We start from the raw sequence: 72,089 nt of genomic DNA on the forward strand, positions 1-72,089 counted from the left end.
GATTGATAGAGACTTTTGGGCAAATTTGGCCAGAGATACTCCCGTGCCCTGGGGTTTGTATTGACCACAGAGAGTCAGAAACTCGATATAATGTTGTATCTGAAAATATTTTTTTTTACATCATTACACTGGGGCATTACATAGGATGAGCACCCCCTGCTGGCCTCACTAACACCTCTGCCTCCTATCCAGAAACTAATCAGACTCAACCCTGTTTAGTTTCAGGGTTAAATCAAGAATTGCGTAGCGTCTGCTGCTGGAACTTAATGCAGTGCAGAGATATTGCATCAGTTATAGGGATGTCTGGTTAAAGATCACATACACACACACACATAAACCAACTTTGAGTCTCAACATGCCACCAGTGCATAAATGGTAATTATTTTCAGATTTTGAGTTTTCTTAAATGCATTAAAGAAATGGTTAGCCCAAAAATGCAAATTTTCTGATTATTTACTCACCCTCAGGCCATCCACTATGTATTTCTTTTCTTACTTCAGCCAAAGAGAAATTAAGCTTTTGGAGGAAAACATTATAGGAATTTTTCCACTTAACGCAAATGAACAGGGCTCAACATAGACAATTTTGATGGTCCAAAATCTATATTTGTGACCCTGGACCACAAAACCAGTCATAAATGGTTGAGATTTATACATCATGAATAAATATGCTTTCCATTGATGTATAGTTTGTTAGGATAGAACAATATTGGCCAAGATACAACTATTTGAAAATCTGCAATGTGAGGGTGCAAAAACAAAATTGCTTTTAAAGTGGTCCACATGAAATTCTTAGCAATGCATATTTCTGATCAAAAATTAAGTTTTTATATATTTATGGTAGGAAATTTAGAAAATATCTTCATGGTTAATCTTCCTAATCTTCTTTTAATTTTTTTTCTTTTAATTTTTTGCATAAAAGAAAAATCTATAATTTTGACCCATATTGGCTACTGCTACAAATATAGGGGAGAGCGGGGCACAACCTAACACTTTTTGAATTTCGCGGTTTATGTAAATCCACTTGGGGTTCAGAGTACAATATTTATCCACATTATTTTCACATTTGTCTAGTACAAATATATCGCTTTGTTTCACATTTACAGTGTATACGTTTTTCGTTATTTACCTCAAAAGAAAGGAAGTGAAACGTGACAACATGCCCCATAGATGGGGTACATTGTAACATCTGAGGGGCACGTTGTAACACGACCATATGACAGCTTAAAATGTTATCTGATCGAATGAAATAAATATACACAACAAACTAAAATATTTTGTCAGTAAAATACATGTGTTAACTTTTTCAAATGAAGTAATGACGTTTTAAAAAAATAAAAAATAATCGAATTTTGGAGTTTGACAATGGACACATCGCAACAATGCTTTGAACGGCCCTGATCACAACACACAGCTGTACACTAGTTCAAAACAATGTGAACAGATAGATGAAACACATTTAGACATTCAGAAGAACACTCCACTCCTCCACACACAGCTCTCATAGAACACCACACACATGTAAACCAGCCAAAATGCTTTACATTACTTGAAATAATAACTTCTGAACATTAAACATTGATTGTCAGCCTTTATTCACCTGTTTCTTGAGGTAGGCCTATCTTATCAAAATCCTTAGAAGTAAATCATGTAAACCGCACTGCTAATGTCACAGAATAGCATAGTTTAATAACAGCGGGGAATATTGTAACACAGTGTTACATCTTTCCCCATCTGCGCGACTGGAGTTTAAAACAGGTTAGTGTCTTCTGCTGGTTTGCGAAGCATTAATAAACCATCTAAACTGATAAATAACAAATTGGAGATTAAAATAATAGCAGATTTGTCTAATTTTAAATGAATACTAAAAACTGAAATGAAAAGTTTACTTCAGCCATAAATGTACTTTTACTATGGTAAAATAAATATTCAGCGATATCTTCAAAAGGCTTTTGAATTATTGCGCTCTTTTTTCTCTGCATAGTGTTGCTATGGCAACTAGTAAACACCGTAAATTAACCGTAAACCGTAAACCCCGCCTTAGGTTGTGCCCCGCTCACCCCTACTCATGCTACTTAAGACTGGTTTTGTGGTCCAGGATCACATTTAGGCAGCTTTAAAGGTGCCATAGAATGCATTTATACAATATTTTAAATTGTTCTCTGATATCTACATAGAAGGTATATAGCATAGGAAAGGGCAAAAAATCTCCAGAAACGGTTTTACAGGTCCATTTACAACCCTAGGATTTGTCCCTAGATTGAAATGCTCTGTTATTGCCTTATTTGGAAGGTCTGTGAATAATTAATGATGGGCTCTGCTCTGATTGGCTGTTTCACAGAGCTGCTTATCTCAATAGCTCACACATATATCTTTAATTACGGAGCGCTAGCCGCTTTTAAAGGAACACTCCACTTTTTTTTGAAATAGGCTCATTCTCCAACTCCCCCCGAGTTAATAAGTTGATTTTTACCGTTTTGAAATCCATTCAGCCGTTCTCCTGTTCTGGCGATATCACTTTTAGCATAGCTTAGCATAGATCATTGAATCCTATTACACCAATAGCATCGTGTTCAAAAATGACCAAGAAGTTTCCATATTTGTTGTATTTAAAACTTGACTCTTCTGTAGTTATATCGTGTACTAAGACCGTTGGAAATGCAAAGCTGTGAGTTTCTAGGCTGATAAGATTAGGAACTACACTTCCATTCCGGCGTAATAGTCAAGGAAGTTTGTTGCCGTAATATGGCCGAAGCAGGCGGAGTATTATCAGAAATGAGTTCCCAGCTAGTTTAGCATTTGCACATGTGCTGCGTGGTATTACTGCTCCTGCTTCGGCCTTATTGCGGCAGCAAACTTCCTTGACTATTACGCCGGAATGGGAGTGTAGTTCCTAATCTTATCAGCCTAGAAAATTGAAGCTTTCCATTTCCACCGGTCTTAGTACACGATATAACTACAGAAGAGTCAAGTTTTAAATAGGAAAAATACCGAAACTCGTTGGTCATTTTTGAACGTGATGCTATTGGTCTAATAGGATTCAATGATCTATGCTAAGCTATGCTAAAAGTGATATCGCAGAACAGGAGAACGGCTGAATGGATTTAAAAACGGTAAAACTCAACTTATTAACTCGGGGGGAGTTGGAGAATGAGCCTATTTCCAAAAAAAGTGGAGTGTTCCTTTAATATGCGGTTTGTTGAATCTGCCGTTTTGAATCGCCATTTGCCATTTTCCTCTCACTATGTGATCGCATGTGCTCTGTGTAACGTTATAATGAGGGAGTGCTTACTTACCACATAAGTTCAGGTGCTTGTGAGTGATGCTCAAGATCTGTAAATCATTCGCCATTATCAACGCAGTCATTTATCCATCATTCACCATCATCAGCGCAGCCATCTCTCTGTTTATGTGGTAAGTGAAATCCTATGTACTGCAATGTACCAGGCTAACGCTAGCAGTAAGCTAACCGAGTGGGACTCGCCTGTTTTTACTGATGTACTGAGGTTAATGATGATTGGTCGATGCAAATGTTGGGGGCGTAACTATTAACGATCCCGGGGCTATTGCATAATAGTCGGTGTTATGTTGGAATTGACCTATTTTTCAGTGGTCTTTTGCAAACACTAGATTTATATAAGAAGGAGGAAATTGTGGTGTTTGAGACTCATGGTATGTCATGTCCATGTACTGAACTGTTATTATTCAACTATGCCAAGGTAAATACAGTTTTCCATTCTATGGCACCTTTAAATTTACCACACAACACCAGTCAACAAAAGAGGGTCTTCTCTAGTGAAACAATCAGTAATTTTAAGAAAATAATAAAAATATATATACTTTTTACTGCAAATGCTCGCCTTGGTTCAGTTCAGATGACACAACAAGCACCCTTTACTATGTAAAAGTCCAAAACATCCAAGATAGAGAAGAAGAGATGGAGTTTTTGCCCGACCCTATCTGTTTGAAACAGAGTACACAGACAAACAATTTAGACAAACAGAGGAGGCTGCTACAAGCCAGGATACACACACACAAACAGATATTTTTAACAATAAACTGACACAAAAGCTAATAGACAGCAACAACCATTACATTTTTAGATAGTGCTCCTCCTTCACACTTGTACACGATAGGCCTGTTCTTGCCACCTCCGGCATGTGTCACACAAAAGGTCTTGAACAAAACCATCTCGTGACTGTGCATCACAGAGCAAGACCAAGGCATTTGTTTTTTTATTTATTTATGACTGATCATTTAGCTAAAGAAGTAGTTCTTTGAGCCTTGTCCACTTGCATTATATGGACAAGGCTCCAAATAGATTTGCCAAAACCTCAATTTCCCTTCGACTGAAGAAAGAAACACATATGGCCTAGGGGTGCGTAAATAATCAGGAAATTTTCATTTTTGTGTGAAGCATTGCTTTAAGGTTTGTTCACACAAAGTATGGTAATTATCCACTTATTGTTATGGAAGCAGACCAAACAAGAGAGGTAAGTGGTAATAATAACAATGTTTATTTTCAGCAGAGCGTTGTGGATAAGATGACGTGCAGAACCGGGTATGTATAAACAGTCCAGGTATGATATACGATGACTTGAGATGAGTACTAATGACAGATCCTTTCCTTTCCAGGAACGACGGGAGGAGGACTCCGACCCACACACACACACACCGTTGGTGATAGACAGACAGGCTTATGGCTGACCACCGCTGACTGGAACAGAGAACAGACTTCGTACTGGAACAAAATGAGAAAGCAGGTAAGTTTCAACAGGTAAGTAGCGAGGTAAGTATATCCTTGAAGTTTGTGAACTCGACAGAGAAACACAATGAGTCCGCTTCGTGCAAACGAGCCCGGACACTGAGTGAGGTGTGTGGTGTGCTTATATGTGGTGCTGGTGATGGGTTTCAGGTGCGTCTGATTAGTAATCAGGTGACTGTGATCGTTGAGTGAGTGAGGGAGTAGAACCTGGCCAATCCGTGACATTACCCCCCTCCCCAGGGCCCGCTCCTGAGGGCCGAGGCCTCCGACGTCGTGGTGGTCTACCTCGTCCTCGAGGGGCTGGACATTCAGGATGGTTACGATGGAATTCCTCCATGAGGGCTGGATCTAGAATGTCAACTCTGGGTACCCACGACCTCTCCTCTGGTCCGTAGCCTTCCCAGTCGACGAGATACTCCAGATTACCACCACGACGTCGGGACAGAAGGATTTCTCGGACCGAGTAGATGGATCCCTCTTCCAGGACCAAGGGGGGAGGGGGTTCCTCTTCCTGACCAGGTTCTGTGGAGGGAATCACAGGTGGGTGAAAGGGTTTGAGTAACGAGACGTGAAATGTGGGGTGGATACGGTACTGTGGTGGTAATTGGAGTCTGTAGGTGACGGGGTTGACCTGTTCCACGATGGTGAAGGGGCCAACAAACCTGGGACTCAATTTCTTCGAGGGCAGGCGCAGACGGATGTCTCTTGTGGAGAGCCAGACTTTCTGCCCAGGAGTGTATGTGGGACCAGGAATCCTCTTCTGATCGGCAGTGGATTTGGTTCTGCGCACTGCCCTTTGAAGATGATGGTGAGCCTCGTCCCAGACTCTCTCGCTCTCCCGGAACCAGTAATCCACTGCGGGCACCTGTGATGGTTCGCCATTCCAGGGGAAGAGAGGTGGTTGGAAGCCGAGCACACACTGGAATGGCGTGAGTCCTGTGGTGGGTTGCCGCAGTGAATTTTGGGCGTATTCTGCCCAACCCAGGAACTGGTTCCAGGAGTCCTGGTGACCATGACAGAATGTCCGGAGGAACCGCCCCACCTCCTGGATTTTCCTCTCCGTCTGCCCGTTGGTCTCAGGGTGGTATCCAGAGGAGAGGCTAACGGTCACACCTAGGAGTTTGAGAAAAGACTTCCACACCCGTGAAATAAACTGTGGACCCCTGTCTGAGACGATGTCTTCCGGAATGCCATAGTACCTAAAGACTTTGTTGAAGAGCAGTTCGGCAGACTCTAGGGCTGTGGGAAGACCTTTCAGAGGTATCAGTCGGCAGAATTTTGAAAATCGATCAACTATAACAAAGATGCAGGTGTTACCGTCAGATGAGGGGAGATCTGTCATGAAGTCAACTCCCAGGTGTGACCAGGGGTGGTTCGGCACAGGCAAGGGATGGAGTTTCCCAGCCGGCAGATGACGTGGACTCTTGGACATTGCACACTCCTTACATCCCTGGACATACCTCCTCACATCCCTTGCCATGTGCGGCCACCAGAAGCGGTCCGTCAGCAGCGAGAGAGTGTTGTTAGCCCCTGGATGTCCAGTGCCCAGAGAGGTATGTGTTGAATGGATTAGATCTACCCGCTGGGTCCTAGGGATGAATCTGCGACCAGGTGGACAGCCCGGCGGAGATCTGGGTTCCGGAGTGGCGACAGCTGGCGGGTTGGTCCATTCAATGGGTTGAACGATGATGTTTTCGGGGATTATAGTCGTGGGTGTGTCAGGCAAGTCGTGAGAATCATGGATGCGAGACAGAGCATCAGCTCGGGTATTCTTGGATCCTGGCCGGTAGGTTATGGTGAAGTTGAATCGGGAAAAGAACAGGGACCATCTTGCCTGACGGGGACAGAGCCGTTTGGCGTCTCGGAGGTACTGTAGGTTCTTGTGATCTGTTATCACCTGGAACGTGTGGTTGGATCCCTCTAACCAATGTCGCCACTCCTCCAGAGCGAGCTTGATGGCAAGGAGCTCGCGGTTGCCGATGTCATAGTTCCTCTCCGCAGGGCTGAGCTTCCGGGAATAGTAGGCACAGGGATGAAGCAATGGAGGAGTACCATGATGTTGTGACAGAATACCTCCCACGCCGGTAGTAGATGCGTCCACCTCTACCACGAAAGGGAGATCAGGGTCAGGATGGGTTAGAAGAGGTGCCTGTGTAAATGCTTCCTTGAGGTTATGGAAGGCTGCGGCCGAGTCAGGGTTCCAGAGTAGAGTTCGTGGTTTTCCTTTGAGTAGACTGGTAAGTGGAGCAGTGATGATGCTGTAGTTCTTGATAAACCGGCGGTAGAAATTGGCGAAACCTAAGAATCGTTGAAGCTCTTTGATAGTGGTGGGTTCTGGCCAGGATACAACTGCAGATACCTTCCTCTCGTCCATACGGACCCCCTTCTGGTCGATGACGTATCCAAGGAAGTGTACTGCTGATAGGTGAAATGAACATTTTTCCGCCTTGAGATACAGGTGATGATCCCGTAATCTTTGAAGGACCTCCGCAACGTGGAGGCGATGTTCGGACTCACTCCGGGAGTAAATCAGGATATCGTCTATGTAGACGACGACAAAGTGGTGCAGAAACTCCCGGAGTACCTCGTGAATGAAGTTCTGAAATACGGAGGGGGCGTTGACCAAACCATAGGGCATGACCAAGTACTCGTAGTGGCCAGTAGGGGTCACGAAGGCAGTCTTCCACTCGTCCCCCTCACGTATCCTCACGAGGTTGTACGCGCTGCGGAGGTCCAACTTCGTAAACACCCTGGCAGTGCGTAGTTGTTCGAGGGCCGCAGGGACGAGAGGAAGGGGATACCGGAACTTGATGGTGCCTTGATTGAGTATGCGGTAATCGATGCATGGCCGCAGCCCTCCATCCTTCTTTGCCACGAAGAAAAAACTGGATGCTGCGGGTGATGTTGATGGTCGGATGTAACCCTGATCGAGAGCCTCCTGTATGTACTCCTCCATTGCCTTGGTCTCCGGAAGCGACAGCGGGTAGATCTTACCTCTGGGCATTGGAGCATCCGGAACTAGGTCAATGGCGCAGTCCCATGGCCGATGTGGAGGTAGCTGGGAAGCTCTCTTGGGGCAGAAGACGTCTTGGAACGACGAGTAAATGGCAGGAATCTGGACTGACTGCTTCTCAACAGGACTTTCGACGGAGGTGACGTTGACAGGTAGTGTCTTGTGTCTAGGACGTGGAAGATCTGGGAAACATTGGTTGGTACATTCTTTTCCCCATTTTATCACCTCTCCTGTGCCCCAAGAGAGGATGGGATCATGCTTCACCAGCCACGGGCGCCCCAAGATTATGTCCATAGTGGCTCCCTCCAGAACCAGAAACTGAATCTCCTCACGGTGTAAAACTCCGATCTGTAGGATGATGGGTTCACATTTCCGGTGTATACGGGTCCGTGAGCTGATCCGGTTAGTTATAGGTTGAATCTGGTAGATAGTGGTTGAGGCTTGGGTGCGTAGCTGGAGCTGGCGACAGAGGGTGTTCGAGATGAAGTTTCCCGCTGACCCGGAGTCGACGAGGGCTGCGACTGTAACACAGGAAGTGTGGGTGGTTAACTGAACATTGGTAGTCAGAGGATGCATGTTATCCAATTCAGATCGTATTACACTCACCAAAGATCGTATAGGACGTAGAGGACAGTTGAGTCGGACGTGCCCCGCAGCCCCACAGTACATGCAAAGACCCCGGGTCAGCCTTCTCTGTCGCTCAGCTGCAGAGAGTTTTCCTGACTCCAGGATCATTGGTTCTGGTTCTGGAGGGCTGGCGGATGTAACTGGTCGGAGGAGTGCAGTAGTGACGGACTGATCTTGGTAGGATTTTAGACGATCTGAACAACGAAGTGACTGCTGAATGAACTTCTCCAATCCCATGGAATCGTCCAAAGCAGCTAACTGCATCCGGAGATTGGGTTCTAGGCCGAGCCGGTACGTGGTCAGTAACGATCGCTCATTCCATCCGCTGGCAGCGGCCAAAGTGCGGAAACGCAGGGAGTAATCTTGTGTCGTCATACTTCCCTGCTTTAGATGATACAATTGCTCTCCTGCGGATACTTCTGCATCAGAACGTCCGAAAACCTCTTTAAAATGAGCGACGAAAGCCTGGATCGAATGGGTTGCCGGCCCGGCCTGTTGATATAACGTGTCCGCCCATTTGAGAGCTGGTCCGGTAAGCAGAGATGTGATGAAGGCTATTTTCGAAGAATCTGTGGGATAGAGAGCAGGTTGCATTGTGAATATTAATGAACATTGTAACAGGAATCCGCTGCACTCCTCCGCCCCGCCAGAGTAGGGTGCTGGTCGGGCCATGGGACTGGAAGGAACGTTGACGGGAGCCGAAGAAGTGCTGGGTGCCGGTGGTGCGGTGGGATGAACTGAAGTTGGAGTGGTGGCATGACTAGCCAACAAAACCTTCCTGAGTGAGTCCACCAGCTCTTGAAACGGGTCCCGATTGCTCATGCTGATACTGTGTTGGTCCGGGCTAACTGTTACGGAAGCAGACCAAACAAGAGAGGTAAGTGGTAATAATAACAATGTTTATTTTCAGCAGAGCGTTGTGGATAAGATGACGTGCAGAACCGGGTATGTATAAACAGTCCAGGTATGATATACGATGACTTGAGATGAGTACTAATGACAGATCCTTTCCTTTCCAGGAACGACGGGAGGAGGACTCCGACCCACACACACACACACACCGTTGGTGATAGACAGACAGGCTTATGGCTGACCACCGCTGACTGGAACAGAGAACAGACTTCGTACTGGAACAAAATGAGAAAGCAGGTAAGTTTCAACAGGTAAGTAGCGAGGTAAGTATATCCTTGAAGTTTGTGAACTCGACAGAGAAACACAATGAGTCCGCTTCGTGCAAACGAGCCCGGACACTGAGTGAGGTGTGTGGTGTGCTTATATGTGGTGCTGGTGATGGGTTTCAGGTGCGTCTGATTAGTAATCAGGTGACTGTGATCGTTGAGTGAGTGAGGGAGTAGAACCTGGCCAATCCGTGACACTTATCAAGTTGTTACAAGGAATACTGTTTTTTTTTTACTATTTATAAATGATGAATCACTGATCATGTGAGGTTTTGGTTTGAAGATAGGGTTGTGACAATGATTTTTTTTTTCCAGGAGTATTAGAACCGTTTGTTATTTGCTTTTGGCATCTTAAAAGGGTGGCGTGTCAGATTTATCAAGCTGATAATTATAACTATAAAGTTTTAATAATCATTCTAATTCTGTAAGAATAGGAAGTCAACACTAAAACTATAACATTAATAAGAAACAATATATTTGTAATCACTTACAGAATTATTGTTTTTAGCTGATGAATAATAAAGATATTGACAGCAATCAAAATCCATCCAACATTATGGAGTCTGAGTTTTGCTGGACGTCATAACTATGTGTGCTTGTAATAAACAGAACATTACCGTCTGTCTGTGGATGCTAAAATAGTTATAGCTATAGTTTATATAGTTATTTATAGCCTTTATAGTGTGAACAGGCCTTTAAGGTGACCTTACACAAGCTTTTCAAGCTTGTCTGTCTATCCTAACTTGACTCCTTACATTTTTTCCATACCCATCATCTATTCTCATGTGCTTTTCTCTTTTTTTCTTTCACTTTCATTTTCTCCACTCTCTCCAACATCTGAGCCCCTGCTCGGCTGTAATGGAACATTTACCCTAAAAGCACGGCTGAAATGGTCATATCTCCTCTGTGTGTCATCCCGTGGCTGCTTAAACCCCAGCGCCCCCTCTTTCTCCCCCTCTTATCTCTATGACCTGTAATAAGGGTGCTGTTCTGTGTGAGTGAACATTTCATCTCCAAGAAAATCAGTCTCCGAATGAGCAGGACATTTCTGGCTGTTCCCAGCAGGTGAGCTCTGTGGTGGCAGGTGAAATCCAACATGCGGCGATGCTCACGAATCTGATGATGAAACACACTCATGCATATCCCGGCATGCTGGCTGTGGGCCCAGAGTGCTCCTGTTTGCCGTGAAAACCGATGCATGTTGCAGTCTGCTATGTGCGGAGAAAAGCATATTTTAAGCATATTTGTGTTTTGAATATACAATCTGAAAGATTCAAACTGCAGAACGACATTGATAGTGATGCTGGTGGCATAGCAAATAGGGTAGCTGTTCTTCATCCAGACTCCCTCTAGGTTTGAGACTGAGAACATCTAGTTTAACCCACAGCAGTTATCCCAAAAATAACTCCAAGGGTGTTGGAGATTGGATGACCCCGAGTTCTGAAACTTCTGCTCTAATTTGTGTGTGTTTAATTCTGGGTATGCATACAGCAGGAATTTTAGAATGTGTGCATAAGAAAATTCCACTTAATGTATATAATGCTGGAAATGTATTAATGTCTTTAAATGTACAGTACTGTTCAAAAGTATAAATCGTGCTATTCGAGCGTAGTTGGACGCTTGAACATTTTGAATTTACTTGCTTCATTTACGCGTGAAATTCACTTCACAACAGATGCAAATTTGCATCAAGGGAGGGGCTTTTGCCACTCATCAGTCGGAAAGTAGTTGTAAAATACGGCGAATAAGCTCAGTTTGCGGGCTTTAGATAGCTTGTAATCTCTCTCTCGCTCTCTCTCTCTCTCTCTCTCTCGCTCTCTCTCTCTCTATATATATATATATATATATATACACATAGCTCAAATTGAGTAAAGAGCGTTTTTTACAACTTACCAAATTGTCCGACCTCCTTACTCACTTTCTTCCAAGCAAGATCCTTTTTATTCCTGTTTCTATAAAAGTACGAAGATGTATCGTATAGATCAGAGTATCCACATACATAGCTCCTGATTGGTTAACGTGGCGCAAATATTCGCCAACGTTCAGATTTTTCAACTTGCACGTTACGCGCATCAAACACCTGAAATGATCGATTTGTGCCGCAGCATTCGCTCGAATTGCAACGCAGGGAGGTCTATCGCATCTTTGCATTGACTTAAAGGTTGTATCAGCGATTTCAAGCCTGAAACATAAAGTGTTAAATTCAGCTGACCTTTCTTCACGATCCGCTCGCTGCCTGCCCCATAAATCGACTGTAAAAAAAAACGCGTCTCTCTGGTCAGCCTAGGGTCCGAGATATGCCAAAAAAACAATCGGTGCTACCAACCTTTCCACAGAAAAACAAATAGTGTTCCAACCAATCAGCGTCAGGGGGTTGGTGTTGTGGACTTTCCTACTGGTGCAGGGACGTGAGGGAGGCGGAGCGAAAGTCCACAACACCAAACCCCTGACAGTGATTGGTTGGAACACTGTTTGTTTTTCTGTGGAATAGTTGATAGCACCGATTGTTTTTTTGGCATATCTCGGACCCTAGGCTGACCAGAGAGACGCGTTTTTTTTACAGTCGATTTATGGGGCAGGCAGCGAGCGGATCGTGAAGAAAGGTCAGCTGAATTTGACACTTTATGTTTCAGGCTTGAAATCGCTGATACAACCTTTAACATGGAAATCACTCGCGCTTTACTCATATTCACTCATATTTACTCATATTGTCTCATATTCACAATAAAACATTAGTTTGAATGTCCACTTAGGAAAGCGATATCTTTGTCGTATTGTCCTTTCATCTGTTAAGGGTGATTTCCGATGACAGCGCTGCTCAGTACATTTGTCTTACAAAGTGTTGTTGAAAGTAAAAATAACTTCCTTGTTTACAATCCTGTTTCATTCACTTTAAATATCAAAGTCTTTACTGCTGACTCACTTATAAAAAACAGTCTCTTGTTGCCATCTAATCTTGTTGCGTCATTCACGTATGGTGTGAACACACCATTAGGCCACTAGTATTTCCACCAGCTAAAAAATGGTTTAAAGTCAGTTATTTCTATCTTTTGCTGTAATGTGTCAGTAGGAAATATCAGTTTACATTTCCAAACATTAATTTTGCCCTTAATTGTAATAATCCAGTGAGATTTGCACAAAGAGTCAGCCAGTGCTCCAGACAGAGATCTGATCTCAATATCATCCAGTCTGTCTGGAATGACATGAAGAAACAGAACAAACTGAGACAGACTAAATCCAGAAGAACTGTGACAACATCTCCAACATGCTTCAAGAGACCTACCTGCAAAGGACTTGTGACAAAGTGCTGTAAAATGGGGATTCTGTCAAAAATAATGTTGTGAATACATTTTATGTATTAATTAACTTCTATTAACTAAATTAAATAAAAATTTGGTGGGACCATCTTCTGCGTTTAAAGAAGCTTTTGCCCATAGGTATACTTGCACATAGTTTTTCAGGTAGCTTTGCAGGTAGGTCTCTTGAAGCATCTTGGAGACATTGCCACAGTTCTTCTGGATTAAGTCTGTCTCAGTTTGTTCTGTTTCGTCATTCCATACAGACTGAATGATGATGAGGTCAGATCTCTGTGTGGAGCACTGGCCGTTGTCAGACTCCTTGTGCAAACAAAAATCTTGCTGGATTATTATAATTAAGGGCACAATGAATGGAAATGTTAACTGATATTACCTACTGACACACTACAGCAAAAGATAGAAATAACTGACTTAAAACTATTTCTTTTTAGTGAAAATACTAGTGACTTTTGCACAGTACTGTAAATGAGTGTAAATACAGTACATTAAAATTAACAATGGAGTGTCTTTAAAAAAAACCTTTTGTGTGCACACTTTCTTCCACCATTCAAATCTCAGTTTGACAGTTTAACCGCTAAACACAAGCCTCCGTTACTTTTGAAAAACATCACTTTAGAACTAGTAATGTAGAAACACTAAGTTACTTTATTGAAAGCTTATTGTATACTGTAGTAAATCTCACTGTATTATGTGAGAGAGAGTTGATTATTATAAGAGAGAGATGGACTGAGCAAGTGTGATTACCTGCCTTTAATATAGCACTCATTCTTTAGCTCATTGTCTCATATTCACAATAAAACATTAGTTTGAATGTCCACTTAGGAAAGCGATATCTTTGTCGTATTGTCCTTTCATCTGTTAAGGGTGATTTCCGATGACAGCGCTGCTCAGTACATTTGTCTTACAAAGTGTTGTTGAAAGTAAAAATAACTTCCTTGTTTACAATCCTGTTTCATTCACTTTAAATATCAAAGTCTTTACTGCTGACTCACTTATAAAAAACAGTCTCTTGTTGCCATCTAATCTTGTTGCGTCATTCACGTATGGTGTGAACACACCATTAGGCCACTAGTATTTCCACCAGCTAAAAAATGGTTTAAAGTCAGTTATTTCTATCTTTTGCTGTAATGTGTCAGTAGGAAATATCAGTTTACATTTCCAAACATTCTCTTGTTGCCATCTAATGGGGGACTAATGAAACTAAAATCACCATCACGAACGCACACATCATTTCCCAAAATGAAATACTGTTATTAAATAACACTACTATTTTTACAAAATATTATTTGTTGAATAATAATATTTAATAAACAACAACGGCCATCATAAAGTTGCTAGGCAATTCAGTCAAAATGCAAAGACAGCGCTCTGATATGAAGCATTAAAGTTAGCAAAAATATATATAACGTGATGAGATTTTGCCCTCAACCGAAACGATTTGCTCTGGAACAAATAATAGATTATTGAGACCAAAGACTGCCCTTCGGGTAGATTTACCCAAAACTAATTATATCTCATGTTCAACCACTATTAAGACAGTGGGAAATTTCAGAAGATCTGGCAGAGGTGAGGCTGCTCTCGGGGGGGTTCATAAATGCAAAAAAAAGCTTTTCTTACTTAGATTTTGTTGTCTTGTTTCCAGCCAAAATATCTACAAATTCTTAAATCAAGGAGCATTTTCTAGACAAGTAAAAATTATCTAAAATAGTCTAAATTAAGTGACTTTTTGCTTAGAACAAGCATAATAATCTGCCAATGGGGTAAGAAAAAAGCACCTAATTTTGACTTGTTTTTTCTGAAAACAAGAAAATAATTTTGACTTGTCTAGAAAATACTTCTTGATTGTGTATATATACACAATATATATACATGTACAAAATATGGGTAAATATATTTACATAAATATATTTGGAATGTTGTATTACTTATATTTCCTCATATTTTGGCTATTTCCATATATCTTTAATCATATTTATATTGTAAATGTTTTTTCTCCCATCTAAATATATTTCTTTAATCTGCACTATATACACAAAATATACAGTATCTAGCACATATTTGAAATATATCTTGGCCAGAGTTTTTTATTTGTTTGTTTATACTGGCCCATCATAAAGTCTGTACCGTAATTTACGGCACAGACTAGAGCACATTTGAATTATTCAGCAAGTCTTAATGTTGGTGTGCTTTTGGATTCTGAACACCGGCACGGCTGCAAAACCATGGGGAGTGTGTATGTAAAGAAAACTGTCTAGACCTGTTTTGTCTGCATGCCTGTTTGTTTAGATTTTATTTTGCCCTTGTTTTCCTTTCTCTCACACAAACTGCAGCTGTTTTGCATGTAGATCCCATTAGACTCATCGCACCTGTGCTTCAGGGCTTCAGGTGGACACCCACTCCAGCACGTCTCATGAAAATTTCATATGCAACGAGAACAAGGAGCGACAACGGGAAAGGAGACGAAGAGAGGGAGGGAAAGAGACTGTTCGACGAAAACCGGTAACCATGGTGAGACTGTCAATGTCGATATCCGACGTGTCATCTTTTAGACCCTAATTGGGTACCCCAAGTGTTTTTCTCTTTTTCTTTCTAGCCAAACCCCCTCTTCCTCCAGCCCACTCATTTGTGTGGATAACGTGCAAAAGTTTTCGCGAAGAATGACTCAACCTCAATGGCTGTTGAATCACCAGAGTTTTTCCCTGGGAATGGAGTCACCACACACTAACAATGCTTTCTCACATTCTGGCGCTGTCACCAAATCGACAAATCATTTCTAAGAAGGAGACTTTTCCTTAGCCGTGAAAACTACCTTCTTTAAATCTCAAGTGACTTCAAATGCAGTTAAACGGAAAAGGGCGGAGAACACGCTGCCCAAAGATGGCATCTCTGTCTTTATAATGAGATTTTCGCCCGATGCCGATCTGCAGACAGACTATCTGTGAAAGTTTATGGGAGAGAGGCAGACGTTTGGGTGACAATGGCACCAGTTCTAATCCCCCAATACACCAAAGCAATCTCAGGCCTAATCTACGGCAGACGATTGGAATGAGACGCCCTGATTAAGAAGGTTTCTGTCTGTCACTCTTCCTTTTTTCCCCCTCTCCCTCTATCAATATCTTTCCTTTTTTTTCTTGTATTCTCTCTCCCACTAGGCACCTCACAATTCAATTTGGTTTTGTTTCATGGAGTCACAATCTTACTGTACCTCAGTTTTTCAGTAGGGGCTATAAGTTAACATTTTAAAGTTTGGGGGCAGTTTTTTTTGTTTTTCTTTTGAAAGAAATTAATATTTTTAATAAGCATTTAATTGATCAGACAGTAAATACAGTATTAATCAAAGAATACAAAAAATATATAGTTTTACTGCTACAAAAACATTAAGTAGCACAATTGTTTTTAACACAGATAATAATAACTAATATTTCTTGAGCAGTAAATCAGCATCTTAGAATGAAGGATAATATGACTGAAGATTGAAATAATGATGCTTCACATAAATAAATGGCATTTTAAAACATTAAAATAGCAACCTCTGGAATCCTGTTTCCACCATGGAATAAAAAAAAGATAACTGTGACTTTATCTTATAATTCAATGTTTTTTGGCAATTCAGACATGTGATATATAAATAATATAGAAAAAAGGTCAAGAATTGACAGATTCAGATTTTCTTTAGTGCAATTCAGAGTTTACATCTCGCAATTCTGAGTTTATATGACGCAATTCTGTATTTATTTTGCAATTCTGTTTTTTTTGTTTGTTTGTTTGCATTGCAGAATAAAAAAATAAACAAGGTAACTATGACATTTTGTCTCACAATTCAGACTTGCAAGATATAAATAACAAATACAGAAAAAAATCAGAATTACGACATATGAACTTTCTTGCAATTCCGAGTTTACATCTACAATTCTGAGTTTATATACAATTCTGTTTAAAAATTGCAATTCTGTTTTTTGTTTTGTTAACTGTAAAAATGTATCACACAATTCAGATGTTTTTCTTAGCAAATCTGAGTTTACAATTCATGAGAAACAAGTGTCCAAAGTTTTAACATGTATTAATATTTTGCAATTTTTACTAGTTCCTATTATATAAATGCAGCCTTTGTGAGGACTTTTTGTGAGACTTTTAACAGTATGTATATAAATTATAATATTATATCGCAATTCTAAGTTTATATTGTGCAATTCTGTTTACATTTTGCTATTCTGTTTTGTTTTGTTTCCTTTCTTTGTACTACAGCATAAAAATAGAAAAGGTAACTGTTACATTTTATCACACAATTCAGATGTTTTTCCTCGCAATTCCAAGTTTGTATCTCACAACTCAGATTTGCAAGACAGAAATGACTTAATTTAGAAAAAAGACAGAATTATGAGATATAATCTCTTTCTCATATTTCTGAGTTTTAATCTCACATTTCTATCTTTACTTATTAATACTGTGACATAAAAAAAATCACAATTATCTATTATTTTTAAACCTGTGGCAGAAACAAGCATCCAAAAAACTGTTATTTTGAAATGTAATAATATTTGATTATTTTTACTATAGTTTTAATGAAATAAATGCAGCTATTGTGAGCATATTAAATCAGTTTATATCGTTAAATTCAATTTAAATTCTTTTTTTTCCACTACAGAATAAATATCAAAAAAGGTAATTTACATTTTATCTAACAATTCAGACATTCTTCTTCGCAATTCTGGGCTTATATCTCACAAGTCAGACTTGCGAGATAGAAATTACATTAATAATTTAGAATAAATTACGAGATATAAACTTTCTTGCAGTTCCGAGTTTGAGTCTCATGATTCTGAGTTTTCTTCTCAGAAATGTAAAATAACAGTAACATTCACACTTTTTTTTATTTGTGGCAGAAACAAGCACCCAAGGAAAACTGTTATTTTAAAATGTAATAATATTTAATGATTTCTACTATAGTTTCAATAAAATAAATGCAGCCTTTGTGAGCATAAGAGACTTTTAAACGGTATGTATATAAATGATATCACAATTCTGAGTTTATATTGTGCAATTCAGTTTACATTTTGCTATTCTGTTTTGTTTTGTTTCCTTTTTTTGTACTACAGCATAAAAAATTGAAAAGGCAACTGAGACATTTTAATCATACAATTCCAAGTTTGTATATCACAATTCAGATTTGCAAGATAGAAATGACATAAATAATGTAAAAAAAGACAGAGCTGGACCACAAAACTAGTCTTAAGTAGCACGGGTATATTTGTAGCAATAGCCAAAAATACATTGTATGGGTCAAAATTATCGATTTTTCTTTTATGCCAAAAATCATTAGCATATTAAGTAAAGATCATGTTCCATGAAGATATTTTGTAAATTTTCTACCATAAATATATAAAAACGTGATTTTTGATTAGTAATATGCATTGCTAAGAACTTCATTTGGAAAACTTTTAAGGTGATTTTCTCAATATTTGGATTTTTTTGCACCCTCAGATTCCAGGTTTTCAAATAGTTGTATCTCAGACAAACATTGTCCTATTTTAACAAACAATATATCAATGGAAAGCTTATTTACTCGGCTTTCACGTGTCGTAAGAATCTCAATTTCAACAAATTTACACTTATGACTGGTTTTGTGGTCCAGGGAGTTTAAATCTCACAATTCTGTATTTACTTCTTAAAATTGTGACATAAATCGTGACATAAAAATCACAATTATCTATTATTTTTAAAACTGTGGCAGAAACAAGCATAAAAAACAGTTATTTTAAAATGTAATAATATTTGATCATTTTTACTAGTTTTAATGAAATAAATGCAGCCTTTGTAAGTATAAGAGACTTTTAAATCAGTTTATATCGTTAAATTCTGTTTATATTTTGCAATTCTGTTTTGTTTTGATTTTTTCCACTATAGAATAAAAAACAGAACAGCTAACTTACATTTTATCTAACAATTCAGACGTTTTTTCATGCAATTCTGAGTTTATATCTCATAATTCAAATTTAAGAGATATAAATAACATAAATATAAAAAAAATTAGAATTACGAGATTTAAACTCTTTCTTGTGATTCCGAGTTGACATTATGCAATTCTGAGTTTATATCTCACAATTATTGAACAAAATTCACAATTATCTTTTTTTTTTAATCCTGTGGCAGAAGAAAGAGTAAATGTAATAATATTTCATGATGTTTACTATAGTTTTAATGAAATAACTGCAGTATTATAATAAATTAAAATACTATATTCATCAAAAATATTTCCTATTATTTTTTATTTTCCTTTTTTAATGGATTTTAGTATTAAACTGATCAAATAAATATTGGTTCCTTGTAATATAAAATAAAGTGTTTGCTTCTTTATATATATATATATATATATATATATATATATATATTTTTTTTTTTTTTTTTTTTTTTTTTTTTTGGCAGTAATACTTAAAGGAGTAGTCCACTTTCAGAACAACAATTTACAGATAATTTACTCACCCCCCTGTCATCCAAGATATTTATGTCTTTTTTTCTTCAGTCGTCAAGAAATTATGTTTTTTGAGATAAACATTTCTGGAAATTTCTCCATATAATGGTCTTAAATGGTGCCCCGATTTTTGAATCTTCAAAATGCCGTTTAAATGCAGTTTAAATGCAGCTTCAAATGGCTGTAAACAATCCCAGCCGACGAAGAAGGGTCTTGTCTACCGAAACGTTCGGTCATTTTCTTAGAAAAATATATTTTTACATACCTTTTAAGCACTGAAACTCGTCCAGCACAAGGCCTCTAGTGCGCGTTCCCGACTTTACGTACTGCGTCCACCGTGCTCTGCAACGCAGCGAATGCTTGAAGCAGTCCCATCACCTGACTCGCTGATTGTTTGTAACAGTGGAACAGATGTGGTCCAGTCGTGACAGCACTGAGATTCCTGCTCCGCTGGAAATGGCTTGCATTTTCCACACTTGCACCACCATCTCGTCTCATTTGAACGCGGTCTGTCTGAGGCTTGTGTCGCCGCCGCGGCTGTCGCAGTTTTCTCTCTCTGACAGAGTTCATCGTCTGTGTATTCCGGCTCAAAAAGGTAGGAAACGGTGAAAAACTCCATCTCATGTGCTCCTCCAGCTTCAAAGTCGTCCGACATCATTGTACTTTATGTTGTACCTTGTTGCTAAAGAGTATTTGATTGCGTTGCACTTCTCTCTTCTCAAGTTCGCTTTGTAAACACTGGGTCTGTAGTTTGGCATACGTCACGCGTGACCTTTCGACGTGAGTACGTAAAGTTGGGAACGCGCACTACAAGCCCTAGCACTAGGCGAGTTTCAGTGCTTAAAAGGTATATAAAAATATATTTTTCTAAGAAAATGACCAAACGTTTCAGTAGATAAGACCCTTCTTCGTCGGCTGGGATTGTTTACAGCCCTTTGAAGCTGCATTTAAACTGCATTTAAACGGCATTTTGAAGATTTAAAAATCGGGGCACCATTTAAGTCCATTATGGAGAAATTTCCAGAAATGTTTATCTCAAAAAACAATTTCTTGACGACTGAAGAAAAAAAGACATAAACATCTTGTGACAAGGGGGTGAGTAAATTATCTGTAAATTGTTGTTCTGAAAGTGAACTACTCCTTTAAGCTCCCTTATGTGTTTGTTTGCATGTGTAAACGTGACATCGTCGATGGTACAAATGCTGCTCCAAATGTGCTCTCTTTGCCTTTTTCGCAGTGTATGGCAATTATCTGTCATTTTTTGTTCTGTATGCTTTTCAATAAGCAGATTTCATTAATATTCCCTTTTTCGTGTATCAATCCAGCAACATTTCAGAAAGCATCATGATGCATTGGTGAATCAATTTTCCCCCACCCTTACAACCCAGCTTCTGCTCTGGCTAGATGACATCATCATCCGCCATCCCACCACACATCCAGACAGCCCACCAGCCTTCACACAGGAACATCTGTCCTATCATCTCTGCGTTTATTAACTCTGACAGTATGTCATATTTAGCAGCCACCTGTAGCTCAGCCCAATGTGTGGACACACAGAGCGGCGGCACATATGAATGATATGGGCCATCATTCTTCAGTTTCCATCTGTTCCACACGCTCACTGTCTCTATAACATCCCCACGCTCTCATCTCATACCGATTTCTCTCCCAACTGTGATTTATGCTCTTTTTCAAATTAGCTCAACTTCGCTCAGCAGTGTTGGTACATATTCGAAAATATAATGTCCCCACAGTGTCCTAAAAGCCATCAGGCACTCGGGAAGGAAAGAGACTAGAAGGAAAATATGAGACATCTACAAAAGAGTCCCTGACAAAACAACAGCCGAGTAGCCAGATGTCATAGCGTGAGACGCTGAGTTCATACTAATTAAACCCTAGGCGAGAACAGAGAGAGAGAGAGAGTTTAGAGGGAAAGAGCAAATTAGGGCAGGGAAGTAAAGACATGAAGAGAAGGGTGGAGAGAGCTAAGTTGGAAGAAATTAAGAAATTAAGTTTGAACATAGAAAAAGAAAGTGAATTTGTGACTGTGGACCACAAAACCAGTCATAAGTAGTATGGGTATATTTGTAGCAATAGCTAAAAATACACTGCATGGGTCACAATTATCGATTTTTCTTTTGTGCCAAAAATCATTACGGTATTAAGTAAAGATCATGTTCCATGAAGATATTTTGTAAATTTGCTACCGCAAATATATAAAAATGTAGCTTTTGATTAGTAATATGCATTTCTAAGAACTTAATTATGACATCTTTAAAGGCGATTTTCTCAATATTTAGATTCTTTTGCACCCTCAGATTCCAGATTTTCAAATAGTTGTATCTCGGATAAATATTGTCCTATCCTAACAAACCAAAAATCAAAAAGCTTATTTATTCAACTTTCAGGTGATTTATGAATCTCAATTTCAGAAAATTGACCCTAATGACTGGTTTTGTGGTCCAGGGTCACATATAAGAAAAGAAAGGAAAATCTGAGGAGGGAAAAAATTGATACATATAACTCTAATCTCTCAATTATTTATACTGGATAAAATAATAAACTCTCAATTTTTTTAAGATCAATCATATACTGTAATTATTTTTTTTTAATCATAATTAGGTAAAAAATGTGTTTTAAATAATTTCGCTACTTGGATTTGAGCAGAAGCCATGTACCTTACCTTAGAAAATAAATAAGTAAATGAATCAGAAATATTCAAAGTGTTTCTTCATTTTTTTCTTTTTCTAATCACATTGAAACACATTTTCCAATTTCATAGGTTTGTTCTCATATACACTACCTGTTAAAATTTTGAAATACTTTAGATTTTTGTTTACCATTTTTAGCTTTTTAGGCTCTCCGAGACTTTATTTGATGAAGAATGCAATTTTTACAAAAACAATTTTACAATTTTTACCATTTAAAATAGCTGTCTGTTATTTTAATATATTTAAAAATGTAATTTATTCTTGTGAAGCAATGCTGAAATTTCAGGATCATTCATTTTCAGTTTTCAGTGTCACATGATCCTTCAGAGATTAATTTTTATGATTTACTGCTCACGAAGCATTTTTATAATCATCATTATTTAAAAAAAGGTTTTTGCTGCTTAATATTTTCCTTGACACACTACAGTTCGAAAGTGATTGATTTATTTAATAAGGAAGCATTACAAATTGACCAAAATGACAATAAAACATTTATAATGATAATGAGATTGGCTGCTTTGCCATTACAGGAATAAATTACATTTTAAAATAAATATAAAAACAGCTATTTAAAAATGTAACAATACTTCACAATTTTTACTGTATTTTTTAATCAAATAAATGCAGACTTAGTAAGCATAAGAGATTTTTATAATCATCAATATTTAAAAAAAAAAAGGTATTGCTGCTTAATATTTTCCTTGACACACTACAATTCAAAAGTTTTTAGGACAATTTTTACTGTATTTGTTAATCAAATAAAATGCAGACTTCTTATAAAAGAATTATAAAAAAAATCCTAATCATTCCAAACTGTTGTGTAACTTTCTATCATGTTAATCTTGTGTTAGGTGTTCCCCTTTAACTAACAAAAGAGGAATATCGAGTGTATGTAAAGTTACAGGGTGCTGATGTGCCACCAATAATCACCATTGATTTTTACAGCCAGCCATATGTCTACCTAATAAATGATTTATAATGTGATTTTTACTGCATCCTTCTAACCAACAATCTTTGTCTCTCACACATACACACACACAGTAGTACTAACACACCTCTCTAATGGGATATTGACTGGACGTGAATTTCAGGACACGCTTGGGAACAAAGTAATACTCAGTTATTATAGCCAACCCAAAGCCTGCCACTGAATTCATGTTATGATCAATATCACATTAATCGCTTTTCTCACCACTCAAAACCCATGACGCCTTTAGAGGATGGCACCGGCGTGCGCTCCGAGGGGCGCGGGGCAACAGAGCGCTCAACCCTGCGTCTGCAACAAGGTTTCATAACTCAAAACGCAGCAGACTCTTCAGTCACCGTCTGGCAGTCCCACCTGATCTGCCTCAACTTCTTCAAAACAAGCAGCCAGGCAAGAAGGCGGCCTTGGGTTTGTCCAACCACTAAGGATTGATCGCTCAAAAATCTTCATGAATAATTTATTTGAATTCCCAGTTGACTATTTATGGAAAAACCTTGACTCAATGATAAGATATACGATATGGGACCGCGAGAAGATGAGGAGTGTTGGGTTTCGTGGCTGACTCCTGACTGAACAATAGTGCAGATCGGGGGGGGGGGGGGGGGGGGGGGGGGAGTGTCCTGAGCGCACCCTCGTTTATCTGTCATTCCTGTCACCTTGACAACTGCATTTTTGTGAGTTTGCATTTCGCCAGTTCTACTCTTACCTTTCAAATCGATGCAGCTGTTCCTATTTCGAGATGACTGCTACGGTGAGCAGATGTTTCCATAGGAGCCTTACGTATTAAAAGGATAGTTTACCCCCAAAAAATAATAATTTGCTCACCCTCAAGTTGTTTCAAACCTGTATGAGTTTCTCTCTTCTGTTGAGCATTAAAAGAATAAACGTTGGCAGTGGTGGACGAAGTACACAAATCAAGTACTTGAGTAAAAGTACAGATACGTATAATAGAATATTACTCCAGTAAAAGTAAAAGTACTCCTTTTTCCATTTTACTTGAGTGAAAGTACAAAAGTACTACATTTTTTGTGTACTTAAGTAAAAAAGTACTGACATATTTTGCAATTTTATAAAGGCTATAAATTTATATTAGCATATATATTTTTTATAATCCTACTATAAGCCTTGGTTTTTCCCAAAATAACCACTAGCCTATATGGAGTCAAGATAGATTTTTGTTGTTGATATGGTCTACGTTGACAATGTTCACTGTGAAGCTTACATTGCATTGTAACGTTACCTGAGAGAAAACTGATTTAACCATCTCATTTTCACCAGTAAGCAAAGTGTTTTAAAGCTTGTTATTTTGCGGAACGGCACAGTTATAAATGATATGAGAATAAGGCCTGAAGTTAGGAAGAAAAATGTAATTATATTTTCATAATATTTTTCTTTTTTCTCAAACATTGTCTGTGGTGTAAAAACACCCCTGGCCAAATGTCCCCAGAGGGCATCACTTCCCACTTTGATAATTTCTGTAGTTACCATCTGAACATCACATATTTTCTTTTCCCTCAGATGTAATCTGTCTAGGTGGTTGATTATAAATATTTGGACTTCATATCTGAAAATTACCTCAACTTAGCACCAGCAAGCTTGTTAGCTAGACAGTTAGCATCAGCTAACAATATTTACTTATTTTCAGTATGGTTATGAATAAACATTTATTTCTGTATACTAGGCTAGTTGATTCAAACAATATAAAAAAGTATACCGTTAATAAACAATATAAAAACAGACGTCACATAGGGCTAAATGCGTAGCATTTTAATAAAACTGTTGAGGTTACAGCAGCGAGGAATATGAACGTGTAACGTTATGAGTTATTTGATTTAATCTGTGTTATTTTAATGTTTCGTTTTTTTACCTAAAAAGAGACGATGTTGATGATGTGTCTGCATTTAATCATTTCAGCGGGCTTAAATACATCACCCTTTACAGCAGATTTAGTTCGCAAACAACTGACAGTTGCAATAATTAATCCTAAAACTCGACATTATATCTTACTTTTCGCAGCATCAGTCGCGCGCGCTCACAATCTCCCGGTTCTTATTTGTGAATTCAGATGACTGGAGACTCGCTCTAAACGGCTCATTTGAATCAGTGAGTTTGAACAGCTGCAATTGGATCAGTCCAATTCGTGAATGAATCGCTTGTGGCGATTTGCGAACCGATTGAAAAGAATCAGTTTGTTCATTAATCAGACACTGCTTCTGCGTCTCGGAGCACGTAATATATTATAAGGAGTAACGACATGTTTTATTAAATGTAGTGGAGTAAAAAGTACGATATTATGCTTTGGAATGTAGTGAAGTAAAAGTAAAAGTTACTCAAAATAAAACTACTCCAGTAAAGTACAGATACTTGAAAAATGTACTTAAGTACAGTAACGAATTACAACTACTTCGTTACTGTCCACCACTGAACGTTGGTAACCATTGACTTCCCCCAATTGTTTGGTTATCAACATTCTTCGAAAATATTTTAATTTGGAACAAGTGGAGCAACTTGAGACAGAATTGAAATCCCTTTGAATGGTTATTAAAACTATTAAATGTGAGAATGGCACTTGGAACAGTTTTAAACAATGTCATGATTTAAAGGAGACCTATTATACCCCTTTTTCCAATATCTAATATAAGTCTCAGGTGTCTCCAGAATGTGTTTGTGAAGTTTCAGCTCAAAATACCACACAGAGCATTTATTATATAATTTAGAAAATTCCTATTTTGAGTGGAAGCAGAAACACGCTGTTTTCATGCATGGCTCTTTAAATGCAAATGAGCTGCTGCTCCCCGCATCCTTTTCCAGAATAGGGCTGTGCCTTTACAGCTCCTAGCTCAGATACTCTGATAAAAAAATAAAATAAAATAAAAAAAAACATCTGTTTGGTTTTGATTATCATGTCTATTGTGCTAAAATTATGCATCTTAAAACATTTTAGTTTAAACTTCTGATATAGTGTTTTCTGATAGCACACATCTGAAGTACGCGCACAGCAAGCAGCTGTCACATGGCATGTGAGTACTAAACTAAGTTCTCTTTCATGTCTTATTGCGCTTAAACTGTCAAATACACACAAGTCTATGTTCAAAACACACAGGAGTTACAAAAAAAGTTAGGTATGTCTGTAAAGATAAACAGCTGGGAAAGAAATCACAACTTCATTTTAGATCTGTGTGGCAGATGCATTAAATACAGTAAATAAATAAATAAATACACTGCTCTTATCTCCTCTGAGGCTGGGACTCTAAATAGTGTTCTGTGCTTGCAGCCAAAGACAGAACAGTTAGCATGCATTGCTCGAACTTTTGACATGGCGTTTTGGTGAATTGGTACACCGCTGTCGTTTGCGGAAAACAAAATGACATATCATAAAAAGATCCCCTTACTAAGTCACAGGGGAGCAAAATCTGAGCAGCTCATTTGAATGCTTGCAGCAAAAGACTTAGCCAAACAAAGTTACTAGATTGTCCTGTTTCTCATTTTCTGGGTTGGAAGATGTACTAGGGACCCGATTCTAGCACTTAAACACAGAAAAACTCAGATTATGATATGTCACCTTTAGAAAAAAATAAACATTTTAAAATTAAAGTAATGTAGGACTAATAGAGACATAAGTGAATTCTGAGGATCTCTCAGGTTTGGTGCACCTTGTAATATAATGATTCAATCTTGTTACAGTCTAAATGTTTCCTGGGTGAAGGTCAATGTGAAATGGTCAATAGTAGCCTTAACTAGAAAATGTCATTGTACCACAGCAAATTACTGATAATCAATAGTTTTGTACCTTGTGGGAACAACAAAGTTTTAAAGACCGGAAAGACACAGTGAAACACATTAGGATTAAACAACCTTGCAGAATTTTTTAAAAGAAACTACATAGTAAAAGCATGGTTATACATTTCAGCAAATTTTAGGCAGAATAACTTTTTCATAAATTCTATATAACAATCAGTACTGGGAAGGTTAAATTTTTTTAATGTAATAGGTTAGAAATGATAAATTACATTATTTAAAATGTGTAATTTCAACTAGTAATGTAACTGATTACATTTGATGACTTTTCCATATTTCTAATGAATGTTTTTCAACATTCAAACCAGGCAGGGTTAAGTCCTGTCAGACTTTAATTAGAGTTAATAATAATTTAATTTTTAAGCACAGTCACCACAAAATCAGACTTTAGTACCTCCTTTTCCTTTGACTTATGATACTGTTTTTTAAAAATCAAATCCTTGCATAGCTTTGACACAGTGGCATCATCTAACAATGGCAAAAAAAAAAAAACTAAAAAAATAAAGCATGTACATAATCCTAAATAGGAAATATAAAACAGGTACTGAATAAGAATGTGTCGAATTCTATGTTCTAAACTCCTGAAACGTTGTCTCATATTTTAGAGCAGTCAATGCAATTTAGGAAAGTAATCAATTAAATCTGTATGTAGGTGTGTGCTGAAAATATTCAGATGTCACCCCCTTTGTAATCGTTAACATTTTCATAAGTAACCGTCATTTTTGATTACAGTTACATTTATTTTGTAATTAAATTATGTAACTCTTAAAGTTCTCTTGCAATATACACTGAACAGAGTTAAATCTGTTAAATAACATGACTAAGTTCAGGACAGCATCTGTGATTTTACCTACTAATTAAATGAGCAGGAAATCCTGTTGATAATAATGTCACACTTTCCTGAGAATGAGCATTCACAATTTATATCAACTGTTAATTATAGAGGTCTCAAAGGTGCTTCAATATTTCATTCTGATCAAGCAAAAGGAACACAAGAAAATATTATGAGGAAAAAAGAAAGGTGGGAAAATAAATATAGGAACTATTAACACATACGTTTAACTAAAACCACAATGTTTGTTATAAGTTATAGAGGCCCATAGTCAGGTTTATTCATTCTCTTAGAAACTTGAAAACAATGTCAGTGCAACACTGACATAGGCTAGAACTGGACATTTCACCAGCTGAACTGAAAACCTGCTCACTTAACATTTTTAACTCGGAGAAATTCAGTTGCTAAACAGAAAAAAGCAGAGGAAAGAAGGGAATAACTGGCACTTAGATAAAACCGTATAAATCCATAAATAAAAAGGTGTGTTATCTTCAATGAGAGCAGACTGTTTGAATTTCCTCTTTCAACCAGCAGAGCAGAAAAGAGACACGTCCATTATTTCTCCTGCAGAGAATTTTAATGGAATCACGTCCCCATGTGCAAGGCTGTTTAACTATTCATAAAAATCTATTTTTTCCCTCACTAGTGTTGAAATATGTCTTTTTCTACGAGCTTCTAAGTGAGATATTCCAATTAAAGCATTCCAAGCATGCAAAGATAATCATTATGATTTCTACAAGACCTATGATCATAAAAACAGGTCAGACAGTCAAATTATGATTGAAATACTGATGATTAAATTAGTTACTGAACCAGTACATAAAAAAATTCAAAACTGCATCCTTGCCTTACCCACAGGTCATTGTGGGACGCCTACAATGAGGATTTAAATTGTGAGCTGTTTGTTTTATTTTGTGAGAATGTTCCTTCATTTGTCCTTGTGTCTTTATGTCATGTCCGTAAACAGGTTAATAACTATTTCGGCAGATATGCTACTTTCTCACTGAGAAACTATTTATTCAGCTATTTAGGAGTTTCTTCTTACTATCCGTGATCTTTATGTAGTTAGTCAGATCTGCTCTAATATAATCACTGGCAACCATGGCTTTACTTCAAACTATTACAATTATCCATGCAGAAGAATGTATAAATGTTCCTCTGCAAGTAACTTCCGATTTTTGTTTCTACCACAGATGATCATGAAGGTTCTGAAATTTATATGTAAATTAGGCTCATTTGCTGCTTTTTTGTTAACTCAGTTTGCTCTTTTGGTACTGTCATTCATTTTTTATTTTATTGGCAGAAAGCACATTAAGTGAATTTCATTTAAGACAGATTTGTGTATATTTTCTAATAGTCAGGCAACTCATTTGGTGATGAAATGAAAGACTAATGATAACCAGATGTGCAGTGTCACTGCGCACAATTTCCTCATTTTAAAAAGCTTGGATTTCAATGCCGAAGTAATGTTTATCCTTGCAAAAATGTACTGTGGTGGTAACAGGATATAATAGATGCTTTTCCACAAGCAGGTCCAGTGGTTTTGGACCTTGAGCCACGAGGCTAAATGCAAGAGAAAGCTGACAGAAAACTAGCTAGATCACAAAACAGGACCTAAGCAGAAGTTTAGTCTTTACATACAGACTTAAAAGGATAGTTCAACTGAAAACAAAAATTAACCCATCCTATGTGTATATGATTTTCTTCTTTCAGACGAATACAATGGGAGTTATATTAAAATTTCCTGCCTCTTCCAAGCTTTACAATGCCAGTGAATGGGTGTTAATTTTTGAAGTCCAATAAAGTGCATCCATCAATCATAAAAAGTACTCCACATGGATCCAGGGGGTTAAAGGAGAAGTCCGGTGTGATTTTGACCTAAAGTGTATTGAATCATTATACCGAGTGTGAACGTACCTTGCATATCTCATCTCGGTTTGTGCCCTGAAGTCCGAAATCTGGGGTCAGTTAGCCGACGAGCAGAAGTAAACTACAACCTACAACAAGTTCCTTCCTGCTCGTCACTCGACTTATCGTGACTAAATTCAAGATGGTGGCGAACGTTAAGTTTCCTAAAGGAACTGTCTGTATAAATCTTCTTGTAAATAAACTACCGGTGCTTATTCAAAGTTCTCAATGTCTCGTTTTAAATGTCAGGGCCCTTGGAAGTCTACCAGTGAAGTGTGGCGCTACTTTGTGCCTCGTAAATGGCGTAAAACAGTGATTTATCTACATGGCTACTCCGATGCCCCATTCACCCTCACTGACAACCTGTTGTGAGCATCAGCTAACTGACTCCAGATTTCGGACTGCAGGGCACAAACCGAGATGAGATATGCAAGGTACGTTCACACTCGGTATAATGATTCATTACACTTTAGGTCAATATCACACCGGACTTCTCCTTTAATAAAGGCCCTCTGAAGTGAACTGATGCATTTGTGTAATAAAAACATCCATATTTAAAACTTTATAGCTTTATACAGTGGTCTATCCCAGTGGTTCCCAACCTGTGCAAGTACTCCTCGCTGCAGACTGTAGCGCGGTGACGTCAGGTACCTACATCACGTATGTGTTTACCGCGCATGCGCAGTGTGACGTATGGTATGCATTGCGTGGCGACGTTAGGCGTTTTCGCGTCGTGTGTGACGTAACGCGTCATTAAAACGCATGCGCATACTTAACATAACTCTTATAAAATGTAAAAGTATTAAAAAAGCTAAGGTGAAAAAAAGAAGGGGAAAAACAGTAATATGTAGTACAGCACAAATCCATGATTTTATCCATGTCTGAGGTAAAATTATATGGAATTACAGAGTTTATTCTGTAATATTTGTGTAGTATTATATACAAGGTATTAACATTGTTGCACTTTATTTCACTGTGTATATTGTAACATTACTCTGCACCTTATATGTTTCTTATTTTAACCTTTCCTCTGTCATGATTCTTGTTTATTTAGTATAATTATGGACATTTTTATGTTGCTTTGGCAATTCTGCCTGTGGAATATTTAAGCCAATAAAGTAGTATTAAGTTTAATTGACTACATACAGTATTAATGAACATGTACATGCGCACATTGCGCAGTAACGCCAGTAAGTATGGCGCGCATGCGTGTTATAGACATACCATACGTCACTTTGCGCATGCGCGGTAAACACATACGTGACGTAGGTACCTGACGTCACCGCGCTACAGTCTGCAGCGAGGGGTGTCTCAACCTGTGGCCCGCGGCCCACCAGGGGGCCTCAGTGATCCTCCAGGGGGGCCGCGAGATATCTTAAAATTAATTTAAATATTATCCTATAATTGTTTCATTTAATTATATTATAGCTAAAGAAAGAACGATCAAAGCACGGCCGCTCTCGTGTTCTGTGATTGATTGCTTCGGACTCGACACACTGTTAAAAACAGACTGAGTGGCGGCTCAAAACTTCCAACCGCTGCACATATAGCAGTGTTTCCCCTACCATTACAACGGCATCCCCCGCCCCCTTGAACGTCAAGTTCATTTTATTTTCGATATAGCGCCGGATCACAATAGAAGTCATTTAAGGTTATCTTTCCTATAGAACAGGTCTATACCTTGTTCTTTTATTAAACAAACTAAATAGCCTTATGTTATTTATCTTATTTACATGATGACGGCATGTCATTTCTGTCTCCACAGGTTGGGATCCACTGGTCTAATAGTTCCAGTAAAGTATGCTGAGTCACAGTGGCTTGCTTTGTCTACCACAAAACAGCAATCAAAACCAACTTTCAGCATATGAACTTGCATGTATACTGCACTGAGCACAGTTTTTGTGTTGTATTTGTGCTACTAGCTGATTTTCATTATTCATTTAGCGAATCTGGTGCTACATCAACAAATAAATAATCCTATCTGCAGATGCAATTAAATTTTACTCTACTCTTCCTTAAACAAGTTTATGAAAGAGGCTGAAAACTAATATAAATCAGTCCAAAAGATGAAACTGCAGTTACCCAAAAGCATCTAATCCTAAAGTTAGCTTGTTACAATCAAAGCCCCATTAACGCTGATTATACAGCACGCTAATGCAAACGGCATCTCTCTGCAAAAGCAATAATGTCTGCTGCAAAGCCCATTCACAAACACACAAACAGACCTGGGACATTTATAATACCACATTTAGTGAGAGCTATATGCAAATATTAGAGTGCAAACCAAACATAACTACGGCACTAATATTATTTGCGCTGCAAAGCAATTAGACAGGTCATTAGCCATCTTTACCGGTCTTAACCATGAGTGAAAATAAGGCAAAGGGCTCAAAATGTTCCTAACGCCTCTCTCCATTTTCATCTTTTCCTATTTTATATTACCCAGACAAAATGTACATTTTCATTGGGGAAAGATCTTAATTTTTAATGTGTGTAAGTCTGTGAGGAAGGGAGAAAGCAAGTCAATGTTGGGGAACAGACCTCCCTCTAGAAGATCAAAGCATGTTCAGAGACGGGTAAGAGGCAGTGCTCCTCTGGTTATGACCTATCAAAGTGATTTCTACTCATGGCTAAGTGCTATTCAGTTCTCATTTGAAGTGGATGAACTCAGAGCCACTATAAAAATACTGAAGCAATGAACTTCACATGAAATCTTATTCATCTGTGAATGCTCTGATTGACTGACAGATGCATTATGAGGAACACTTTGCTTTTTTTTTTAAGTACAAGATTTAGACCAAGCGGTAACAGTTTGTCTGGTTAACATGGTCAATCCATCCATACCCTTCATTTTTTCACATTTTGTTATGTTGCTGCCATATGTTAAACTGCTTTAAATTAGTTTTGTCCACATCAATCTACACTCCATACACCAAATAAAAAACTCCATTGCAAAAGTATTCATATTCTTATCTGGGACAGTTGAAATTTAGCTCAGGAGCATTCATATTGCTTGTAGATGTTACTACACTTAGAGTGAATTTACCCAGTGGCAAATTCATTTGAATGGTCATGATTTGGAAAGGCACGCACATCTTAATAAAAGGTCTAACAGTTGAAAGTGCATATCAGAACAAAAACCAGGACCTGAAGTAAAAAAAAAAAAAAAAAACTGAGATTAAAAACAGGATTGGATCAGGCCACAGATCTGGGGAACAGTTCAGAAAAAAATCTGCTGCATTGAAAGTTCACAAAAGCATGTAGTCTCCGTTACCATTAATGGAAGTAGTTTGAAACAACTCGGACTGTTCCTAGAGCTGGTCTTCTGGCCAAATTGGGTCAAATTGATGGAGAAGGGCTTTGGCTAGAGTGGTGACCAAGAACCTGATGGTCACACTAGTTGAGCTCCATGATCATATATGTAGACAGGAGAGAACTACAGAAGAACAAACATCACTGCATCTAGGCTTTATTGTGGTAGACTAGCAAGACTCAATCCTCTCCTCAGCGAAGACACATATGTAAACACACTTGCAAAAAAGCATCTAAAAGACCCTCAGACTGTAAGAAAGAAGATTATGTGGTCTGATGAACCTCAATCCCAAGCATCATGTATAGAGGAAACCAGGCACTGCTCATCACCTAAAGAGTACCATCCTAAAAGTAAAGTGTGCTGGTAGCAGCCTCATGCTGTGGGGCTGTTTTTCAGTGGCAGGGACTGAGGGACTCATCAAAGTAGAAGAAAAGCTCAATGCGCCAAAAGTATTGAGATAGCCTTAATGAAAACACAGTCCAGAGCATTCAGAACCTCAGACTGGGCAGAAAGTTCACCTTCTAACAGAGCAATGACCCTAAGCCCACAGCAAGACTGGCTTATAGACAACTCTGTGAATGTCCTTAAATTGCCTGGGTTTGAACCCAATCAAACATTTCTGGGGAAACCTGAAAATGGTTGCCAGACCCCATCCAAGCTGACAGAGCTTGAGAGGTAAAGAGGTGAAGCGAAGAATAGCAGACAATTGCCAGATGTTAATGTACCCAAAAGACTTGAGGCTGTAAAGGTGCCTCAGCTACTGTAAGTGCTGAGTTAAGGGTATGAATACTTATGCAATGTACGTATTTCCGTTTTTTATTTTTTAATAAATTTATGATGGTGTGACAATCCTGTTTTTGCTTTGTCATTATGGTGCATGGATTGTATATTGATGTGGAAAAAAGTAATCTATCTATACCTACCAATAGGGGTGGGCGATATGACCTAAAATTTATATCACGGTATTTTTCATCTTTTGAACGGTGTCGGTATAATATCACGGTATTATGTTCCTGGTCTTGTTAAGAAGATCACAAATATTGTCTCTGTTCTAGAGCGATACTCTCAAAGCCATTGCTGTGTGTGAGTGCAACACTTCAACTGCCTTCTGGCCATTGAAACGGTCCAACTCAGGCCCTTCAATGCTGATGAATAAGAGCCACTGAGATGTGGCTTCTCCAGTCAAGTCAATTTGTTAATTGAACTGAAACCCCTATGAGGTAGTGCTAGTAATAGTTCAGCAAGTAATAATGATCAGCAAGATTTCTGTCTTAATTTTTATAGTGTCGTCCATGAAAATGAGGCTCAGAGGTGCCATGAGTGCAATTAAATCTATAAATTCATGTTGAGATTAGTGTTTTTAAAATAAAATTTGGAATCCACAAGTATTTAAGATTTCAATAACTGAAAGGATCTGTCAGCAGGTGGCGGCAAGACACTGAAATTATTTACTGAATCGTATTGTTCATTTGATTCGTTAGAACACATGGTTCATTCAAGTGACTCTCATTATGAATGGGAAATTGAATCATTTCACTAGATTAGTTTAAAACGCATGTTCACTTATAAAGGAAACACCGCTGTGTTTGATTGGAGAACGGCGCATCTTCATTTAAACACAGCAGTGTGTCTTGTTCCAGAATAAATTTTGACTACGAAACAGACCAAAATCGGGCATAGTGTTATTCTCAGACAATCTAAGTCACTTAATAATAACGTCTCGTTTATTTAACAGCTGTATTAAATTAATATCTCATTTAAAAACTCCCATAAAAATATTAAAAGCTGTTCCTCATCTTAGTTTGCGATATCACAAAGCTCTATTATAATCAACGACACTCTCTGTACTGCGATCAATCTCTTACTTATACTATCTACACTTTGTTTATAGAAGGAATGAGGTATGAGATATGTCTCTGATACATTACTTTGCTGTGAGCCTAGACACTTCGGCGTTTGGCTTTTCGGTGCATTTAGAACTTGCACAACAGGAACAAAGCAGCGATCGTATTTATCTCCGCCATGTCAATCGCGCCGTGTTGTTATTCGCGCGAGTGATGGGGAAACCTCCCGCGGATAAACTAGAGTGAGTGACGGGATGCGCATGCTCGCTTGACGTTTGGTGTGAACGCACTGACTGTATGTGCGCATGCAATTGACAACCAGTCGCAGGCAAATTAAACTTTAGTGCCTTATTATTTAGAATGAGCTATTGTTGATGTAAATGCAGCCGTTCAAGGCACATAATAGATTTATTACGGTATTGACGGTATTAGAAAATCCATGTCGTGGCGCAATGCCACACCGGTGTTAACTATGATACCGGTGTACCGCCCACCCCTACCTACCAACCTGTCTATTTATTTGCCAGTACAACAACAAACCATAAAAGTACTTGACTGTTCATTTTTCCTTATTTGGCATACAGTATAATTCAGTTTCATTCAGCAGAAATCGCTTCCATTTCTAATCTTGATCAGATGTATAGACTGATGCGTGTGATTGATGACAACAGCATAGAGATCTTACCACCTCTTAGATTCAGACAGCTTTAGAAATCCTGACCATGAGATAACACTCTTGATGAAAAACACAGCCTTGGATCTCGAAAGAGACAGCTGTTATCTACCTTGTCAAATGCTTTGTCTTGATCAACACTTAGTTCTGGATGACAGCGATCTATTGCTCTTGTCGTGTACACATCATAGTGTTTGTGTGTAATTCTTGCACATTAAATCGAACCTACCGCTAAAGCATTTCGAAAGACTTTGGCAGTCTGTGCACAAGTAATGACAGGTCACCATTTTGTTAAAAAATGTGCTAGCCGGCTGAGCATTTTTATTTGGGGAAAAATCATTAAAAGTAGTGGTGTTAAAACACCTTGTTGAGAGAGTGAGAAAAGAGCAAGAGAGAGAGGGAGAGATAAAGAAGAAAAAAGAGAAAGGATGAGTATGCATATAAATCAGGAAATGAGCTTCAAGTGTCTCAAGCCTTTACACATTATTCATGTGGGCGGTGCAGGGGGTGTGGCTTGGTGATGGATAGCAGAGGAGAAAAGAGCAGTGTGAATGCAAAACGGTAGCAAGCAGCAAAGGCCAGGATTTGTTCACTCTATATTGGAGCTAGAAATTGATTTTGTGAGGTGGAATGCAAGAGTTCACAAAGCCAGGCACTCATATGTTAATCCTGTTTGGTGGCAATCACTCTCAGTGATAGGGGTGGAAAGCCCAGACACTGATTGTTTAAAAAAAACTGTTAGGTTTACGTTAAAACCATTCAGCTGTGGTTGCCAATGAAAGTACTATGAAAATTAAATAAGAAAATTAAACAGCCAGTGTTACAAGATAACATGAGAAAAATAAGTATAAAATATTTAAATCTGAAATATAATAAAAGGCAAGATTAAAAGAGGCAGTAAGGTTGAAATCCTAAAATGTACTTGTTATTCCGCTAAAACGGTTTTATAATATTGTAATGCTTGTCTAAACCGCTAGTTGTAGTTTTTTTTTTTTTTGTGTGTGTGTGTGTGTGTGTGTGTGTGTGTGTGTGTGTGTGTGTGTGTGTGTGTGTGTGTGTGTGTGTGTGTGTGTGTGTGTATGGGCAGATCTCGGGCTCTGCTGTAAAAAGTTATAAATTAAAAATGTTTAATACATAAAGAATAAAAAGAGGCAGTAAGTTAACTTTTAAGTTAATGAAATGTAAGTAAATTAAAAGTAAATTTAGTAAATTAAAATATTTATTTTCAACAATTATACAACTAAAACTGAAAAGCTATGGGGGGGGAGAACAATGTTTTCACACTAATGAAACTTTCAAATTCTCAAACAGTGAACTCAGATTATGACGCACAAGTTTATTACAAATTTATAACATCAGAGTTGAACATATTTTTCTCACAGTCCTCACAGTTGCTGTTGTACACAGATGCTGTTTATGGATTATGGATGAAATATATGTAAATGTCTGTGAATGTCAGATATGCCAATGTCTGTGCTGACTACAGATCAGTATACCATAAATTATTCCTAAAACTCGGTACAGATCAAACCCAATGATTGACGTTTTTTCTTGATATTGCTTCTTGCTTTTGAATTTCCTTCTATTGCTTTCCCCTGCTGATGGTCATAAATATGGTGGCTGTGATGAAAAAGTCATGTGACTAAAACAGATGAATATACTAGGAGATTACACAAGCCATCTCATATGCTGAGACCAAATTACTGATTCCCAGAGACCAAACTGATTTTCTGGTATTCAGATAAACCAGCCTTCTGAAACTAAACCAAGCTTCTGGCACTGGGAGATTAAACCTGCATTTTGACATTCAAAGATTTCACCAGTTATTTAATACCGACAGACTAAAGAAGCCCTCTGGTCATTTAGATATTAAACACGTCTTTTGTGATAAATCTTTCTGATAGTCTGGAATACAGAAACAGACAAAGCCAAGAGAACAAAGAGGGTTTAGACAGGATCACTTGTAGTTTCAGACTGAAACAAATTTAGAGTCTGTTCTTTCAGAGTCAAGCTGCTGCTGTTAAAATTAGTCTAGTAGCAATATTAATATAACGTTATTTTTATTAATGCACACTACTGTATATATGACCATGGACCACAAAACCAATGGGTCAATTTTCTGAAACTGAATGTATACATCACCTGAAAGCTGAATAAATAAGCTTTCCATTAATGTAAATTTTGTTAGGATAGGATAATATTTGGCCGAGATACTATTTGAAAATCTGGAATCTGAGGGTACAAAAAAAATCTAAATATCACTTTTAAAGTTGTCCAAATTAAGCTCTTGGAAAGGAATATTATTAATTAAAAAAAAAAAATTTTAATATATATACAGAAGGAAAATAACAACATATCTTCATGGAACATTGGAGCATGGATCTTTACTTAATATCCTAATGATTTTTGGCAAAAAATAAAAATCGAAAATTTTGACCCATACAATGTATTGTTGGCTATTGCTACAAATATATCCATGCTACTTACGACTGGATTTGTGGTCCAGGGTCACATATAAGATACTAATATATAAGATGTTAATAGAATACAACTGTTTTCTATTTGAATATATTTTAAAATGTCATTTTTTTATTCCTGTGATGGCTAAGCTAAATTTTCAGCATCATTACTGCAGTCTTCAGTGTCACATGCTCCTTCAGAAATCGTTTTAATATGCTGATTTGGTGTGCAAGATACATTTCTTAATATTATCAATGCTAAAAATGGTTGTGGTGCTTAAAGGAATAGCTCATCCAATAATTTACATTTGTGGTGCAAAATTTGCACAACAGATTTGGAGAAATGTAGCATTACATCACTTGCTCACCAATGGATCCTCTGCAGTGAATGGGTGCCGTCAAAATGGGAGTCCAAACAGCTGATAAAAACATTATAATAATCTACATGACTCTAGTTTAAGTTAAAACAATTCAATGATGGATTTGTTTTTTATAAACACAGATTTTTGCTTCACAAAACATTAATTGATGGACTGGAGTTGTGTTGATTACTTGTGGATTATTGTGATGTTTTTATCAGCAGTTTGGACTCTCATTCTGACAGCACCCATTTACTGCAGAGGATCCACTGGCAAACAAGTGATAGCTTCTCCAAATCTGTTCTGATAAAGAAACTCTTCTACATCTTGAATGGCCTGTAAAGTAAAATTTCAGCCAATCTTTATTTTTGGATGAACTATTCCTTTAGTATTTTGTGAAAACTTGTGAGTCTTTGATGAATAAAAATATCATAAGAATAGTATAAATTTGAAATTGCATCCTCGATAAATAAAAATATTGATTTCTTTTAAAATAACTATTTCTAACCCCAAACTTTTGAACACCAGTGTATGTTTTTTTTAATAGTAGCCTGTTTCTTTAAGGGGGGTCCAATGCTGCCGAATACACACTTCGTGGTTTCTTACAAGTTTCATAATTTTTTCGATCATGGCTCTTTATGGCATCCTGAACGGTGGAACTCCTTGTATTGGCATTTCACCTGTAAGAGCATGCCTGCGCACACATCGACCAGAGCAAGAGCAAGAGTGCACCTATCAAAACGTTTCATCCGGACGCTTCACTGCTGCACGGCACTCACTCGGGAAGAATGTATCCAAAGAAGTGTGGTTTTGGTTGTAAGGCAAAGATAACCTTGTTCAGCTTTCTGAAGAATCTTTAGCATAAATCTTTAGCTCCGCCCATGGCGCATCTCCAGGAGCTCGGCTTTTTTCTGAGAGAATCGTAAAGCGGAGTCTTTCTTTTGTAAATATGATCAAACTAAAGACTTTTTGGAGATATGAAGGATGCAGTACTACTCTATAGGTACTTAAAGGATTAGTTCACTTCCAGAACAAAAATTTACAGATAATTTACTCAACGCTTTGCCATCCAAGGTGTTCATGTCTTTCTTTCTTCAGTCGTAAAGACATTATGTTTCTTAAAGACAACATTTCAGGATTTTTCTTCATATAGTAGACTTCAATGGTGCCCCTAATTTTGAACTTCCAAAATGCAGTTTAAATGCAGCTTTAAAGGGCTTTAAATGATCCCAGCTGAGGAAGAAGGGTCTTATCTGGCGAAACGATCAGTCATTTTCGAAACAAATTGATTATTTATATATTTTTTACATACATCAAATGCTCATCTTGTCTCGTCTCTGCATTGCACATGCGTAGTCAGTGTAATCCGGGTCCATACAGTTAGGGTATATCGAAAAACTCCCATCTCATTTTCTTGTTCAATTTCAAAATCGTCCAAAATCGCTGTTTTACCTTTTTTTTTTTTTTGTAAAGGGCATTTGATCTTCTTTGCATGTTCACTTTGTAAACATTAAGACATCAGCAGCAATGTAGGATAATTTTGAAGTTGTTTTTTGACATACACTAACTGTCTTGAACCAGAAAAAAACAGTTCATGCAGACATAGACAAGACAAGTGTTTGAGGTTAGAAAGTACATAAATAGTGAGTTTGTTTAGAAAATGACTGATCGTTTCACTAAATAAGACCCTTCTTCCTCGGCTGGGATCATTAGAGCCCTTTGAAGCTGCATTTAAACTGCCTTTTGTAAGTTTAAACTTACACCATTGAAGTCCACTGGTGTGGAGGAAAAAAATCCTGAAATGTTTTCCTGAAGAGACATTATTTCTTATCGAGTGAAAAAAGACAGACATGAACATCTTGGATGACAAGGGGGTGAGTAAACTATCTGTAAATTCTGGTTCTGAAAGTGAACTACTCCCTTAAGATTAACATAAGATTGCGTGAAACTGTGTGTTATGCCCCCTTTAAAAACTCTTAACAACAGTTATATATAGTGTAAAAAGCAAAGAATAATTTTTTGTAATTTCATTTAAAACTAGTTAAAACCATAGTAAAACAGGGGCGCCGCTCGCAATTTTGGGCCCTATGACAAAATATGAGGTTGGGCCCCCCTACCATACTAAAGCTGATCTCTGGGGGGCCCTAAACGGCGTGGGCCCTTAGAATTGTCCTAACTTTCCCCCCTTAGCGGCGCCCCTGCTGTAAAGGTTAAACTCTATTTTCTTTTGATACACTGTCTCCTTACTAATTGGATCCATATTGGTCCAGTGCAGTATATTATATATTATATTATATTATTACACGGCTCTCTGGAATGCTTGATTCTGATTGGTCAGTTGAGACATTTGCAGGTTCGTTCTTTTCAAATAATCACCGCTCCAAAGTAATAACGCATAGCCGGTACCAGAGGTGGGTAGAGTACCCAAAATCTGTACTCAAGTAAAAGTACAAGTACTTATGGAAATATTTACTCAAGTATGAGTAAAAGTAACAATCTTAATAGTTACTTGAGTAAGAGTAAAAAAGTATCCGATGGAAAAAGTACTCAAGTAGCTAGTTACTAGTTACTTCTGATCTGATTGATATGAAATAGTCCAAAAAAAGACCTTTTTTTAAATATAGAAAATCAGATAGGAGTCTAATCAAAAATGTTTTTAATACACAAATATAAACAAATATCAAGGAAGTAATTTTATTTCATTATATTTATTTCATTTAGTGTATCTGCAGAATTTTAAAATATTGATTTAAAGCAATTCATAACCATTTTTAAGATCTGCAAAAGTAAAATAAACAGTAATGGGATTGGACAATGTAAAGTAGAATATTAAGCCATAAAATGGCATGATTTAAAATTCAGATACAGTTTCACACAAAAACAAAATATGTTACACTATGGCATTTCATCCTGTATAACATTAAAAGGGATAAATTGAGTATATAATTTATTATATTTATTTAAAACATAAATATTACTGTACTTGTTTAGATTTTTAGAAGGCACCTTAACTTTTTACAGTTACTACTCTGTGTTTGCTGCATAAAAACATGGGTCGATAATTGCAATCATGACCATAAACAGCTGAAAAAATGTATTGGAAACGAAAAATGCATTCTCTGTCACGAGGGGGCGCTATAGGAGCGCTGAAATATTACGGTTTCCATAGTAACAGCTGTATACACAGCAGTATTAAGGCAGTTTTATCAGACATGAAATGAAAATTCCAACGACACGTTTCTGAGGACAGTAACGGAGGAACGCCATCAAATGTAGCGGAGTAAAAGTAAAGTTTTTTCACTATAAATGTACTTGAGTAAGAGTAAAAGTACCTATCTTTAAATATACTCTAAAAGTACTAGTTACCCCAAAAATTTACTCAAGTAAATGTAACAAAGTAAATGTAATTCGTTACTACCCACCTCTGGCCGGTACTACTTGTATGTTTAAAATCCCTCCGTGCCAACAAAGATTTCCGTTTGGCGCCATCTTGTGACAAACACTGGACAACCATAATTAACAATGGAAAATTTCGACATTAATCTATTTAAATTGTCTTACTAACGTACATAGTTTGAATGTTAGTCACGTGGTACTATATCGTTTCGCGGAAGGATAAAAATGTTAATTTAAAACAAATATGCCAATAAAAGGTTTCAAATTCATATTCATGTCCAGTTTTTTTTCCTTATGTGGCAAGTAGCCGTGTAATAAGCGGGATAATGTACAGGCAGCCTGTAGTTATCGCGAAATAAGCCCCTTCAGTGTGATACAAGTCACACTGATCACACTGTCGGGGCTTATTTCTGCGATAACTACCGGCTGCCTGCACATTATCCCTTACTTATTCAACAGTGCTAAAAATACAGGTGCCTACTACGAAAGACCCTGGCAGAAAAAAAAAAAAGATTATCTGATAGATGAACTCAGATGCTTTAAACCATGTCAAATAGACCATGAGTTCTGTTAATGGAGTGAAATGTCACTGCTCCTTGCCATGCAGAATTTTATTGAGAAAATATTGACATCAAAAGCTGATGTACATTCACACAGGATAAGATAATAGCCATACCAGCCACATATCTTGGATATTTATGGATTTTTTTTTTCCTGAAAGGTCCTCTCAGCTTGCCTGAGCATGGATATAATGCAGGTCCAAGTGCAAGATGTGATAGATTTTTTAGAGACATAGCCGTTTTAAAACCCACAATGCTGATCATCTGCGATCGGTTGATTGGTAATGACACAGTGCTGTCATAATGACACCATCAGTCTGTATTCCTCCCTCTCCCTGATGGAAATTCCTCAGAATGTCCTAAAGCTCTTTACTAGCCAGGAGCAAATTGACTGGGGTATTTATTACTCCGGCGATAACATTTGTTTCCTCTGACATCTGGGTCATTACAAGAAGCGGAGGCTTGGACTCGACCGGCCCATTATGACCCTGATGTGTTTCGCAATGTCATTACGGGCGGATTAATGCCAACCATCAGAGCGGCTATATCACACTTTAATCTGAGAAGGAAACCAGAATGATGAAGCCTACTCAGGACCCAAATTCAATCATTCTCCATTCTCTCATGTTCAGGATAATGATCATAACACTTTAGTTTGGATTTTTTTTTTTTTAGAAATATCTAAACTAATTATGACAGTGGAGAGCCGTTTATCTCCAGCGGAACAGCTGCACTCTCAGACTTGCCTTTCCTTTCTGGAAGAAGATGATCTGTGTATACACCAGAGAGTGTGCCTCAGGTTTGAGCGACTGAATTGTAATTACCTTAATCGCAATGTAATACTATTCTGACGTTCGTTTTTGTGCTTGTTATTTACTGCGTACAATAAATATACTCAGAAATTCCTGTTTTAATGAGTGGAAGTCAAACACCCATTTCACTGCTAAGACCTGAAACAAAACGCACCTCAATTCCAGACGAAGGACAAAGTGATTATGAATGCTCCATTAAGACGTGTCACTGGTTTTCCCCACAGAAACGACAGAGTAATTATGAAGAGAATTAGGATGCAAACGATGAATTATAGGAGTGAAGCCACAATTAATTAAAGTTACAGTGACAGCTTTTTTTCTTAAAGAAGCTAAGGTTAACAGGAAGTTCAGACATGAAAGTCCATAAAGTAACGAGTAAAAAGGGGGTTTGATTTTAACAGAGTCATTTTGTTACTACATTTGTCACATGTGAGTCTATTATATATAATTGACTAATAAAGTGCGTCAAAGTTGACGTACAATCTCATATGTATACTAATGGAAAACATGAAGCAGCCAACTGTTGCTATAGCTACCTCCTTAGGTGAGTATGACATTTGTTTATAAGCATTTAACATACTAATTTATTTATTTATTTTTTTCTGTGTGTGTCTGTTACATACACTAGATTTTACAACGTTGTTGAAATATATCTAAAATAAATACAGTTTACAGTTTACCCAAAAATGAAAATTTGCTGAAAATGTACTCACCTTCAGGCCATTCAAGATCTATCACATACTCACCAATGGAGCCTCTGCAGTGGGTGCCATCAGAATGAGAGTCTAAACAGCAGTTAAAACGGCAGGTTTTAATTTAAAACATCCTAATGACAGATTTTTTTTTTCTTACAAACATCAGCTTTTTTCTTTACAATAGGTTAATTAATGAACTAGAGTCGTGGAGATTATTGTGGTGTTTTATCAGCTGTTTGGACACTCATTCTGACAGCATTCATTCTCTGCTGAGGATCCAGTGGTGAGCAAATTTTGTAATGCTAATGAAGAAATAAACTTGTCTAGGATGGTCTAAGGGGGAGTGAGTTTCATTTCAGGTGAGCTATGAAAATAATGTACAAACCTGTATTACTTTTTTTTCTGTGGAAAGATATTTTAAAGACAGTTTGAACTGTTTTTGATCTTACAAGATAATGGGGTCCAGAAAAAACATGAAAAAACATCTACAGGGAGGGAAAAAATTATTTGATCCCCTGCTAATTTTGTACGTTTGCCCACTGACAAAGCAATGATCAGACTGTAATTTGAATGGTAGGTTTATTTTAACAGTGAGAGACAGAATAACAACTCCAGAAAAACGCATTTTAAAAAAAGTTATAAATTGATTTGCATTTTAATGAGTGAAATAAGTATTTGATCCCCTATCAATCAGCAAGGTTTCTGTCTCCCAGGTGTCTTTTATACAGGTAACAAGATGACATTAGGAGCACTCTCTTAAAGGGAGTGCTCCTAATCTCAGTTTGTTACCTGTAAAAAGACACCTGTCCACAGAAGCAATCATTCAATCAGATTCCAAACTCTCCAACATGGCCAAGACCTAAGAGCTGTCCAAGGATGTCAGGGACAAGACTGTAGACCTACATAAGGCTGGAATGGGCTACAAGACCACCAAGCAGCTTGGTGAGAAGGTGACAATTATTCGCGATTGGAAGTAACACAAAATAACTGTCAGTCTCCCTTGGTCTGGGGCTCCATGCAAGATCTCACCTCGTAGAGTTTCAATGATCATGAGAACGGTGAGGAATCAGCCCAGAACTACACGGGAGGATCTTGTCAATGATCTCAAGGCAGCTGGGACCATAGTCACCAAGAAAACAATTGGTAACACACTACACCGTGAAGGACTGAAATCCTGCAACACCTGCAAGTTCCCCCTGCTCAAGAAAGCACATGTACAGGCCCGTCTGAAGTTTGCCAATGAACATCTGAATGATTCAGAGGAGAACTGGGTGAAAGTGCTGTGGTCAAATGAGACCAAAATCAATCTCTTTGGCATCAACTCGTTGTGTTTGGAGGAAGAGGAATGCTGCCTATGACCCCAAGAACACCATCCCCACCATCAAACATGGAGGTGGAAACATCATAGTTTGGGGGTGTTTTTCTGCTAAGGGAACAGGACAACTGCACCAAAGGGACGATGGATGGTGCCATGTAACATCAAATTTTGGGTGAGAACCTCCTTCCCTCAGCCAGGGCACTGAAAAGGGGTCGTAGATGGGTATTCCAGCATGAAAATGACCCAAAACACACGGCCAAGGCAACAAAGGAGTTGGTCAAGAAGAAGCACATTATGGTCCTGGAGTGGCCTAGCCAGTCTCTTAATCCCATAGAAAATCTGTGGATGGAGCTGAAGGTTTGAGTTGCCAAATGTCAGCCTCAAAACCTTATTGACTTGGAGAGGATCTGCAAAGAGGAGTGGGACAAAATCCCTCCAGAGATGTGTGCAAACCCAGAGGCCAACTACAAGAAACATCTGACCTCTGTAATTACCAACAAGGGTTTTGCCACCAAGTACTAAGTCATGTTTTGCAAAGGGGTCATGTTTTTGCAACACAGTCTCACTCCCAAGTCGTCACATATTGACGTTTGGTCAGGACCCTTTGGCGTCACATTTTGACGCACAGGGTACCGCTTCAGCGTCATTTTTGGACGTGCAGGGTCCTCCACTGCTTTAAATAAGAAACCCTTGGCGTCAATAAGCTAACGCGAAAGGCACTGTGAATTTTATCGTCATGATTAAATGATATATTGGGTAATAATATTGCCATTATTGCATATGTATTGGGGAGTGATTTTTCAATGCAAACAGTCACAACTGTTATTTATATTACCCTATTTACACATTTACGAGCACGTAACCCAACCCCTGCCCCTAAACCTAACCATTTGTCAATAAAACACAGATATAACAGGCAGATACAACTACAGTCACAATTTATTTAAAAAAGATGAATATTCCAAGTCTTCTGAGGCAAAAGGATGGATTTGTGAGAGGAACAGACGCGATCGCCGTCTCCGTCCGTTGTAAAGCTCATCCTGTTTGCCACAGTCCGTGCGAATTCAAAAAATACTGCCAGAGAGCAGAAGCATTACGTCAGCCTTGGTTGTGAAATTCTATTGGCTCTTGTGTGTCTCGTGACCGATTACGTCATGCTAATGCTCGGGCGTATCTTTTTGAATAAGAATGTGAGCACGTTAACGAAGTGGGATAATTTTTAGCGATTAAAACCTTATGTTTTACTTTATTCTTTGCATAAAGATATCGTATGGCTTCAGAAGACTTGGAATGCAACACGACTTGTTTGTAATGCTTTTTTACTGCTTGTTTATGGTCAGTTTTTGCAATAAATACATGTGTCTGTACTTATATTTGCCTGTGCTTTATATTGTTCAGAAGTGGGTAGGTATAGGGTAGGGGTGGGTTTAGGTGCTCCAGTCAAAGTATAAATTTATATAAAATTGTTTCGATTTTTACGAATGCATGCAAACCAGTAAGACAAACAACTGAAAACAGTGGAGGACCCTTCACGTCAAAAAACTACGCTAAAGGGGTACCTTAAGCGTCAAAATGCGACGCCAAGGGGTCCTGACCAAACGTCAATATGTGACGACTTGGGAGTGAGGCCGTGTTCGTTTTTGCATGTTTTGCATTTTTGGGTGAACTATATATCTTTAAATTCAGAGGTCAGACTCCTCAAAACCTTCCTGTAATTCACAACCTGCAGTAGCTTTAGCTACTTGTTAAACAATGAAACGGCTTAATCAAAGCCGTTTATGCTAGTCAGACATTATTCAGTTTTTGCTTCATCCATTTTCTTTAGAAGTAAAGCTCAGCTGCAGTAAATGAACAGGAGGCAGGGATCGCAGTGGAAAGTCTGTGAAGGCGGCGTGGTGTTCTGGGGCAGCAGCTGACACAGATGCTTATTTCATGCTCTGAAGACTGTGCCTTCTTCTATTAAATGATTGGTCAATTAATGTAGGTTGAACGATTTGTTAAGCTGCTTTGATCCCAGTGAGAAGGTGCACATTCATTTCGGTTCTGGGGGGTACTGTACTATTAGACAAGACTTTTACACAGAATTAGCCAATGTAAAAGAAAAATAAAATGTGTTAGGTTACTTGAACTTAGTTTGAAACCCAGTTGCATTGAGGTAACTAATGTCAGATATTTTCTCATAATTTTCTATTGTGAACTTGGGACAATTTATTATATCTTGTTAATTTGGTAATGTTCTCAATGCCTTGTCCACTTAACTTGACATGCAGTATTTAAGAAAATATATATATATATATATATATATATATATATATATATATATATTTATATATATTTATTTAACAGATATGGTTATGCTGCTTTACACTACACAACTTTCAAATGTGTTTTAAAAACTGATACCAGTAACAGTCCAGTGACATCGTTTAGCATTAGTTGAGATACTCATTATAGTTTTATCACTAATTAGAGGTCAGTCAGATTTGTGTAAGTAATTCCCAAAAAAGCATCTTGCAACTGCCAAAAAAAAAAAAGACTGTTACAAAAGAAATCTCACTACTGCTTAAAAATCCCTGGTTATGGCAACAAGAGGGCTGGATCATGGATCAGGTCAGTAGGCAGTAGGGCCACTGGCCCGGGGCCTCAAAAAAGTGCAAGTTGACCATTAAAGGCCCTTGGCCCTATACAGCACATGAGAATACATTGTACTAGGATCTTGACTACTGTTTATTTACTTATTTTTAGTATAAATAAGAACATTTAAAGTCTAAAGTAAGTAAGTTTAAAGTAAATTAGGTTTAATTTTAGTTTTAAAATTTAATTTTAAGTCTAATGTTAACTAAACATGTTCCAGTATTCTGTTATACAATAAATTGCAGAACATGCAAGGTATTATTATTGTGGGAATTTTAAAATATTCTGAATAATTCTACTTACTATAAATTGTATCAATTTTTATCATGGTTGAGAAGCATGGCTGAAAAAGTGAAAAAGACTGGTTAAAAGAAAATGCCAATTCACTCTGTGACAGCACTGTTAAAAAAAAAAAATCACAGTTGTAAATAAATCAAATATTATTGGAGTATACACTGCCGCTCAAAAGTTTGGGATCAGTAATGTTTTTTTTAAATAAGTCTCTTATGCTCATTAAGGCTGTGTTTGTTTGATCAAAAATACAGAAAAAACTGTAATATTGCAAAATTTTATTACAATATAAATAATGTTTTTTAATGTAATATATCTTTTAAAATATAATTTATTCCTGTGATGCAAATTTGAATTTTCATCAGCTGTTACTCCAGTCTTAAGTGTCACATGATCCTTTAGAAGTCATTCTAATATGCTGATTTATTTTTCAGGATTCTTTGATGAATAACAAGTTAAAAAGAACAGTATTTATTCAAAATATAAATCTTTTCTTACAATGTAAATCAATGCTATCACCTTTTATTCATTTAACACATCCTTGGTGAATAAAAGTATTAATTTATTTTAAAAAGAAAGAATAAAAATTACTGTCCCTAAACTTTTGACCTTTTCACCTTTTATTGATAAAGGAATCTTGAAAAAAAAATCACAGGTTCCAAAAAAAATATTAAGCAGCACACCTGTTTTCAACATAATGATAATAAATCAAATCAATAAATTAATAAATAATGCTTTGAATTTTGAATGCTTTGTATCACAGGAATAAATTACATTTTAAAATACATGTTAAAAACAGTTATTTTAAATTGAAATATGAGCATAAGAAATGTGTTTCAAAAAAACATTAAAAATCTTACTGATCCTAAATTTTTGAGTGGCAGTGTATATTTTATATGTGGACTAAAACGTGCCAGATAAAATATCTGAAATGTTATTTTCTTTTTTTTAAAGCATTTTTTTAAGTTTTAAACACTTGATCCTTTAAACATTTTAATGCAAATAAAACAATACAAAAGGTGTATAAAGTTTACACAAAGTTTAAACTCAAGCAGTTATATGAAAAGTTGATACTGTTATTTTGATCTACTGTTAACCACACTTAAAAATAAAGGTCCTTTACGATGCCATAGAAGAACCTTTTTTGTTTAAATGGTTCCATAAAGAACCTTAAACATCTAAAGAATCTTTCTGTTTCACAAAAGGTTCTTTGTGGTGAAAGAAGTTTCTTCAGATTATAAAAAGGTATGAAAGAGATGGTTCTTTAAAGAACCTTTGACTGAATGGTTCTTTGTTGAACCAAAAATGGTTCCTCTATGGCATTGCTTGAAGAACCTTTTAAAACACTTTTATTTTTAAGAGTGCAGTTTTAAAATTTAAGCAAAACTGAATTAGTTGGATCTTTACAAAACCATTAGGAATGCAATAAAATACAAATTCAAAACTGCAAAAGCAGAAAGATTCAAAATAATTACAATTTATCATTCAAAATGACTGAAAGCAAATACAAGGCAAGATTACATTTTAGTGCAGCCAGCCACACAGTTGAAGCTAAAACTTTACAAAGAATAACTGAAAGTCTCATTTCAAAGGCTAAACAGTTGTTTCCCTACATTAGTGAAAGTGCAATAATGAACATGTTCAAACAATAAAAATTCATCTTATTTCGACTGTGACTCTACTCACTTTTGACTTTTTACTAACAGCACTTTCTTCTGCCTTCAAAGCTGACCACTCGTGCAGCAGTTGGGGTGTATCAGCAATTATGGATTATACCATTAAAGAAAGTCTCTTTAAAGCATCCCAGAAGGGAATGCAGTTTAGTGTGCAGGGCTCATCAAGGCCCTCACTGATGGCTCTTTCTCTCTCCTTGATGTCCACTTTCAGCTCAGATCATTTATAAACAAAATGGAGCCTGCCAAATGCAGAAAGCTTCAAAATGGCTGTCCCTCCGCCTGATTGAGATTAATGCTCCCACCCCGGCACAGATTAGAGGAGTGAAGTAACCGTGTCTGATTTCAGCTCAAACTGGGATTTATGATAGAAAAACACGGAGATGGGGTTACGCTTGCCATTGATCCGGCCCTGGCTTGGCTATGCTAGCGACTCTAGGAGATGACCTGCTGCTATATATCGATAACTGATAAATAATATCTGTCAGGGTCACATGACTGACAATGGTTTTGCTTAAGTCAGAGCTTAAGGGGTTTATATAGCTCTTTTTATGACCATTTTTAAGCACAAATCACATTTTTTCCTATTTGGAACATTTAGAATTGTTATATTTATATATCATATCTATTATACAGTATATCATAATATTAACCTAGTACGTAGTAGTAGCTTTAAACACATTCTTAATCAATTTGATTTGCCAAAATCGTAATGCTAGCTATTATTAATGTGTGTTAACCTTGTTATTATATATTTTCACCCTATTCCTTAAAAATATTACCAATTTCTAAATTTTTCAAATAAATTGGAATTTGAAAGTCAATCATTCAATGTTGTTACTCAATTTATTATAAGAAATTGTAAGGAAAACAAGAATTATTGTAATTTAATTTATTGTAAATGATCTAAATTTCCACCCAAAGCTGGTCTCAGTCCTCACATAAATCTAAAACTGCTTATCTAACATTTAGTTTAATTTCCTGATGTTGATGGTCAACATTTTCTGAAGATGAAGTACCACCTTTCATTGATCATTTGCTCTAACAAAAAGGAGTTTTAGACCATATATTTACCCTATTCATGAAAAGTGCCGTATCGCATTTAAGAGTACTTAATGGGTGTTTTATGATGCTTCTTTAGATAAAGACATGCTGACATATAATGGTATTTATGAGTACATATGCTTAATAAATATTTATGGTATCCTGCATGGCTCAGCAGCGTAGCAGCCGGCTCAGGAAAAAAGGCCCTAGTCTGATCACACTCTTCCTGTCTCCTCGATGAAGAACGAGCACCTCTGATGCATAAACATTATCTGCTACATTTTACATAGTAATCTTGCAGTTACCTGCTGCTCCTTGCCCTACATTTTTAAGCATAAATCATACTGAAAAGTGGAGCAGAGGTTTGGGTGATTAGAACATTGAAATGTGTAGTTTTAAGATTCTTGTATAATTTAATTCAATCAAAAATTAGCCCAGATTAAATGTCCATGGACTTGCATTATAAAATGCATTTACTTTGAATGCATTTTAAAAGAATAGGTTATTCACAAATGAAATTTTACTTGAGATTTACTCACCCTCAGGTGATCCGAGATGTAGATGAGTTTGATTCTTCATTAAGAACAGAATTGAAGAAATGTAGAATTACATCACTTGCTCAACAATGGATCATCTGCAGTGAATGGGTGCCGTCAGAATCAGTCCAAACAGCTGATAAAAACAATCCACAAGTAAACCACACAACTCCAGTCCATAAGTTAAAGGGATAGTCCACCTAAAAATGAAAATTCTGTCATTAATTACTTGTTTACAAGCAGAGGAATGCACATGCTGTACATAAAACTTCGAGAGAGAGAATGACTTGCAATTTTTGGCCAAGCCTTACTTATTTGTACCAGAATATACAGATGATTAACTAAGAGAGATGGACGTTCTACGTCAGAACACTGGCTCCTGTGCACTACACGCATTTCATTAAATTGTTGAGCAAAGATCTTATGTTTGTTTTGTTTTTTGCACACAAAAAGTAGGGATGCACTGAAATGAAAATTCTTGGCCGAAGCCGAACAAAATTAAACACTGGGCTGAAGGCCAATTACTAAACACAGTTTTTCATGTTTTTTCCCCCATGTATTTTGCCAATTTTTTTCACCACTGCGTAAATTAAATAGCCAAAATGTGCTTTTTACAGTTTTGTATTGCATTTTTTTAAAAATCAATCAATCAATTAATCAATTACAAAATGACTATTTAAAAATATTTACTTAACACTGAACATTTTTAAAATTCTAGTCAACATTATAGCCTACCAACAAAGCACAATTGAACTTAAAATTAATTCCCTTCTTGAATCAGGCATGTGTTTTTAATGTACAAATAAATGCAGCCTTGCTGAGCATAGGAGAATGTTATAATAAATGTATTAATAGAGCTGTTGTAATGATTGTTATCATTAATTTTGTCTTACTTTATTTTATTTTACAGAACAACAGTAAAATTACAATACTAACATTTATGAATGTTGACTTTTATTTTGGCAGAAACCCACAAGAAAACCTTAGTATGTTTTGTTGTCAGAGCAGATTTATGAATGATTCTCATTACACTGTTTCAGCGCAGATTTTCCTTGCACTTTGAACTTTGAACCCTGTCTAATGAGCTTGTGCAGCGCTGTCAGAATATGTAGTTTGTGCATGTATTAGACAACATAATGTTCTGTAGTTTATTAATGGTTGAAGGCCATTTCACGATTTTAGTCATCATACAGTAACCAGCAACAACCACCCCTTTCTCTTCTCATGGAAGACATGCGATTCGATACTAAACAGTCTCATTCTGTCGGTGCTTGTAATGATTTTTGCGTCTTTCTCTGACAGTTTTAAATGCTTCCACACTGCCAACATGTTTGCTGCATTAGCGCGCACCTCTATTTGATCGTGTCACGTCATTGTTCGGTATAATTTATTCTGCCTTTTCGCTTATTCGAGTTTCTGAATATTTGTGTGTATCCCTATCCACAAGTAAACCACACAACTCCAGTCCATCAGTTAAAGGGACAGTGCACCTAAAAATAAAAATGTCATTAATTACTTGTTTACAAGAAGAGGAATGCACATGCTGTACATAAAACTTCAAAAGAGAGGAAGACTTGTCATTTTTTGCCTAGCCTTACTTATTCGATTATATAATTCAATTGTGGATCAAAGCCGTTATTTATTTTTGTTTGTTTGTTTGTTAACCACACAAAAAGTATTCTTGTAGCTTCATAACATTAACACTAATGTCACATGGACTATTTTAACGATGTCCTTACTACCTTTGTGGACTATAAAGTGTATACAGTGTCAGAAAGCTCTCAGATTTCATCAAAAATATATTTACTTGTGTTCCGAAGATAAACGAAGGTCTTGCAAGTTTGTAACGACATGAGAGTGAGTAATTAATAACAGTTTTAATTTTTGGGAGGACTATCCCTTTAAGTGTCTGAACATTTTAAGTTCACTGTACATCAATTAGGTTGAAAATGCACTAATGACTTCCCTAACTTTCTCAACTCTCTAGTAACTTATTCTCTTTTCTCATTTAAAACATCTTTAAATCTGCTGACTGCTTTCAACAGCATCGCCAAACACTTTGAGTTACTGCTGTCTGTGTTATAGCCTTAGTTGTTTAATATGCCATAATTATTGCTCATGTTTTTTTATGGATGGTGCGAAAACGTGTTGTGAAATTGGCAGTAAAATTAACAGGCTGTTAGATGATCGCATAGAACAATTATCTGCTTTGTGTGTGGGCAGGCATAAAGCAGAGATATCACTACAACAAAAAATAAAAAGCCTTTTACTGGGTTTCACAGGCTTTCTGCATTTGGGGTTTTCACACCGCATTGATCACCAAATGTTAAGTTTCTTTTACCAGCTTCTTTCTTCGATTCTCTCTTGAAACGACACACAGAAAGTACTCCGCTTTAGTTCTATTGTGCTTTAGAGCGGTTCAGAGCGGCACGGCATGCAGAGGTATTCTGTTAAAGAAGTATCTGCCAGGGACTGGCTCATTTCTCTGAGCACTTAAACGTGCTCATTCTTATTTCAGAGAACCTCTCCGTTTTTTGGATGAACAGACGGGAAAAAGAGGCTTTTACTGGCTGGCCACCTGTTCTCATCTTTTCTAAGGAAAGGGAGAAAGAGAAGCCAGTATGTGAATGTGTGTGGCAGAGAGAGATAGAGAGGGAGAAAAGGAGAGAGAATAAGCGAGCTGAAGGGAGGATAGGGAACTCAGTGTGATTGAGGCATCTGTTTTTCTGTTGTATACTGGCCTTTGGGGAGAGAGGGGCACAACATTTTGAACCAAACACACACAAAAGCTATGTTATATCACCTGGCAGCTGCACCATTTCTTACTTTTTAGAACTTTACACACACCCACACACAAACAGAGTAGCAGGGTTTATAGGATTTCAGCCTTAGGACAGAGTCCCTTAACCGAATATGAGATTTTGTGGCTAAGACTAATGCCATGTTCACACAGACAGCAAAATTTATGGCAGGAGGTCACCAGGCTGCCCTACTGTTGATTGCTATAGTCAGTTGGCTGAATGTTACCGTGCAACTGGCTGCTGAAAGCTGTTGAAAATCTGATTGCAAACTGTGCACTGCCAGTAAAAATATTATGGTAACACTTTTCAATGCACTTCCTTACTAAACCTTAGTTGAAGGATAGTCAAAGGGATAGTCATTAATTATTCACCCTTATGTCGTTACAAACCGTAAGACCTTTGTTCATCTTCAGAACACAAATTAAGAAATTTTGATTAAATCCGAGAGTTTTCTGACCCTGCATAGACAATGCAACTACAGCATTCAAGGCTGAGAAAGGTAGTAAGGACATTGTTAAAATAGTCCATGTGACATGGTACAATGTTGGTGTAATGTTATGAAGCTACATGAAAATTTTTTGTGCACAAAGAAAACTAAAATAATGACTTAATTCAACAATTTCTTCTCTTCTGTGTCATTCTTTTAGGGGTAACTATCTCTTTAACTACATTAGTTATCATGAAATAACAATGAAAATTTTTCTTCAGCTTTAATTAACCATAGTTAATGTTAATTTCAACATGCAACAATACATTTTTAAAATCGAAACATGTATCTGTTAATGTTATTTAGTGAACCTGAGCTAACATGAACCAACTATATGAATAGGTGAATTTTTATTAACTAATGTGAGCAAAGATTCAGAAACACTGTAACAAACGTATTGCTCATTGTTAGTTAATTCTAGATACTGCATTAAGTCAGGTTAACTAAGGAAGGTTATTGTAAAATGTTACCAGTAAAACATTTTTGCCGCTAAACTTGAACATTTTCAGAGGGGGAAAAAAATTGGATAGAAGTTGTTCATTTATGATTCAATGTGTTTTGAATGGTTTAAGTGCAAGATATCAAAAGAAAATATGTTCACACTCAACAAAAATGTATATTTCTATGAAGCAACAAATCAACAGGAATTCTTTTTTTTATGAGAGTTAACTATTTCAATTGCCATGATTACTAAGATATTGCATGTTACTAGAAACAATTAAAAAAAAACAACCCAATAAAAATTTTATCTGTTTGTCAGCACATGTACAGGTATTTCTTTTTAAACTTGTATGAATATATGGTCAATGAATGCTCTTGTCGATTTAATGAAAGTCACTGGGGTCCAAATTCAACAGTAGACCACACTTACAATTATATAAGAATTAAAATTCTGAGGTAAACTATTCCTTAAATAACACCCCTAAAATAAAAAAAAATATTAATAATAACTGGTAAAATATAATTGAAAAATAATTGTTCTTAATGATGCACTGCAAGCTAGTAATAGATACTGAATGCTCAGGTAACCAAAATAAAGTATTTAGATGTCTGATCTAGAATAAATCTAACAGCTGGTTATTGTTATGGCTGTAATAATATTTTATTGATTTAAAAAAAAGATAGAGTCCTATTAACTGAATCTCTGGTCTGTGCTGAGGCCTAAAATTAATTCATTAGAAAATTGCACATCACTGCAGAAAATTCAGGATCTTTAGAGAGGAATCCGAGAGGTCCTAAAGCGGACACCTGAGGCATGCCGCAGCCAGACTCAGCAGACCAGAAAAGATAAGGAATTTTGTGGGGTTGTACATTCACACTCACCGATCAGCAGAACAGATAGTGAGCCAAAGAGTGCCGCAGGGTCCTATTAACAATGAAAGTGGCCAGGCAAGCGTGCGAGCATTTATGACCTCTGTGAAAAGAACAGAGGGAATATTGTTCCTATTATTCTCGGTTCATCGTTTCACTTTTCGTGTGAAGGTCAGTTCCAAAAAGAGGTCGAACTAAGAGGTGGGAAGAGAGGAAAGGAGAATAATTCATATTCTCATAAAAGGGTCAGTGAAAAGACCATTGAATCAATCTATATGGTTCTCTCTCACTCTTTCCCTCACTTTCTCTCTCAAAGTTTAAAAGGGATCTACAGCCAGCTGGATGCCTTTAGTCAAAGACGCCCATAGAAAATCTTTAAAAATAAAAGCTTCTTGTTTTATTCCTTTGTAGCATTAAACAGATGCTTCTTGTTCAAATTTTCTTATCAAAAACTATTTTTCACTGCAGGGTATCTAGTTGTCAGCGGAGGAACTAAGGCATTTACTACAGTAGTTCAGCCAAAAAACGCAATTTATTTGCTCACAATTCCAGACTGCCCTGTGACTGTGACGTCAAAGACAAGGGATAAGAAATAATAGGTCATGTATCTAAGAGCATGCTTCTCATAAACAGCTACAATGAATGATATAATTTAAAAAAATCATATGTTGCTTTTTGCAAAGAAAGACGCATTTTGCACTCTTGGTTAATAACAACCCAATTTGGGTTATTTTTAGCCCAAGGGCTGGGTAAATATAGGACACACATTTTAGGTTAATTTTACCCAGCAAATTGTGTTGTTTGTTTAAATGGGCCAATTCATTTTTGGTTACCAGCTTATTTTTTACTTCATACAGGAATTAATGTATAGAGATTAAAATCACCAGTCTCTGTTATCCTGTTTCCACCATGATGGCCCAGGAGTAACAAAAACTACCCAAACAATTGGTTGTTATGGATGACCCAGAAGCTGATTAACAAAAACTACCTAAACAATGGGATTTTACAGTTTACCCAGGAATTAAGTAACAAAAACTACCCAAACAATGGGTTGCATATGACCAAGAAGCAAAGTAACAAAAACTACCTAAGCAATGGGTTACATATGACTCAGAAGGTGAGTAACACAAACACTACCCGAACAAGGGGTTACATATGACCCAGAAGCTAACAAAAACTACCCAAACAATGGTTTACATATGACCCAGTAGCTGAATACCAAAAACTACCAAAACAATGGGTTACATATGACCGAGAAGCTGAGTACTTTACCTAAACTACCTAAACAAATGGGTTGTTATGGCTGACCCAGGAATTGAGTAACAAAAAAAAAACATTATTTGGGTCGTTTTTGTTACTCAGCTCCTGGGTCAGACGTAACAACCCATTGTTGGGGTAGTTTTTGTTACTAAGCTTCTGGGTCATATGTAACACATTTTTTGGGTTGTGTTTATTACTCAATTTCTGGGTCAGCCGTTACAACCCATTGTTTGGGTAGTTTTTGTTACTCAGCTCCTGGGTCAGACATATCAACCCATTTTATTTGGGTAGTTTTTCTTACTCAGCTCCTGGGTCAGACGTAGAAAGCCATTGTTGGGGTAGTTTTTGTTACTAAGCTTCTGGGTCATATGTAACCCATTGTTTGGGTAGTTTTTTTACTCTGCTTCTGGGTCATATGTAACCCATTGTTTGGGTATTTTTTGTTTGAATTGAGTAACAAAAACAAACAAACAATGGGTTGTTACGTCTGACCCAGAAGCTGATAAAACAAACTACCCAAACAATGGGTTGTTACATCTGACCCAGAAGCTGAGTACCAAAAACTATCCAAACAATGGGTTGTTACGTCTGACCCAGAAGCTGAGTACCAAAAACTACCCAAACAATGGGTTACATATGACCAAGAAGCAGAGTAACAAAAACTACCCAAACAATGGGTTGTTACGTCTGACCCAGGAGCTAAATGACAAAAACTTCCAAAACAATGGGTTACATATGACCCAGAAGCTAAGTAACAAAAACTACCCAAACAATGGGTTGTTACGTCTGACCCAGGAGTTAAATGACAAAAACTACCCGAACAATGGGTTGTTACGGCTGACCCAGAAGCTGAGTACCAAAAACTACCCAAACAATGGGTTATTACGTCTGACCCAGAAGCTGAGTTCCAAAAACTACCCAAACAATGGGTTGCATATGACCAAGAAGCAGAGTACCAAACACTACCCAAATAATGGTTTGTTACGTCTGACCCAGAAGCTGAGTACCAAAAACTACCCAAACAATGGGTTGTTACATCTGACCCAGAAACTAAGTACCAAAAACAACCAAAAATAGGGTTGTTACGTCTGACCCAGAAGCGGAATACCAAAAACTACCCAAACAAAGGGTTGTTACGTCTGACCAAGAAGCTGAGTACCAAAAACTACCCAAACAATGGGTTGTTACGTCTGACCCAGAAGCTGAGTACCAAAAACTACCCAAACAATGGGTTGTTACGTCTGACCCAGAAGCTGAGTACCAAAAACTACCCAAACAATGGGTTATTACGTCTGACCCAGAAGCTGAGTTCCAAAAACTACCCAAACAATGGGTTGTTACATCTAACCCAGAAGCTCTAGTACCAAAAACTACCCAAACAATGGGTTGTTACGTCTGACCCAGGAGCTAAATGACAAAAACTACCCAAACAATGGGTTTCATATATTACCAAGAAGCAGAGTAACAAAAACTACCCAAACAATGGGTTGTTACGTCTAACCCAGGAGCTAAATGACAAAAACTACCCAAACAATGGGTTACATATGACCAAGAAGCTGAGTACCAAAAACTACCCAAACAACGGGTTGTTACGTCTAACCCAGGAGCTAAATGACAAAAACTACTCAAACAATGGGTTACATATGACCAAGAAGCAGAGTAACAAAAACTACCCAAATAATGGGTTGTTATGTCTGACCCAGAAGCTGGAGCTACCCAACTACCCAAACACTAAAAAAATTACCTCACAACAATACTGTTTAAGAGTTGGCGAACTGCTAGTTGATTAAACTAGTTCTTAAGACACAGTCTATGAAACTGGACCCAGATTAGCATATTGTTTCTATGTTCTATAAAGCGCCAGTAACCATTTCAACCATGCTTTAGAAAAATACCCAGAACATTAATTTAGAACTATATTTAGGACTGTCATGTTTTTCTTCAAATTTCAGTTTTATTGTAAACAAAAACTTTTAACTTATATTATAATTAATGTTTAGTCATGTTGCTTCTTACATTTAAAACAATATTAAAAAATATTTTTTATGACTTAGTGTGCTGTCAAGCTTTTATAACACTTTAAAAATATATATTGGTGGTTGTCCATCCTCAGAAAGACACAGCTGGACACACATACACACCAAAAGTCGCTCACACTAAACACAGCTGATGGGAAGGCCTGGGGCTTTACTTCTGCAGTCTTGCTGTATCGCCACACTGCCTTCTGTGTCTGCATCTGCTCGCTTTGCCTGTTATCATCCTCCATATTTCACCTCCCACTATTGACACAGCCAAACCCACATGGATTTGTCCCTCAGTATACAAAAATTGTATTTGTAATTTAAAAGTCTTAAATCTGTCACCATGGACAACTATTCCCTGGAAAAAAAGGTAGAAACATGTAAGATGTTCTGTTATTGCCATTTAGATTGTTATATTACCAATACAGTAGTACTGAGGACTCAAGAGCCGAGGGTTTGGTTGATTTAACATGCGGTTTATGAACTCAAGGAGTTTATTAATGCTTCCATGTTGCAAAACATGGACAAAAGCCTCCGATGTATTAGTTCTCTCACCAGAGTTGTTAGTCATGGTCCACTACGCTATTATCATAAACACCCACAAAAAGGAAAGAAATTATGACGCAAGTGTCATCTTCTATCAGAGGAGTAATTAGCGCTGTGGCCTGTTAATTAAGGCTCAGAGTTTCTTTCTAAATTGCTGTAGAGGAAAAGAGTTTTGTTTGTAACTCTGTAAAAATAATTAGTTTACGCTTATTTTTATGAAAATCAATTGCCTCCTTAAATTGTTGGTGACTGATTAATGATGACTTTCTCATGATTCAATAAGGAAGCTCATGTGCATCAATATCATCTGTCAAGAACGTGCCCTGGTCATTTTTCTCACCAGAAATCAAAAGAAATAAGATATTATATTGATTTTGAGGTTAAATGTTACTTGTTCTTGACAGGTTTCTGAGACTAGGAAATTATATTAATTTTTCTTATAATAATACAGTATGTGTTCTACTTTCCTTCTTCAAAGAATATTTTGAGATGCCTGATTCACTAAATGAAAATAAACCGAGGAAAATGTTTTTAGGGCAAGAAATATCATTAACAGAAAAAATTGTGGACAACACATTATTATCTCCTATTTTCTGTATAATTTGTTTTCTACTGTTTTTCTCTCATCTGAAGTTTTGAAAACGGCCCTGATGTAAAAGTTTGTAGAGTATATGCATGTGTGCTTGAGTTTGCTCCTGTCAGGAACTCTAATGGTGGTAGATAATCAATATTTCCTTATTTACTCCCACTGGGAAACTCAGATAATGGTATTAGGCCACACGTGTGTCTTATCAACCCTTAGTGATTCATTCATTACTAGGATGAATCTCAAGCAGTGCAACAGAACAGCATTCCAGCTGATTATTGTCTTGCACGTGCTTAATGTCTTTTTAACACTCTGCAGAGGAAAAAGAGGCAAAATGATGAAAGCCAAATACAGTATGACATAATCCTGGAAAACCTTGAACTATGCAAAACTATGCAAAGTAAAAGAAAATATGACTTAAATTACAAATGGTATGTACTGACCACAGTGTGTGATGAATTGCTAGCTACCGAGAAAATCAGTTTGACATTCAGTTGACATTTAGAAATCAACCACTGAATACTGTATATTCCACTTCTGCCATTACATGCTCTAGTGGAACAAAATACTGAAATGTATTCAAAATACATATATTTTGTGCTAAGTATACTATACTTTTGGTATACTAAAGTAAACTGCTATATTTAAAGGTACAGTTTAAATTCTAACAATAATTACTCACCCTCATGTCGTTCCAAAACTGTAAGACTTTTGTTCATCTTCGGAACAAAAATTAAGATATTTCTATTAAATGGAAGGCCTTACAGGTTTGGAACAACATGAAGGTGAGTAATTATTTTTGGGTTAACTACCCCTTTAAAGTCTGCTAAATTAGAACAACTAATTTTGTGCTTAATGCACTTTAATTGTGCAGAAGTAGTCCTGAGGTCCAATTAAAAATATACTCGGTTGTGCTAAAGTGGAACTATTGCAAGTATACTTCAGGTACACTTTAAATATTATACAGAGATCCTACAATCCTTATTAATAGAGATGTTAAAACACATTTTAGGCATAATATTAAGAAACGTGCATTTTGCGATAAAAAAAATACTCCAGATTAGGTTTAATTACAATTTTATAACAGCAAGTCTTAAGTGATATGCCAATTAATATGCTAATGGATTTGAAGTATACTAAGTATGAAATAAATGTATTTAAATAACTTACGGATCTATGCACTATATGTTAATATTAAAACAGTTTTGTCACTCTGTTTGATTATCAACTTTGGAATGTTTGGTCACTGCTTGATATCCAATGTAAAATCTGGGTCTTTCAGCATAATCAACTAAAAGGGCCTGTGTTAAGCCAAAAAAAGACAAAATTTAACATAATAAGCAATAACACACAAGCAAGAGTGTGTTATGAATGTACTGTATATCAGTAAGGCTGTGATTCAACCTCTGAGTCATTTATATGCTAGTACAGTAAATGAGTGGCATCTACAGTATGCTATGCAGACAATGCTGAAAAACCTTGAACTATGCAAAACTATGCAAAGTAAATACAGGTTCACTTGCAACAAGAACAAAAATGGTTTGTGCCAACAACAATATATTCATAGATAAAGGGGTAAAATCAATCTTAATACAAAAAATAATATTAACAATACAAATGAATACTATAAAAGGGTTCTATTTAGCAGTAAAACATGCTGAAGAGCTGGTACTGTCACGGATTGGCCAAGCTCTTCAGCCACTCAGACACAACGATCTCAATCACCAGAATTCTGAACACCTGCACCTCATCAGCACACACACATATAAGCACAAACACAACCGAACTCAGTGTCCGGACTCGTTTCCATGAAGCGGACTCATTGTGCTTCTTCCAGCAAGATCACAAAGAAATACCTACCTGTTTATACTTACCCTCGTCTCTGCTTCATTTCAGTCTGTTCCCGCAATCCTATATTCCAGCATCCAGTCTTCGTCAGTCCAGTCAGTGAAGAGTTTACCGTGAGTGTGTCTTCATCTGTGTTCCTCGTCGGCCATCAGATCGGATCTCCGACTTCGTTCCTGTGTTAGAGAGTTACCATTACCGGCTTGCCTACAGATTCCGGATACTGCTATATCATCAGAGAAACGTACCTTTCCGGCACGTCATTCATCATCATTGCTCTGCTGTAAATAAACTATCATTGTATTCACTTACCTTCCTTGTCCCGTCTGCTTCTATAACAGTAGTCCGGACCCAAGAACAGTATCAGCATGAGCACTTCGGATCCCTTTCAGGAATTGGTAGACTCGGTTCGCAGGGTGTTATTAAGATCCCCCGCCGCACCAGCAGCAACACCCAGCGAAGCACATGCACCACCGAGCACTTCTTCGGCTACCCTTCCCTCCAGTCCCATGGCTCAACCAGCGCGGAGGAGTGCAGCGGATTTTTGCTACAATGCTCTCTTGTGTTCATCATGCAACCAGCTCTGTATCCTACCGATCAATCCCAGATAGCGTTCATCACATCACTTCTCACCGGTCCCGCTCTTCAATCGGCAGATACCATCTGGAACCAAGCTGGGCCGGCTACACGTTCAATACAAAGATTCACCACCCACTTTAAGGAAGTTTTTGGCCGCACGGATGCAGATGTCTCTGCTGGTGAGCAACTATATCACTTAAGACAAGGCTCTATGACAACACAAGATTATGCTTTACGTTTCAGAACCCTCGCAGCTGCCAGTGGCTGGAATGAACGCTCTCTGCTTACCACCTACCGGCTCGGCTTGGAACAAAAACTACGTCTCCAATTGGCAGCTTTGGATGATAGTATGGGATTAGAACGTTTCATTCAACAGTCTCTCCGTTCTTCGGATCGTATGAACGCCTACCTATCATCTGCTGATCCAGTTCCTACAGCACTCCTCCGTTCACCTGAGCCAGTACACCCTTCAGAACCGGAACCTATGATCCTCGAAGCCGGAAAACTCACTTCTACTGAGCGACAGAGGCGGCTGACCCGGGGTCTATGTTTATATTGTGAAGCTAGTGGACACATGCGAATGAACTGTCCGTTACGTCCAGCTCCTGCCTTGGTGAGTGGTATCCAGTCTAGCATTGAGAATATGCATCCCTTAACCACCACTGTACAGGTGACTACCAAATTCTTCTCTGCTTCAGCCACCGCACTCCTTGACTCCGGGTCAGCTGGGAATTTCATCTCGGGGACCCTCTGTCGCCAGTTACACCTTCACACCAAGGCCACAACGTCCATCTACCAGATTCAACCCATAACTGGCAAGTCAACATCCAGGACACGCATTCACCATAAGAGTGAATACCTCACTCTTCAGATAGGATTACTTCACCAAGAACAGATTAAATTAATGGTTCTGGAGGGTGCTACTGTTGACATCATCTTAGGACGCCCGTGGCTGGTGAAGCATGATCCTATCCTCTCTTGGGGCACAGGAGAGGTACTGAAATGGGGTGAAAGGTGCTTCAAAGACTGTTTCCCGCAACTTCCATGTCCTAGTCCAGTCACCTTACCTGTCTTGATCACCTCGATTGAAAGCCCCATTTCCAATCGATCCATCCAAATTCCTGAGATGTATTCCTCCTTCAAGGACGTCTTTTGCCCCAAGAGAGCTTCCCAGCTACCTCCTCATCGGCCATGGGACTGCACCATTGACCTGATTCCAGATGCCCAAATGCCCAGAGGTAAGATTTACCCATTGTCGCTTCCGGAGACTAAGGCCATGGAGGAATACATTCAAGAGGCTCTGAGTCAGGGGTACATACGACCTTCCACCTCGCCTGCAGCATCAAGCTTCTTCTTCGTCGGGAAGAAGGATGGAGGGTTGCGGCCATGTATTGATTACCGGACCTTAAATCAAAGTACCGTAAGATTCAGATATCCACTTCCTCTTGTCCCTGCTGCCTTAGAACAACTACGCTCTGCCAGAATCTTCCCTAAGTTGGACCTCCGCAGCGCTTACAACCTGGTGAGAATACGTGAGGGGGACGAGTGGAAGACCGCCTTCGTGACCCCTACTGGCCATTATGAATACCTGGTCATGCCCTATGGCCTGGTCAACGCCCCCTCCGTATTTCAAAACTTCATCCATGAAGTCCTCCGGGAATTTCTACATAGGTTTGTAATCGTCTACATTGACGATATTTTGATATATTCCCGGAGTGAGTCAGAACATCACCACGTTGCGGAAGTCCTCCAGCAATTACGACATCACCACCTATCTCTCAAAGCGGAAAAATGCTCCTTCCACGTACCATCTGTACAGTTCCTGGGCTACATCATCGATTGGCGGGGTGTTCGTATGGACAAGAGGAAGGTAACAGCAGTAGTTTCATGGCCAGATCCCACGACTATAAAAGAACTCCAGAGATTCCTTGGCTTTGCCAATTTTTACCGACGATTCATCCAAAATTTCAGTCTTCTCACCGCTCCACTCACAACACTGCTCAAGGGGAAACCCAACAAACTCTCCTGGACTTCTGAAGCAGCCGCAGCCTTCCAATCCCTCAAAACTGCATTCACCCAGGCTCCACTCCTGACTCATCCTGACCACGATTTCCCTTTCGTAGTGGAGGTGGATGCTTCGACCTCGGGAGTCGGGGCAGTGTTATCACAGTATCACGGTACTCCTCCTATCCTACATCCATGTGCCTATTTCTCCCGGAAGCTCATCCCAGCGGAGAGAAACTATGACATTGGGAACAGAGAGTTACTGGCCATCAAACTCGCTCTGGAGGAGTGGCGACACTGGTTGGAGGGTGCCAACTTTCCCTTTCAAGTCATCACAGACCACAAATCTCCAATATCTCCAGAGCGCCAAGAGACTCTGTCGGGCGATTCCTTAGGACCTTCTGTCACGGCCACCAAGAATCCTGGAATCAGTTCCTGGGCTGGGCCGAATATGCCCAGAATTCACTGCGGCAACCCACAACAGGACTCACACCATTACAGTGTGTCCTAGGATACCAACCTCCACTCTTTCCCTGGAATGGTGAACCATCGGATGTCACCGCAGTGGATCACTGGTTTCGGGAGAGCGAGAGGGTCTGGGACGCAGCACATCACCATCTTCAGAGGGCAGTACGCAGAGCCAAAGTCACAGCCGACAAAAGGAGAATTTCAAGGACCCACCTATTCCCCAGGAGATAAGGTTTGGCTCTCTACCCGAGACATCCGTCAGCGTCTGCCTTCTAAAAAGCTAAGTCCCAGGTTTGTTGGTCCCTTTACTATTCTGGAACAGGTCAATCCCGTCACTTACCGTCTTCAACTTCCACCTCAATATAAGATTCATCCTACATTTCACGTTTCCCTTCTGAAATCCCATCACCCACCTGTTTCTCCCTCCACAGAGCCTGGCCAAGAAGAGGAACCCCCTCCCCCTCTGATGCTAGAAGAGGGCTCCATCTATTCAGTCAGGGAGATACTGCAGTCCCAACGTCGTGGTGGTCAACTGGAGTATCTAGTCAATTGGGAGGGATATGGTCCAGAAGAAAGATCATGGATCCCCAGAGTCGACATATTGGATCCCGATCTCATGAGGGAATTCCACAGTAACCATCCTGAATATCCGGCTCCCCGCAGAAGGGGTAGACCACCACGACGTCGTGGTTTCCGGCCCTCAGGAGCAGGCCGTGGGGAGGGGGGTAATGTCACGGATTGTCCAGGTTCTTCAGCCACTCAGACACAACGATCTCAATCACGAGAATTCTGAACACCTGCATCTCATCAGCACACACACATATAAGCACAAACACAACCGAACTCAGTGTCCGGACTCGTTTCCACGAAGCGGACTCATTGTGCTTCTTCCAGCAAGATCACAAAGAAATACCTACCTGTTTATACTTACGCTCGTCTCTGCTTCATTTCAGTCTGTTCCCGCAATCCTATATTCCAGCATCCAGTCTTCGTCAGTCCAGTCAGTGAAGTGTTTCTTCGTCTGTGTTCCTCGTCGGCCATCAGATCGGATCTCCGACTTTGTTCCTGTGAAGAGAGTTACCATTACCGGCTTGCCTATAGATTCCGGATACTGCTATATCATCAGAGAGACTTACCTTTCCTGCACGTCATTCATCATCATTGCTCTGCTGTAAATAAACTATCATTGTATTCACTTACCTTCCTTGTCCTGTCTGCTTCTATAACAGGTACTGTTTAGAACTACTTTACTTACGAGTTTTAATACAAATAACAACAACTGAAATATTTGGTTGCTGTTTGATGTCAACGTACAATCTGGGTCTTGCAGCAAAATCAACAAAAGTTCCAAGCTTGATTGCGGCTGCGGTTAAATGCACTTGCATTTTCGAATACTTTTATACGGAATTGATGTGCACACAGTCAGTTATGTTTTCAGAGCAGGACAAAACATCTGATATATCAAAATAGATCTGTGCATTTGAATGCAGCCTGGTAAAGCTGACACTGTCTATGATCTCATCAGTAATAATTAAATGGCAATAATACAGTAATACAATAATAATACAATAATGCTGAGAAAAAAAAAGAAAAAAACAATAACTATTGTCTGTAAACTTTCGGATACTTAAAGAATACTTATTTTATATACAGAGGTCAATAAGTATTTGATCAACCTGTGATTTTGCAGGTTCTCTTACTTAGAAATCATGGAGGGGTCTACAATTTTCAGCATAGGTGCATTTCCACTGTGAGAGACAGAATCTAAAAATAAAAATCCGGAAATCACATTGTATGATTTTTTAACAATTTATTTGTGAAGTACTGTGTCAAATAAGTATTTGATCACTTGAGTCAAAAATTTTTATATTTGGTACAGAAGCCTTAGTTAACAATTACAGAGGTCAAACAGTTCCTGTAGTTCTTCACTAGGTTTGCACATATTGCAGGAGGGATTTTGGCCCACTCCTCCATACAGATCTTCTCTATATCTGACAGGTTTCGGGGCTGTTGCTGAGCAACACTGAGTTTCAGCTCCCTCCAAATATTTTCTATTGGATTTAGGTCTGGAGACTGGCTAGGCCACTCCAGAACCTTGATATGCTTCTTATGGAGCCACTCCTTGGTTTTCCTGGCTGTGTGCTTTGGGTCATTGTCATGTTGGAAGACCCAGCCACGACCCATCTTTAATGCTCTGACTGAGGGAAGGAGGTTTTTGCCCAATATGTCACAATACATGGCCCTGTTCATCCTCTCCCTAATACAGTGCAGTCGTCCTGTCCCCTGTGCAGAAAAACACCCCCAGAGCATGATGCTTCCAGCCCCATGCTTCACTGTAGGTATGGTATTATTGGGATGATACTCATCATTCTTCTTCCTCCAAACACGGCGAATGGAGTTAAGACCAAAAAGTTCTATTTTGGTCTCATCTGACCACAGGACTTTCTCCCATGACTCCTCTGGATCATCCAGATGGTCCCTGGCAAACTTCAGACGGGCCTGGACATGGGCTGACTTAAGCAGGGGAACCTTCCGTGCGATGCAAGATTTTAAACCATGAAGTGTATTACTGATAGTAGCCTTGGAAACGATGGTCCCAGCTCTCTTCACGGCATTGACCAGCTCCTCCCGTGTAGTTCTGGGCTGATTCTTCACCATTCTTAGCATCATTGATACCCCACGAGGAGAGATCTTCCGTGGGGCCCCAGTCCGAGGGACATTGACAGTCATCATTAGCCTCTTCCATTTTCTGACAATTGCTCCAACAGTTGTTCTTTTATCACCAAGTTGCTTGGAAATTGCCCTGTAGCCCTTTCCAGCTTTGTGAAGGTCTACAATTTTGTCTCTTGTGTCTTTTGACAGCTCTTTGGTTTTGCCCATGTTGCTACTTAGACTTTTGCTGATTTTGGGGTGCACAGGTGTCTTTATGACAGCTAACGACCTCAAACAGGTGCTACTAATTTAGAATCATGAGCAGAGTGTAGCTGGACTATTTAAAAGCAAAATAACAGGTCTTTGAGGGTCAGAAATCTGGCTGATAAGCAAGTGATCAAATACTTATTTGACACAGTAATTCACAAATAAATTGTTTAAAAAAAATCATACAATGTGATTTCCGGATTTTTATTTTTAGATTCTGTCTCTCACAGTGGAAATGCACCTATGCTGAAAATTGTAGACCCCTCCATGATTTCTAAGTAAGAGAACTTGCAAAATCACAGGGTGATCAAATACTTATCGACCTCACTAATGAACCTCACTAAGTAATTGTTTTAAAAAGTTGCCTGCTTATATAATTAAAAAAATAAATAAAGTAAATTTTGCACAAAATAAATTTGATTTAAAATGTATACGAAAATATAGCCATGTGCAGTTATATTTAGTGTATTCGTCACATTCTCAGTTATAAACTGAGAATGTGAAGAATCAATGATATTTAGTTGATAATGAAAATCGTTATTAAGAAGATTGTGAATATTCACACCCTAACTTATAAGATGGCAGTACTGACATACAGAGATTAAAATTAAAATTAAACTGTAAAGATTTATTTGCACAGCAGAAGAATTAATTGGGGGAAATGTAGATTAAGAATCATTTTGGAATTGGATCGTGAAGTACCTGAAGATTCCAAGCAAGAAAAAACAAGGATTGTCCTAATGTTTTGTATGAAGCTACAGTAACTTTTTAATGTCATGGAGAACCTGCTATGGATACTTCATGTGTCAAATTCGTTAGCAACGATGGCTTGAGTTGTTTTGGATTAAAATGGAGACAGAACGACTGTCATATTGCTTTTATATAGCGGTTATGTAAACTTAATATTGAGGAACTTAGATATTAGTGCCAGTTGTTATGTCTATTTTGCTCCTCCAGTGAAAATAGCTCCAAACAAAGCACTCACACCAACAAACGGTGGCGTTCTGCTCCCGAATTATTCTGTGTTTATGAACGATTCGTTTAAATAAACAATTCAATGACTCATAAAGATGAGTGACTGAATCGCTTGTCGCCACCTATTGGCGTAAAAAAAACATAAGCTTTGGAAAGTCCAAGTGCAGTTGGAGTATTACACTCAAACTAAAATTTATTCAGACAACTTTAACATTTCACATTATCACTGTTTATTCACTGAAGTTTAGAAAATAGTAATAAAATATGACAAGAACTCAATAGTTAAACTGTGTCTGAACATAACTTAATAATAACTTTGATAGAAAGGTATGTAACAAAACATGGTCAGGTCAAAGTGTCAAATCAAATTTTTGGTCCTATATTTTTATCAGTTTTACTGCTAGTCCACTGTATGAAGAAGTTTTGGGTATAATATGTCACAGTTAGGGCTGCACGATTAATTGCACGATGTTGTGAGGCGCGTTTAGTCAATGAAGCCGGTACTTTAATTAGTAGTAAATCTCCATCACATGTGTTCAGCTGGAGCGGCAATTAATACACAGAGATGTAAATCACTGACAAGCTAGGGCAAATTTGGCGTAGCTTGTCAGTAATTTACACCTCTGTGTATTAATTGCCGAACGCAGAACGCGCGTGCTGAACGCACGTGATGGAGATTTACTACTAATCAAAGTACCGGCTTCATTGACTAAATGCGCCTCACAACATCGTGCGATTAATCGTGCAGCCCTAGTCACAGTTTACTTTATTTTGCTATTCTTACTTACATAAATGAACTATAGTGTCCTGCACACATACTGTGAAAAGTTTTCACCAGATTCAACTTAAAAACTTAAGTCCAGCAGCTGCCTTAAAATTTTAAGTTAAATCAACTTAAAATTACAAGTCATTTTAACTCATTACAATAAAATTAGTTGATTTAACTTGTGAGTTGAAATGACTTAAGTTGATTTAACTTAAATTTTAAGGCAGCTGCTAAACTTAATGTTTAAGTTGAAACTGGTGAAAACTTTTTACAGTGCACTAGTAAAAATAAAATTCAATAATGTAATCTAGTGTCTGAATATTTTTGGGTTTGACTGTATATCTGCAGTTTGACACAGATTTTGTCCAATCAAATACAAATGAGAACGTCCCTGCTGGGACAATAAGTTGGAGGAGAAAACTAACTCCTTACCCTTACTCAGCACCGAAAATCAATAATTATACGCCTGAGCAGAATCACTTGTATCATGTATAATTACTAGGGATGCACCGATATGTATCGGTCGATAACTTGCGCGTTTTGTCATTAAAGCCGGTTCTGTAATCAGCGGTAAATGCCATCAGGTGCGTGATTTCACGTTGAGCCGTATATATTACACACAGCCGTTGTTCACTGACGAGCTGCGCACATTCACACTGATAATGAACATTGATTTGCGCAGCTCGTCGGTAAACAACGGCTGTGTGTAGTATATACGGCTCAACGTGAAATCACGCACCTGATGGCATTTACCGCTGATTACAGAACCGGCTTTACTGACAAAACGCGCAAGCATGATCGGCCGATTCATATCGGTGCATCCCTAATAATTACCTTCTAATATTATATGCTACTGAACAAGAGGTTGTAGAAACTTTTTTTTATGGTTCATGCGCAAGTCTCATTACTTTTTATCAGTTTATAGAGCTGGTACACTATTAATAGATTAGTTGCAAGTCTAATAATTCTAACCCTGCCTCATAACTAATGTCACACAGATGGGCTTTACCTCCCTCTTCCTGGAAGTCAGGAGAACAAGGTTTTCTCTGAAATGTACTGTAGTTCTCACTATATCATCCGAAGATACTTTAAAAAGAACAAACAAAAAAACAAAGACAGAAAACAACACCTTTGTGTTAGAAGTGAACAAGAAAAAAACTTTTCTTACAACTGCATTATACATAATTTCTGCGTGACCTGCAGTAAATCAGTTTAACTATAAAAATAAATCAATACATCAATTAATAGATAGTAATTTCACAGATGTTACTGTGTAAGCAATTGTAAAAGCAATTACAGAAGCAATTGTTTTCTTTGAAACTTTTTTACAATTTATATTGTATGTATATTAATATTTTATATAATTGCATTAGATCATTTTTCTTCGAGTGAATTCAGCCCATTATCAACTTGTTGCAAGTTAATTGACCTCAAACGCTATTGTTTATTAGACTTCACTGAACAATAATCACATTAAACTGTAATCATAAGTGAGAAAATCACACTGCCATTAGCAAGAACGGTTATTTATATAATGAAGTGTTCAACCAAACTGGTCTCAAAGCAATTGGCTTGATGACTGATCACATTTCAAATGCAGTGAATTAAGGTGGGCATTTGTTGCCACATTTTGAGGTCAGGCTGGGCAGATATTTCAACCCAAAAATACATCATTCCAAACTCATAACCATTTTATTTTTCTATGGATTCTTTCCAGTATTTATTTTTTACCAGACTTTCCCACAAATGAATGGGATTCTTTTCAAACAGATGCATTTTCAAGGACAACCACTTGTGTAGACCTGAGCTTCACATTCTCTTTGTTTAAAATTGAACGAGAGGTCAAACAAAACTAACTAATTGGAAAGGTAACAGAATTCATAAAAGTTCACTTCTGTTTGAATAATGACTTCAAATTCATTAATTAAGTGTGAGGATAGCATATGACATATTCTTTCATAATATTAATTATACATAAAAATCCACCCCCGGATAAAATATCTTCATGCAGATACGTGATCGTTTGAAAAGACTATGCATTTATACAGTATAACACCAATATGTATTGAATCTTTCCTTGAGTGTTAGAATGAGCTCTGTTTTTCTGGGCTGAGAATATCCTCCTGATCCATGGTAAATAAGGTACATCGGTTTAATTAAAAAGCCTCCGAAAGGATATCTGGTGAGATTTACATTTCAAAGCTCCTCTGTCTCTTCTGTATATCCTCCTGGAATGGAAAACAGGGATGTAATTTGGTTAGAACACCCCTCTGAAAATGATTTGGGTGATTAAGTGACCTGAAATGTTTGAA

The sequence above is a fragment of the Garra rufa genome, chromosome 12 (genome assembly GCF_049309525.1).
Source record: "Garra rufa chromosome 12, GarRuf1.0, whole genome shotgun sequence".
NCBI classification, from domain to species: Eukaryota; Metazoa; Chordata; class Actinopteri; order Cypriniformes; family Cyprinidae; genus Garra; species Garra rufa.